This window comes from Silurus aristotelis (assembly GCF_946808225.1).
Source record: "Silurus aristotelis genome assembly, chromosome: 8".
In the NCBI taxonomy this organism is placed as follows: Eukaryota; Metazoa; Chordata; class Actinopteri; order Siluriformes; family Siluridae; genus Silurus; species Silurus aristotelis.
In genome coordinates this window covers 1,790,981-1,861,783 of record NC_139581.1, presented here as the reverse complement: position 1 = coordinate 1,861,783, position 70,803 = coordinate 1,790,981, and the positions used below count along the sequence as shown (strand labels likewise).

The 70,803-nt window shown below is 42.7% G+C and overlaps 5 protein-coding genes and 1 long non-coding RNA gene across 8 annotated transcripts in view; 3 read left to right on the top strand and 3 right to left on the bottom strand.

Moving 5' to 3' along the window:
* Positions 1-30,179, bottom strand: part of myo7bb (myosin VIIBb) — a 48,483-nt gene extending 18,304 nt beyond the window's left edge. Inside the window, exons 1-26 of the mRNA XM_083547727.1 lie at positions 29,856-30,179; positions 29,002-29,103; positions 25,387-25,539; positions 20,794-20,978; positions 18,922-19,043; positions 17,996-18,138; positions 17,787-17,900; positions 17,214-17,367; positions 17,050-17,126; positions 16,542-16,661; positions 9,983-10,122; positions 9,672-9,882; positions 9,443-9,578; positions 7,054-7,247; positions 6,830-6,979; positions 5,449-5,607; positions 5,256-5,348; positions 4,408-4,502; positions 2,508-2,592; positions 2,207-2,425; positions 1,571-1,768; positions 1,082-1,360; positions 842-994; positions 675-749; positions 396-526; positions 129-255 (exon numbers count right to left, since the gene is read on the bottom strand). Coding sequence (XP_083403853.1) covers positions 129-255; positions 396-526; positions 675-749; positions 842-994; positions 1,082-1,360; positions 1,571-1,768; positions 2,207-2,425; positions 2,508-2,592; positions 4,408-4,502; positions 5,256-5,348; positions 5,449-5,607; positions 6,830-6,979; positions 7,054-7,247; positions 9,443-9,578; positions 9,672-9,882; positions 9,983-10,122; positions 16,542-16,661; positions 17,050-17,126; positions 17,214-17,367; positions 17,787-17,900; positions 17,996-18,138; positions 18,922-19,043; positions 20,794-20,978; positions 25,387-25,539; positions 29,002-29,103; positions 29,856-29,873 — 3,633 coding nt within the window. The 5' untranslated portion in view covers positions 29,874-30,179. The remainder of the gene's footprint in view (positions 1-128; positions 256-395; positions 527-674; positions 750-841; positions 995-1,081; positions 1,361-1,570; positions 1,769-2,206; positions 2,426-2,507; positions 2,593-4,407; positions 4,503-5,255; positions 5,349-5,448; positions 5,608-6,829; positions 6,980-7,053; positions 7,248-9,442; positions 9,579-9,671; positions 9,883-9,982; positions 10,123-16,541; positions 16,662-17,049; positions 17,127-17,213; positions 17,368-17,786; positions 17,901-17,995; positions 18,139-18,921; positions 19,044-20,793; positions 20,979-25,386; positions 25,540-29,001; positions 29,104-29,855) is intronic.
* LOC310729699 (uncharacterized protein) lies at positions 12,018-14,331 on the top strand. The gene is made up of 2 exons (XM_083548175.1): positions 12,018-12,661; positions 14,288-14,331. Exon 1 carries the CDS (start codon positions 12,047-12,049, stop codon positions 12,656-12,658), a length of 612 nt encoding a protein of 203 aa, XP_083404301.1. The 5' UTR covers positions 12,018-12,046; the 3' UTR covers positions 12,659-12,661; positions 14,288-14,331.
* A 1,724-nt stretch (positions 30,180-31,903) lies between the features above and the next one.
* Positions 31,904-34,260, bottom strand: LOC310729740. Its single transcript, XR_014534641.1, has 2 exons — positions 32,177-34,260; positions 31,904-32,144 (listed from the first exon to the last, which is right to left on the bottom strand). It is a non-coding gene; the product is annotated as an uncharacterized lncRNA (long non-coding RNA).
* A 1,765-nt stretch (positions 34,261-36,025) lies between these two features.
* sap130b (Sin3A-associated protein b) lies at positions 36,026-48,294 on the bottom strand. 3 transcript variants are annotated; one of them, XM_083547833.1, is made up of 21 exons: positions 48,102-48,294; positions 47,320-47,432; positions 44,708-44,862; positions 44,458-44,625; positions 44,235-44,361; positions 43,980-44,101; positions 43,248-43,372; positions 43,014-43,158; positions 42,845-42,935; positions 42,516-42,620; positions 42,134-42,278; positions 41,855-41,973; positions 41,375-41,632; positions 41,115-41,289; positions 39,859-39,957; positions 39,285-39,613; positions 38,961-39,182; positions 38,198-38,323; positions 38,010-38,113; positions 37,482-37,595; positions 36,026-36,701 (listed from the first exon to the last, which is right to left on the bottom strand). In XM_083547833.1, the coding sequence occupies exons 2-21, from the start codon at positions 47,411-47,413 to the stop codon at positions 36,540-36,542; spliced, it is 2,985 nt and encodes a 994-aa protein (XP_083403959.1). In that variant the 5' UTR covers positions 47,414-47,432; positions 48,102-48,294; the 3' UTR covers positions 36,026-36,539. The 3 variants fall into 3 exon arrangements, with proteins under 3 accessions (XP_083403959.1, XP_083403960.1, XP_083403961.1); XM_083547834.1 differs by having other exon boundaries at positions 48,041-48,197; XM_083547835.1 differs by lacking the exon at positions 48,102-48,294 and adding an exon at positions 47,791-47,945.
* Positions 48,295-50,716: 2,422 nt separating this feature from the next.
* On the top strand, positions 50,717-60,863 carry LOC310729598 (E3 ubiquitin/ISG15 ligase TRIM25-like). The gene is made up of 6 exons (XM_083547991.1): positions 50,717-51,434; positions 52,000-52,095; positions 52,244-52,477; positions 52,667-52,826; positions 59,291-59,350; positions 59,690-60,863. The coding sequence occupies exons 1-6, from the start codon at positions 50,844-50,846 to the stop codon at positions 60,214-60,216; spliced, it is 1,668 nt and encodes a 555-aa protein (XP_083404117.1). The 5' UTR covers positions 50,717-50,843; the 3' UTR covers positions 60,217-60,863.
* Positions 60,864-67,170: 6,307 nt separating this feature from the next.
* The window catches only part of LOC310729584 (E3 ubiquitin/ISG15 ligase TRIM25-like), a 7,115-nt gene continuing 3,482 nt past the window's right edge, over positions 67,171-70,803 (top strand). Inside the window, exon 1 of the mRNA XM_083547964.1 lies at positions 67,171-67,844. Within this exon, the coding sequence (XP_083404090.1) occupies positions 67,254-67,844 (591 nt within the window). The 5' untranslated portion in view covers positions 67,171-67,253. The remainder of the gene's footprint in view (positions 67,845-70,803) is intronic.

The following is a 70,803-nucleotide window of genomic DNA, read 5'->3' as shown; positions in this document are numbered from 1 at the left end:
TTTTGGATATTAGAACTGGAACGAAGCTCAGAATGAAGCAGTAAACGGAGAGCAGAGAGAAGAGAAACGGGAACGATAGTTTAGAATTGAACGGAGTTACTGCCTGTGATTCCTCACGGTTTTCTTACTTGAGTCAGAAGTTCAGTTGGAGGGAAAATCCCAAGACAGATGGAGAGGAGAAGCCAGCCTCGCTCACAGCTCTTCTGGTTCTTATTCTTCGACAGCTGCTTACAGATCTGACAGTAGATCTCATCACTGAAACACACACACACACACACACACACACACACACACACACACACACACACATATATGCAGAAAAGGTATACAGATTTAACCTGCAAGTTTGTCTTCACAAGCAAAAAACAACAAATTGAAAGATGCGTATGTTGTACCGAACGTGAGGTCTGCGCAAGGCGTATCCTACAATAATGTGCAATTTCTCCAAGGAGGGCATGGGACGATCCAAACTGGGTCCTTCTCCAATCAGAACATCGTCCTCTTCAACAATGTCTTCAATGGTTAACTGCAAAACCGTAAATGAATCAGTAATGAAGTACTAGTGTCGATACACAGCGGCACACTGAAACTGCTTTACGGTGTATGTTTTCATCTCATCTCATATTAGAAAGCTATAGAATATGATGAAGATGTCCTGAGTATGAACGTCTGACCTCCTCCAGAATGGCAGAGTGTTTCCTCTTATTGTTGCTGTGTTTGTTCTGTTTTTGTTTCCTACGCAGGATTTTCTGTAGACAACAAACTTTAAGTTATTCAATTACATCCAAGCTTTAAGACCACCATCATTATCATCATCAAAAAGCAGCTGGTGGATTTTCACCTGATCCAGACCAACGAGGTGACTGAGCCGCCGGCCCTGGCTCTGACCAAGGTGCTGATGGATGAGTTCGGGGTTGATGGACAGGCGAGCCTGTCTCAGCTCAGGGATATCACCCATAAACCTTAGGATGATCCACCATACAGTCAGACAGGCCTGAAGAAAGGAGGAGAGGAGAAGAAAGGATGATGGAGAGAATTAACAAGAAGGAGTATAACGAGGGAACGATAAAGTGAAGCTCACCAGCGTGTCTCCTTCGTCCTCGTGGTAGAGCAGCGAGTGCTTCAGTCTCTGCTGGATGTGTGTGTGAGTAGCAGAGTGCTGGAAATGCATGGCAGCGAACTTAGCGAACGAGAACTCGTCATCGTCGTCCTCTTCTTCTTCCTCTTCTTTTTCTTCCTCTTCTTTTTCTTCCTCTTCTCCTTCTTCAATTTTATCGTCATTTGTAGCTGGAGTTACTACCATCTGAAAGGATTGTAACTCTGACGCTTTGTCCTCCTTCAGTTTCACAGTTTGTTCTTCCTGTAAAAGTAAAACAATAAGGAAAACATGGACACATGACTTGTATGTGTTTGTTTTATAATCGCTGTGTTCTTGTGGTTCTTCCTTGTTCTGTGGAAAGTATTGATATGACTGGATATGGAAGGTGATGATTAAACATTTTTATACATGTAAAAGGCTGAAAGCGAGAACTTCCTTGTTCCTGGATGTACGGCGCCTCAGTGGTGTTACCTGATCGCCCTTTTGCCTCGGATCCTCCCGTCTGTCTGTAGAGTCTGGAAGAAATCCAAACATGTTTTCCACCATTTCCTCATCAATCATGTCCTCCTCTTGTTTGTCTTCAGTAGCAGTTTGCTGAAAGGTCTCAGTGATCCTGGGCTGGATCTCTGGAGCCATGAGCTCCTGACGTTCCTGGATCGACAAGTATGCCTGGAACAACACCAAGAAAAGCGAAGGTACAGAAATGAAACTAAATCAGGAACGCCAAAATATTCAATAGAATAAAACCATGATTAGTGTGAACATGGTGTTCTTTGTATCTACACACGTTTTTACACATTTGGAAGAAGCTGTGGCCTGAAAACCGACGTGTATTTATAATACACTGTATGGACAAAAGTATTGGCACACCTGACATTTCCAACCATATGTGGAGACACAAAACTGTTCCAGCATAACAATGTTCCTGTGCACAAAGTCAGTTCCATGAAGATCTGCTCTGATGATTTAGAGAAACGCCCTAAACCCTATTGAACATGATGCTTCATAACCTTCTCACCTACATCAGTGTGTGTGTGTGTGTGTGTGTGTGTGTGTGTGTGTGTGTGTGTGTGTGTGTGTGTGTGTGTGTGTGTTAATGGTCCTCACATCATCTTGTAAGCGTTTGAGTTGTTTCCTGGCGAGCAGGCCTCTGGTGTGCGCCTGCAGCAGGATGACAGAATCTCGTTTGCGTTTCAGGTCTTTCTTGGCGATGTAGCTGCGAGTGTGACTCTGCAGCGTGACGGCAGCGACTCGTTGGCGTCTGTACTCCAGGAAGCGCTGTCTGGCACGTATCACGGCCTGGAGACGCACCAGACCCTGACGCAGCTGTTAGAGGACAGAGGAAGACACAGATAAAGATCTACTACATACACATGGAATATTGATGATGAATAAAACGCTCATTTACTTTAATAAACTCTTTCCGGTCCCTGTATGAGCGCCAGTTCTTCTGCAGAGTCACAGCTGCACTTCTTTTCCTCATAAAAATCCTCCTACAGAGCAACAGAAAACCACAGTGACCAATTAAACACATGACAAAAGGTAGAAAAAAGAACAACTGCTCAGACACCATTAATCTCCATGATCAGACTCTTTCGAGGTGGAGTGATGGTTAGAGTGGAGTTTGGAGTGAAGGTTGGAGTTGAGGTTAGAGTTGAGGTTAGAGTGGAGTTTGGAGTGGAGGTTAGAGATGAGTTTGGAGTGGAGGTTAGAGTTGAGGTTAGAGTTGAGGTTGGAGTTGAGGTTGGAGTTAAGGTTAGAGTTGAGGTTAGAGTTGAGGTTGGAGTTGAGGTTGGAGTTGAGGTTAGAGTTGAGGTTAGAGTTGAGGTTAGAGTGGAGTTTGGAGTGGAGGTTAGAGATGAGGTTAGAGTTGAAGTTAGAGTTGAGTTTGGAGTGGAGGTTGGAGTTGAGGTTAGAGTTGAGGTTGGAGTTGAGGTTGGAGTTGAGGTTAGAGTTGAGGTTAGAGTTGAGGTTGGAGTTGAGGTTGGAGTGGAGGTTAGAGTTGAGGTTAGAGTTGAGGTTAGAGTGGAGTTTGGAGTGGAGGTTAGAGATGAGGTTAGAGTTGAAGTTAGAGTTGAGTTTGGAGTGGAGGTTGGAGTTGAGGTTAGAGTTGAAGTTAGAGTGGAGTTTGGAGTGGAGGTTAGAGATGAGGTTAGAGTTGAGTTTGGAGTGGAGGTTGGAGTTAAGGTTAGAGTTGAGGTTAGAGTTGAGGTTGGAGTTGAGGTTGGAGTTGAGGTTAGAGTTGAGGTTAGAGTTGAGGTTGGAGTTGAGGTTGGAGTTGAGGTTAGAGTTGAGGTTAGAGTTGAGGTTAGAGTGGAGTTTGGAGTGGAGGTTAGAGATGAGGTTAGAGTTGAAGTTAGAGTTGAGTTTGGAGTGGAGGTTGGAGTTGAGGTTAGAGTTGAGGTTGGAGTTGAGGTTGGAGTTGAGGTTAGAGTTGAGGTTAGAGTTGAGGTTGGAGTTGAGGTTGGAGTGGAGGTTAGAGTTGAGGTTAGAGTGGAGTTTGGAGTGGAGGTTAGAGATGAGGTTAGAGTTGAAGTTAGAGTTGAGTTTGGAGTGGAGGTTGGAGTTGAGGTTAGAGTTGAAGTTAGAGTGGAGTTTGGAGTGGAGGTTAGAGATGAGGTTAAAGTTGAGTTTGGAGTGGAGGTTAGAGTTGAGTTTGGAGTGGAGGTTAGAGATGAGGTTAGAGTGGAGTTTGGAGTGGAGGTTAGAGATGAGGTTAGAGTGGAGTTTGGAGTGGAGGTTAGAGATGAGGTTAGAGTGGAGTTTGGAGTGGAGGTTAGAGATGAGGTTAGAGTGGAGTTTGGAGTGGAGGTTAGAGATAATGTTAGAGTGGAGTTTGGAGTGGAGGTTAGAGATGAGGTTAGAGTGGAGTTTGGAGTGGAGGTTAGAGATGAGGTTAGAGTGGAGTTTGGAGTGGAGGTTAGAGATGAGGTTAGAGTGGAGTTTGGAGTGGAGGTTAGAGATGAGGTTAGAGTGGAGTTTGGAGTGGAGGTTAGAGATGAGGTTAGAGTGGAGTTTGGAGTGGAGGTTAGAGATGAGGTTAGAGTGGAGTTTGGAGTGGAGGTTAGAGATGAGGTTAGAGTGGAGTTTGGAGTGGAGGTTAGAGATGAGGTTAGAGATGAGGTTAGAGATGAGGTTAGAGTGGAGTTTGGAGTGGAGGTTAGAGATGAGGTTAGAGATGAGGTTAGAGTGGAGTTTGGAGTGGAGGTTAGAGATAATGTTAGAGTGGAGTTTGGAGTGGAGGTTAGAGATGAGGTTAGAGTGGAGTTTGGAGTGGAGGTTAGAGATAATGTTAGAGTGGAGGTTACCTGTCTTTGTGGCTGAGCATTACTCTCTGGATGATTAGCGCTTTCCTGTTGAGCTCCCGCTCTCTCTCCCGCTCTAAATATGAGTCATGATTATCCTGCATAGATAAAACACCAAACACCAAAAATATGAATAACCACTCAAACCTTAAAACAACTCAACACAACTCCAACACAACTCCAACTCAACTCCAACACAATTCAACACAACTCAACACAACTCCAACACAAGTCATAAACTGATTGGTTAAAACCACAGCTTCCATGCAACATGTACTTTAGGCTACAGGAGCTGCACTGCAGATTCTGAAGACCTTACAGCAGATTCCTTTGACCTCAAAAACACGTGATGTTATGGCTGAGATCCGATTGGATAGAAACTCTAACATACAAATCTGGAAGCAGAGCAAAGAACCGAGAGAAAGAGGAAAAACTTTTCTCTGCACTCTTTTCTTCACTTCTCTAACACACTCTCCATTACTTTACACTGTTGACCCCAGGTACCTGAACTCCTCCACCTTCTCCACCTCTTCTCCCTGCAACTGCACCCCTCCACTGCCCTCCCTCTCATTCACACACATGTACTCTGTCTTACTCCTACTGACTTTCATTCCCCTTCTCTCCAGCGTGTACCTCCACCTCTCCAGGATCTTCTCCACATGTTCATTACCAAAAATAGATTCTAACAGAAGTCAGTGATTCTGACAGAAACATAAACACATTAATCCACAATATAAACATAAACATACGATGAAATAATCAGCAAACAAAAAGTTTAAAAAAAAAAAAAAATGTACTGATACTTTAATTTAATTCATGCAAATAAAATAAATATTAAATTCTGCGCTCACCTTGAGAAAGATTTTGGTTTTTCCCATCCTCCAGTCATCCTGGCATTTAATGACGGCCTTGCAGATGGCGATACAGCAATCAGACGCAGACTCCTGTTCAACACACACACACACACACACACACACACACCAGATCAGAATCCGCAGCATGACACAGGTCCAGTGAAAATGCAGGAGAGGGATGTACAGGAACCTTGCTGGGGTCACAGTCAGTGGTCTTCAGTAAAACCCGATATCGGTCCAGGAACTCTTTAAACCTGTGCCGGATCGGAAATCCCAGTTTGCGCACTTTAATGGTTTCCAGGATACCGGAATAACGCAGCTGCTGCATGCACAAATCCCGATCGAACACCTGGAACAGACACATTTACAGACTTATGCCTAGAAGTGTGTATAAGTGTGTAAAAATATTCACCCCCCCTGGAGTTTTTTTCACAAGTCCCACAGGTGTTATGTTTATATTTAAGTGCACACCCTGATCAGTGTAAATGCTGGATTGTGATTGGCTGGAAGTTCAGGTGTGAGTTCAGAGCATTGAACACGCAGGTAGCTTGAGGTATGAGGTGATCACCTATGACTGTGAGACCTTACACCATTCTAATGCTCTCCGCTTCACCTCAAGCCGTTCTTCACATCCACATTGTGCACCAACATCCTAAAACACCTCACACCTTCACCTGGATCATCTGATTATTAGCTCAGAAAATAAGAAACGCTAAAGTCTATGTTATTACAATATTACACCCAGAGATAAAACCCCTACATCCTGGCCTCAGTATAATGATTAGAATGAGCCGGTGTAAGTCACCGCACGCTGATGGACTTCGCTCGGCTCATCACACGCCTCCAGATGGAGATTGTGAGCTAATAAAGCTAACAGCTCAGTGTTTACTGTGAGCGCTTGAGAGAAGAAGAGGAATACATAACTCAAACATCTTTCTGGGTTTATTATTCTGTCTGTTTGCTCATTTAATTATTTTATATTTCATTATTCTGTTTATTACTTTATCACATGTCTCATTATATCCGTGATGTTCCACCAGTGTGTAGGAAGTGATTTTTATAATAATCATTTTACATATATTTTTTAAGTGTTTGCTCCAATAAGTTTCGCTTATATCATAGATTTTCGCATTTTTAGCATTTCGTTAAAATGTTTTTAAATTAATGATATAATTCTTGTCAAAAAAAAGTGTTACAACCTGAAATAATAATAATTAAAGAAAACATTTATTGATATTCCTTTATTTTTCCTTTTTAAAATACATTTTCTTTATTTCTATAATATAAAACAATGCACTATTAAAAAGACTATTTAATATAATAAAATACATTATTATTATAATTTTTTTATTATTGTTATTTTGTTGTAATTTATATTAATTTAAATTGATCTAAATATGATTTTAATCAGCTTACATGATAAAAATTAATTTTAATTTCTTAATTCTCTTTGCTCTATTTTTTCTGGTTTTTTTTGGCATGTTGATGATGTACAATAAATTTCAGGACATGAATTTGGATTTCAGGTTTCACAGCACTGAGGGGTGTGAATACTTCTGCTGAGTATCTACCATGGAGGTCTTGCTGTCGTTGGGTTTAAAGCAGCGGATGAAAAACGGCTGGCACAGAGACAGGGCCTTCATCAGAGCGTCTAGAGAATGTCTGAACTGAACGCTCAGAGTGGAGATGTGTTTCCTCTGCTCGTTCCCCTGCTGTAACACCTGACATAGAAAGAAGAACTTCAGCTTCAGGCAGAAGTGACGGTGATCAGAAATGGTGATGTAACAGCATGTACCTGTGTGGGTTTCTTGTGTGTGATTATGATCCTGTGGTGGTGGTTGTGGTGGTTGTTGTGCTTGTTGTTAAGGGGTTTGGTTCGGCAGGAACTCAGCTCCGTCTCGAAGATCTGCCTGAGCAGCTTGCTGGAGGATTTCTGGATCAATGTGATGATATCCAAATTCAACACATCTCGGTTCTTCTCCAGGAACCCTGTGCATGAACAGGAAACAGAGAGAGAGACGGATTTGAGGATGTCAGGAGTTACAGAAAAAGTACAGAGAAAAAGACAAGACTGCAGCTAAACTGTGGCTAGACTGTGGCCAGACTATGGCTAGACTGTGGTTAGACTGTGGCTAGATTGAAACTAGACTGTGGGCTAACTTTGGTTAAACTGCAACTAGACTGTAGCTAGACTGTGGTTAGACTGTAGCTAGACTGTGGTTAGACTGTAGCTAGACTTTGGTTAGACTGTAGCTAGACTGTGATTAGACTGTAGCTAGACTGTGGTTAGACTGTAGCTATGCTGTGGTTAGACTGTAGCTAGACTGTGATTAGACCGTAGCTAGGCTGTGATTAGACTGTAGCTAGACTGTGGTTAGACTGTAGCTAGACTGTGGTTAGACTGTAGCTAGGCTGTGGTTCGACTGTAGCTAGACTGTGGCTAGACTGTGGCTAGACTGTGGTTAGACTGTGGTTAGACTGTAGCTAGACTGTGGTTAGACTGTGGTTAGACTGTAGCTAGGCTGTGATTAGACTGTAGCTAGACTGTGGTTAGACTGTAGCTAGACTGTGGTTAGACTGTAGCTAGGCTGTGATTAGACTGTAGCTAGACTGTGGTTAGACTGTAGCTAGGCTGTGGTTAGACTGTAGCTATGCTGTGGTTAGACTGTAGCTAGACTGTGATTAGACTGTAGCTAGACTGTGATTAGACTGTAGCTAGACTGTAGTTAGACTGTAGCTAGGCTGTGGTTAGACTGTGGTTAGACTGCAGCAAGACTGTGGCTAGACTGTGGTTAGACTGTAGCTAGGCTGTGATTAGACTGTAGCTAGACTGTGGTTAGACTGCAGCAAGACTGTGGTTAAACTGTAGCTAGACTGTGGTTAGACTGCAGCAAGACTGTGGTTAAACTGTAGCTAGACTGTGGTTAGACTGTAGCTAGACTGTGGTTAGACTGCAGCAAGACTGTGGTTAGACTGTAGCTAGACTGTGGTTAGACTGCAGCAAGACTGTGGTTAAACTGTAGCTAGACTGTGGTGAGACTGTAGCTAGACTGTGGTTAAACTGTAGCTAGACTGTGGTTAAACTGTAGCTAGACTGTGGTGAGACTGTAGCTAGACTGTGGTTAGACTGTAGCTAGGCTGTGGTTAGACTGTAGCTTAACTGTGGCTAGACTGTGGTTAGACTGCAGCAAGACTGTGGCTAGACTGTGGTTAGACTGTAGCTAGACTGTTGTGAGACTGTAGCTAGACTGTGGTGAAACTGTAGCTAGGCTGTGGTTAGACTGTAGCTTAACTGTGGCTAGACTGTGGTTAGACTGCAGCAAGACTGTGGCTAGACTGTGGTTAGACTGTAGCTAGACTGTGGTTAGACTGTAGCTAGACTGTGGTTAGACTGTAGCTAGGCTGTGGTTAGACTGTAGCTAGACTGTGGCTAGACTGTGGCTAGACTGTGGTTAGACTGTAGCTAGACTGTGGTTAGACTGTAGCTAGACTGTGGTTAGACTGTAGCTAGACTGTGGTTAGACTGTAGCTAGACTGTGGTTAGACTGTAGCTAGACTGTGGTTAGACTGTAGCTAGACTGTGGTTAGACTGTAGCTAGACTGTGGTTAGACTGTAGCTAGACTGTGGTTAGACTGTAGCTAGACTGTGGTTAGACTGTAGCTAGGCTGTGGTTAGACTGTAGCTAGGCTGTGGTTAGACTGTAGCTAGACTGTGGTTAGACTGTAGCTAGACTGTGGTTAGACTGTAGCTAGACTGTGGTTAGACTGTGGTTAGACTGTAGCTAGACTGTGGTTAGACTGTAGCTAGACTGTGGTTAGACTGTAGCTAGACTGTGGTTAGACTGTAGCTAGACTGTGGTTAGACTGTAGCTAGACTGTGGTTAGACTGTAGCTAGACTGTGATTCGACTGTAGCTGTAGTAATCTAGTAATATAAACGCTTATATTCTTAAATTTGCCAAAAAGAAAAAGAGCAGACCGTTGCAGGAGTTTTGACCTGAAAATTAAAACAAATTCACAAATTTCAGTAAAAGAATGAAGGACGTTTTGCAGCCCAGAGATGCAGTCAGCCACAGGGAGGAGCAGAAATGAATTTATTTTCATTATTAAATATTTTCTTGTCTGTTATCAATTTTTTTGATAATGATGAAGAGGCACACAAATTTCTCTGAAGCTTCTCATTACCTTTACAGTCATAACGAACAACACCGGCGAAGTGTCGGACGGCGAACTGCAGGATGTGGTTGGTCTTGGGTGGGATGTAGATTTTGCTGCTGTGGTGTTTATCATTCATTTTGTTCAACATGGACTTGTCTGTTCCCTAAAAATAAGAAGAAGGACAATGTTCAGCTCTCTGATCGGTTTCTTTTCTTCATAAGCTGTTCTGCTGAAACCCAGGACTCGGACTCTGCACCTTGGGGAAGTGCGTCTCCTCATCGATCAGAGACAGGAGGTTGAGCGGCTTCACAGCCAGCAGGTCGAGCGTCTGCTGGTTATCAGTGAAGGCGATGTTCTTCCATGTGACGCCTTCTTTCAGGTACTCCTCCTGCTCCATCTTGAAGATGTGCTCCACAAAGAACTGCTGCAGCTGCTCGTTAGCATAATTAATGCACAGTTGCTCGAAACTGAACACACACACACACACACACACACACGCACACATGCAATTACTCGTTTATTTATTTATTTGTTTGATCAGGTGAAGGTGTGGAGTTTTGTCCGTACCTGTTGACGTCAAAGTTCTCGAAGCCGAAGATATCCAGCAGGCCGATGGAGGTGGGAGTGTAGGAGCTGCTCGTCTGCTGCTTACGGATGGCGCTGTTCATTTTCCCAAAAATCCATATGAACAGTCTGGTGTAGATCGCCTAGACCAGCAGAGTACAGCATCCCTCCATCATCATCATCATCATCAGCAGCATCATCATCATCATCATCATCATCAGCATCCCTCCATCATCATCATTCACCTCATCCCTCCATCATCATCATCATCATCAGCATCCCTCCATCATCATCATTCACCTCATCCCTCCATCATCATCATTATCATCAGCAGCAGCAGCAGCAGCAGCATCCCTCCATCATCATCATCATCATCATCATCATCATCATCATCACCATCAGCCATATAATTCACATCGTTCCTCCATCACCATCATTCACATCATCCCTCCATAATCATCATTCACATCATCCCTCCATCACCATCATTCACATCATCCCTCCATAATCATCATTCACATCATCCCTCCATCACCATCATTCACATCATCCCTCCATCATCATCATTCACATCATCCCTCCATCACCATCATTCACATCATCCCTCCATCATCATCATTCACATCATCCCTCCATAATCATCATTCACATCATCCCTCCATCACCATCATTCACATCATCCCTCCATAATCATCATTCACATCATCCCTCCATCACCATCATTCACATCATCCCTCCATCATCATCATTCACATCATCCCTCCATAATCATCATTCACATCATCCCTCCATCACCATCATTCACATCATCCCTCCATCACCATCATTCACATCATTCCTCCATAATCATCATTCACATCATCCCTCCATCACCATCATTCACATCATCCCTCCATCATCATCATTCACATCATCCCTCCATCATCATCATTCACATCATCCCTCCATCACCATCATTCACATCATCCCTCCATCATCATCATTCACATCATCCCTCCATCATCATCATTTACATCATCCCTCCATCATCATCATTCACATCATCCCTCCATCATCATCATTCACATCATCCCTCCATCACCATCATTCACATCATCCCTCCATCATCATCATTCACATCATCCCTCCATCATCATCATTTACATCATCCCTCCATCATCATCATTCACATCATCCCTCCATCATCATCATTCACATCATCCCTCCATCATCATCATTCACATCATCCCTCCATCATCATCATTCACATCATCCCTCCATCACCATCATTCACATCATCCCTCCATCATCATCATTCACATCATCCCTCCATCATCATCATTCACATCATCCCTCCATCACCATCATTCACATCATCCCTCCATCATCATCATTCACATCATCCCTCCATCATCATCATGCACATCATCCCTCCATTGTCATCATCATAAGCAGCAGCATCCCTCCATCATCATCATCACCATCAGCCATATCATTCACATCATCCCTCCATCAGCATTATTTTTAATGTTTTGTGTCTAGTTTTTTTGACGTAGCTTCCTGTGACGTAGCTTCCTGTGTTTGACTTGTTTGCCGCGAGTTACGTGTTTGTATCTCTCGGCGTCTTTCAAACAAACTTTGCTATCTATCTATCCGTTTTTCCTCTTTTAATAATCCTTAATTGTTTTTGTCTTCCTGACTTGTGCCTGTAGTTAGTTAACTCGACTATAACTAGTGTTGTTTATGTTTATTTTCTCTCACTCACATCTCTGTATAATAAATCTGTTCGTGACGATAAGCACTATGCCGGTTGTTTGTCTGCATTCGAGCACAGGTGAGGACTCGTTCGAGTTGCAAACGGTGGCGTTGGAGATGGAGGCATTGGAGAAACAGATTCGCGAGCTGCATGTAAAGCATGACCGGCTGCGAGAGCGGAAAGCGGCGCTGGAAACATCCCGGGCGGACGCGCACTCATCCCAGGTAAACTCCCGGGTTGAACCTAACGCTCCCAGCACATCAACTCCGCGTGCTTCTATGCCCAGGCCCAGCGCACCTACAACTCCGGCACCGGTGCAACATGGACCCTGGATGCGACCGCGGCGGAAGAGACAAGCCAAGCCCCGATCGAGGACGTCTCCACCTCCACCACCGGCCTTCGAGATCTCGACCGAGAACCGCTTCGTCCCCCTCCGCGAGACGGAACGCGACACTGTTATTCTCGGAGATTCCATCGTCCGGCATGTCCGCGCTACCCGAGCTAAAGGTAAGGTGCACACTCGCTGTTTTCCTGGTGCTCGTGTTCTGGATGTCGCTGCGCAGGTACCCGCGATCCTGAACGAGAACTTCGGAGCGGTTGTTCTCCATGCCGGATCAAACGACACCAGGCTGCGGCAAACGGAGATCTTAAAGAGGGACTTCAGGATCCTGGTGGAGACGGTACGCAGCACATCACCCACAACGAGGATCATAGTGTCAGGACCTCTTCCCACTTACCAGCGAGGGGCTGAGAAGTTTAGTAGACTTTTAGCACTAAATGAATGGTTACAGTCATGGTGTCGAGAACATAAACTTCTCTTTGTTAATAACTGGAACTGTTTCTGGGAGCGTCCTAGGTTCTTCCGCCCTGATGGCCTGCACCCCAGCAGAGTTGGAGCAGCAGTGCTATCAGATAACATCTCTAGGATACTTCACACCATCTGACTGGTAAGACATCAAGAAATCTTCAACTATAAGAACACGCATACTACAGACCAAATAGTTACAAGTTCACACACAGCCCAGTTTATAGAAACCGTATCTATTCCTCGTGTAGTAAAACCAAGAATTACATACACAAGATCCAGAAATAATCTTATTGCAGTTAAAACTGAAAAATGCCAGATAAACAAACACAACAAAGTTCTAAAGTTCGGTCTTTTAAACATTAGATCACTTGCACCCAAAGCACTGATTGTAAATGAGATGATCACAGATAATAATCTCGATGCACTCTGTCTCACTGAGACCTGGATTAAACCAGGTGATTATAAGGGTCTAAACGAGTCGACACCGTCAGGATATGTTTATAAGCATGAGCCCCGTCAGACTGGTCGTGGGGGGGGGGGGGTGTAGGAACCATTTATAGTGCTTCTCTTAATGTTAGTCAGAGATTAGGATTCAGTTTTAAATCATTTGAAGTGCTCGTTCTTAAAATTATACTTTCAGAGATGCATAGAAAACTCGCTCTGGTCACCGTGTACAGACCCCCAGGACCCTACGCTGATTTTCTTCATGAGTTTGCTTGTTTTCTCTCAGACCTCTTGATCAGCTTTGATAAAGTGCTGCTTGTAGGAGATTTTAATATTCATGTAGATGATGAAAACGATGCCCTAGGATTATCATTTGTCGATTTACTAAACTCTTTTGGAGTTAAACAAAACGTCACCAGACCAACCCACCGTTTTAACCACACACTAGACTTAATAATATCCCACGGAGCAGACGTCACTGATATAGATATTTTACCCCAGAGTGATGACATCACAGACCATTATCTCCTACTGTACACACTACCGGTAGAGCAGATTAACCGTGTTTCACCACGGTATCGACTTGGTAGGACTATTATTCCAACCACTAAGGACAGATTCATAAATAACCTGCCTGATTTATCTCAGTTTCACATTAAACCCATAACTGCTGATCATCTTGATGAGATGGCGAACAACATAGACCTTATCCTCACTAGCACTTTAGACACTGTTGCCCCCATCCGGTTAAAAAAGGTTCGAGAACAAGCACCTGCACCTTGGTATAATAGTCATACGCATGCCCTAAAGAGAACAACACGTAATCTGGAGAGAAAATGGAGGAAAACTAAATTGGAGGTATTTAGAATTGCGTATAAAGACAGTATGCTGAGCTACAGACAGGCGCTAAAAGCTGCTAGAGCTAAACACCTGAGCAAACTCATAGAAAATAACAAAAACAATCCCAGGTTCCTTTTCAGTACAGTCGCTAAATTAACAACAAATCAGGGATCTGAAAAATGTGTTCCATCACAGTTTAGTAGTGAGGACTTTATGAATTTCTTCACTGAAAAAATAGATAACATTCGAAAAACAATTGTGGCAGTTCAACCTCTGACAGCATCTCCCGACACAATCGTACTTACAACCCCACAACTACACTGTTTTACATGTATAGGACAGGAAGAGCTGTATGATGCTATTATGAAAGCTAAATCAACAACATGTCAGTTAGATCCAATTCCCACTAAACTACTGAAGGAAGTGTTATATACAGCTGGTGAGCCTCTTTTAAATATTATTAACTCCTCACTATCGTTAGGTCATGTCCCTAAATCCCTCAAGTTAGCAGTTATTAAGCCCCTCATTAAAAAACCTAATCTGGATCCAAGCACGCTATCGAATTACAGACCAATTTCAAATCTCCCATTTATGTCTAAGATTTTAGAAAAGATTGTCGCTGCCCAGTTATGTAACCACTTGCAGGAGAACAATATCTTTGAAGAGTTTCAGTCAGGTTTTAGGCCCCATCATAGCACAGAAACTGCTCTAGTTAAAATCACTAATGACTTGTTTTTAGCTTCAGACCAAGGCTACATCTCCCTATTAGTTTTACTAGATCTTAGTGCTGCGTTCGACACTATAGATCATGATCTTCTCCTCGATCGCTTACAGAATTACATCGGTATTCAGGGACAGGCATTAAGCTGGTTTAAATCCTACCTGTCCGATCGTTACCATTTCGTAGATTTAAATGGAGAGCTATCCAGGATAATGCTAGTAAATTATGGCGTGCCACAAGGGTCAGTTCTGGGACCCCTGCTTTTTACAATATACATGCTTCCATTAGGAAATATTATTAGAAGGCATGGAATTAGCTTCCATTGTTATGCTGATGATACCCAGCTATATATTTCATCCAAACCAGGCGATACAGCTCAATTAGCTCGCATAACTGAGTGTGTTGAAGAAATAAGAGATTGGATGACCCATAACTTTCTGCTATTAAATTCTGATAAAACGGAGATTTTGCTCATCGGCCCAAAAAATAGTACACAGAAGCTCCAGCATCTCAGCCTGCATTTAGACGGTTGTTCTGTAACTACTAGTTCAACGGTAAAAGACCTGGGAGTTATTTTAGACAGCAACTTATCTTTTAAAAATCACATCAATCAAGTTACAAAAACAGCCTTCTTTCACCTTAGAAATATTTCTAAGCTAAGAAATATGTTATCTATATCTGATGCAGAGAAGCTCGTCCATGCGTTTATGACCTCTAGAATAGACTACTGTAATGCATTACTAGGTGGATGTCCTGCATCATTAATAAACAAGCTTCAGTTAGTTCAGAATGCCGCAGCAAGAGTTCTTACTAGGTCAAGAAAATACGATCATATAACCCCAATCTTATCGTCCCTACATTGGCTTCCTATTAAGTTTCGAATAGACTACAAACTACTGCTACTCACTTATAAAGCACTAAATGGTTTGGCTCCCATGTATCTATCCAGTCTCTTAACACGCTACAATCCGTCACGCTCCCTGAGATCTCAAAACTCTGGGCTTCTAGTAGTTCCTAGAATAGCAAAGTCCACTAAAGGCGGTAGAGCATTTTCACATTTAGCTCCTAAACTCTGGAATAGTCTTCCTGACAGTGTTCGGGGTTCAGATACACTCTCCCAGTTTAAGTGCAGATTAAAAACATATCTTTTTAGCAAAGCCTACACATAACACACATCACACACATCACATCACAACCTTGTGCTCCAGAACATCTGATCACATGCACATTATCAACTTGTGCTGTTAATATCATGAACAGCAGCTACGCTAATTCCTCTCCACTGCTTCTCTTTCTCTCCCCATCCCGAGGCATCCTGAGGTTTGGCCAGCTCCAGTCACGTCCCACCTCGTGAAGATTATGGACCTATGGATGATCATGGAGAAGTAGATGCCGAGTGTTTAAAGGCCCTGGCATGGAGAAGCTGATGCTGGATCTATGATGATCACAAATTGTTCTGTATTGTTGAAAGATTTATGACCAAACTTTTGATGTCACCCATATGAGGATGGGTTCCCCTTTGAGTCTGGTTCCTCTCAAGGTTTCTTCCTCATATCATCTAAGGGAGTTTTTCCTTGCCACTGTCGCCACGGCTGCTCATCAGGGACAAACGCACACCATTCACCTTCACTGTTGTTTTCTGTAAAGCTGCTTTGAGACAATGTCTGTTGTGAAAAGCGCTATACAAATAAACTTGACTTGACTTGACTTGACATTATTCACCTCATCCCTCCATCATCATCATCATAAGCAGCAGCATCCCTCCATCATTATCATCATCACCCAAATCATCCACATTATCTCTCCATAATAATCATTCACATCATCCCTCTATCATCATCCATTTCAAACTTGCAACACTTTTAGTCACTTTTTTCATGAAAGAAAGAAAGAAAGAAAGAAAGAAAGAAAGAAAGAAAGAAAGAAAGAAAGAAAGAAAGAAAGAAAGAAAGAAAGAAAGAAAGAAAGAAAGAAAGAAAGAAAGAAAGGAGAAAGTGGAGGTTAATGTGGTCACCTTGGCCAAGGCGTCTCTGCAGTCCTCAGCCTGGTCTGGGCTCAGACGTCTCACCACCTGCTCCTGCTTAGTCAGAAACGTGCGAGTCGTCAAACTCACATCCAGATGTGTTTCATCAACCTGGAGAGGAGAAGAAGAAGAAGAAGAAGAGGATGAAGATGAAGATGAGGATGAAGATTGTATGTTGTATTGGGGTTAAAGAGTTTCAAAAGTTTTGATATAAACCCTCACCAAACAAACAAACAAACAAACAATAAATAAATAATAAATAAATAAATAATAAAATCTAATTATTTAATAAAAGTAAACACAAAAAAACATACAATTTTTTTTTTTTAAGTCAATTAAATCATGATTTATATTACCACTGTTTTTATTTATAATTAATATTTAATTACAAATTTCAGCTGACAAAATAAAACCGTTTCATATTACACATGGTGATATCAGGAAAGGAGGAAAGGTGAAGGTGAAGTGAGGGTGAAGGTCAGGATGAAACTCATGTTACCTCTAACAGTTTAGCAGTTGCAGTAAAATGGTCAGAGGCTAAAACTTCACACGAGTCCATATTATTCATCAAACCACCTAAAAAAATGCAAACAAACATCACACCATGAAACACAACTAAAAGAAAAGAACGCAGACACGCCTCGAATCAGCGACGTGACTCGCCTTCAAACCCCACGTTGCCCAGGTGAAGAATGGCCGCCAGTAATTTAAATATTTCCCAGCATTCCCTGTCGGAGAAGGTGAGGACTCTAAGGGCCGAACGGATGCGGATGAAGTCTTCAGCATCGTCTCGTCCGTCACACGTGAAGCAGCTTCCCTGAAAATCGCAAAAAAATGACATCCCATTAATGATCGCTCCGTCACCTACAATCTGCCTTTCGATCTGTTTATAACTCAAATCTAATCACAAAACAGCTGAAGGATCTCATTTACACTGATTCTTTTAGCGGAATGTTAGCTTTATCCTGTGTGTGTGTGTGTGTGTGTGTGTGTGTGTGTGTGTTAATTAGCTAATGTTAGCTTAATAACACATTGACAATGCTAGCCAATCAAAGTCTTGCATGCTAAACTGGTACAGTTCCAATTTTTAGCTAAATTAATGTCCCACACTCACACTCACACCCACACCCACACCCACGGGCACCCAGCTGGTCTTGGCTGATTGCTTCCATGCTAATGGAGGCAATTAGATGATGTGGATAAAATGATGTACAGTAGATGGTTAGATGTTCAGACCTCTGTGAGATAGCTGAACTGCGTGGCGTCGCCAAGTGAGAGGACATCTTTTTGATCTTTGGGCATCCCTGAGAGAAGGCAGTAGAATATGTGGTAGTTCCTCTCCATTGGGGCCTTCAAAAACCAACACACAGAGGAACCCCCCGAGTCAAGCAGATATGAACTTATGATAAAAGGTTAATTTTTGGGGTTTGAATTTGTTTACTCACCTGATGGCAGACGCGAGATTTCTCCAGCAGGTACTGCTCCATGTGAGCTCCTTCGATCGCACCGTCTTTATTGAAGAAGATCTCGATGTACTTCCCGAAACGGCTGGAGTTGTCGTTGCGGATTGTTTTGGCGTTTCCAAATGCTGTAGACGAGGAGACGAGAAGGTTAATCAATTAACTCAGGACTTGAGGTAAGACTTGTTTAAGGTAAAGGAGATCGAGAGGGATCATGGCGTGAAGTGTTTTGGTGCACTGGGATATCAGACGCTGTCGTCCCCCCACTCTCACACCTTCACTCAGGTGTATTAAGTGGTTGGGGTTAAGCTTTATATCCAGGAGCCCTCTTATGTCTGTGGAACCTTCTGGTTCCCCCATAGTCAGTCTTGCTGGAGTCCCTGCTCACATTTACTTTACAATAAACATCTCTAATCATCTGTTTGATGCTGAAGATGACCCCACATGGACCATGAGGCTACTGAGGATGGTTCCACTTGATGAAGGCTTAGGCGTACAATTACCCATAACAGTTCTGCACTCAAGCGTCCATCAGTAAAAACCTCAAAAATGATGGCACTCCCCTGATGGGTTCCTGTTTGAGATTTGGGTTCCTCTCAGGGTTTCTACCTTAAACTGTCTCACTATCTGGTATCTGCAGTAGATCAGGACAGGTCACATTATGAGTTATAAGTATCCTCTCAAGGATCCTCCCCATCTGAATCATAGACTTTCTGAAAATTCAATATTTTGCTGTGGGGTCCTCGACAGAATCTAAGAACACTTCTTCATAGTGTCTAAATGAAGCTGCACCAAATGCACCAGGATGTTCCTAAAGCTGCAATGGTTTTTTTTTTATTATTTTACCCACAACTGATTAGAGCTGAACTTTAGAACTGTAAAACAGGAAGTACTAGAGAAGGATAATTTACCTTCCAGGACAGGGTTGGCCTGCAGAATCTGCTGCTCGATCCACGAGTGCTGCCCGCTCACTGCTGCCAGGAACTGCAAGATCAGCTTCGTACTCTCCGTCTTTCCTGCTCCAGACTCACCACTACAGCACAAACACAGTACAGGAAAAGTTTACTGTCCATTATCAACATCATCAACGAGTCCAGCTTTGGATATGAGGTGTTCCAGGATGTTGGTGCACGATGTGGAGTCGAAGAACTTGTGGAACAACCTGAGGTGAAGTGGAGAGCAGTACAGTATAATGTGCCAGAAGATTATAATTATTTACATGAGTTATAATGAATAAATGATTGATAATGAATCTGTTGGAGTGAACATCTAGTGGTGTTTTTAGTTTAGTTTCCCATTTCTCCATTTCATCAAATCTCTGTATTCACAATATAAGTTCCACCAAACACAAAAATCCTCCATGGAGCTCAGTGAGGTCGTTAGCAAATGTCTTCAATAGCTTGATGGAACTAGAACTGAATGTTACTATGGTTTCAGGTGTTTATAAGCAGCACATTCATTTAGATTCAACTGACAAACTCAAACTACCTGCATGTTCAACTCACACCTGAACGTCCAGCCAATCACAATCCACTATTCACAGCTCAGCTCCTTCCAGCCAATCACAATCCACTATTCACAGCTGAGCTCCTTCTAGCCAATCACAATCCACTATTCACAGCTGAGCTCCTTCGAGCCAATCACAATCCACTATTCACACCTGAGCTAATTCCAGCCAATCACAATCCACTATTAAAAATGACCAGGGTGTACATGTCGAGATCAGGTCTTCTACTGCATGATAGAGAAGTTTCTGCCTGTATGTCTCAGCAATAAGGACATCACTAATCCTGACCACAGGATCTCCAACTCAATTCTCAGAACTGCAGCTCCGAACCTGCAGGAAATCTCCACCATGCTGCACTGATGCCTGCAGACACTCATTATTGTACCGCTGTCCAGCCAAACATCCAGCATCCTGCTACAGACAAATATCTCACATTTTGACTCATCAGTCCAGAGCATCTGCTGCCATTTATTTGCACCAGTTTCTCTGTGTTTCTGCAGAGTTGAGACATCGAGACTTGTTTCCATGTTTGGAGGTTTAGTGATTTGGCCCCAATTCTTCAATGTAGATCACTTCTGGCCAGACGTCTCCAGGCAGTAGATGGGTCTATCTGGGTCCCATTGGTTTCCTCCAGTTCTTTGCTGATGTCACTGTTGGACATCTTCTTATATCGAAGGAAAGTAAGCATGATGTGGCCGACCACTGCATCTACTCTCCTCAAAATCGCCCGTTTCTTTGTAGTTTAAAGAGCACATCTTGAAACCCCAGTCTGCTTTGATATCTTTTCCTGAGACCTTGATGATGCAGTAGAACTACATTAAGTCATGTTGCTGTGCTCAGTCTTGCCTGGGACACAAAACTGTCTTCCATAAACCTCAGCTTAGTAGCAAAGCTTGGCTGCTTCTTAGCCAGTCTGAAGCTCCTACACAGATGTTTCCGTTTCTCTTAATGACTGTGCTTCAACCTACATGTGGAATTGATGATCTACAACACCTGCATGGTAGAATTGGTTCAGCACACACCTGACTCTGATGCTACAAGTAATGGTCACTATATTACACGTTGTGGAAGTGTTACCCCAATTTTGGATGGGAGCACATTAGCATAAGCTCCACCATAACTCCATAACTTAGAGAGGTGTAGCCTAAAGGGTGGCGAGATCTCACGAAGGGCACTGATCAATATGCCGACAGTGCTAGAATGCAATAACGATGGTTTAACCTTTCACCCTTTCCACTCTTCCCTCACTGTAGACGACAAGCGTTCTCCTGCTCACCTGATGATGCAGCACTGGTTACACTGGTTTCTCAGCATGTTGTAGTAGCAGCAGTCTGCGATGGCGAAGATGTGGGGGGGCAGTTCGCCCAGGCGATGCCCGTGGTACAGATGCACCTGATCCGCCGTGTAGATGGGCAACAGCTGATAGGGGTTCAAGGCCACCAACACCGGACCAATGTACGTCTGGTTAGAAACAAGAAAGAAAAGTCTTGTATAATAACGAATAAAATAAAAACTAAATACTAGCCGCTGTATATAGAAGATCTTACTGGACCTGACCGACACACTGGTTTTTTAAAATACAATCTGAATAAATCAGAATATTATCAGAATACAATTCAAAGAGGAATCTGAGCCTTTCAATAGAACATCAGTAGTATCACACTAAACATCTATTAAACCGAAATCTCAGCATTTCTCGAGAATTACTGTTTCCTTTTAGACTGATTACAGCCAGACTGGATCCCAGGACTGAGATTAGGATCAGGGTTAAATGTTTGGGACTATAACTGAAGATACACTGTACGGCTAACAGTTTGTGGACACCTGCTTATAAGATTGATATGTCAGCATTCGCATTCATCCCAGAGATGTTCGCTAGGATCTTAGCAGAAGATCTTGTACATCTTACAACCCGTGGAAAGCAGATCTTTTTGGAGCCTGCTTTGTGCACAGGAGCATTGTGATGGTGGAACAGGTTTGGGTCTTCTAGTTCAAGTGAATGCAAAATGTTATTACAGCGCATCCAATGACGTCTTGTCAGGGATCCACCAGCCACACCTTCACCAAACCCACCTATCACTCCAAGTAGCTCTCCTACCTATTAACCTGCACCTGGCACTCATCAACCACCACCCTATATAACCTCCGTCTATTCTACAGTTTCGACTGAAGAACCTTGTTGGACTACCCAAGCTACAGACACTACGGTTCTGGTTTGGTTTGCTATTGTTTGCGGGACTACGAGTTCTCCGAACTCTCTCGTCATAGCGTTCACCAGGTTTAGTCTAACCTGGAGTTTATGTTTGGTTTGCTGTTTTCTGCCATTTGCTCTTTGTTGTTCATTAAACCTTCGTTATTTGCACTTCGGTTTCCGGCACGTTCTTCCGCCTGACACGTCTGATACAATTGTGAGCCTCCAACTTTTGGGAAAAATGTTTAAGAAGAACCACATATGGCTGGAAAAAGTCAGGTGTTCCAAAACTTTTGGCAATATCGTGTAAATGGTGGTGGTGGTATCACTTGATTTCCAGAGTGTGATTAGTGTAAACGCTCTGTGAGGTCTGGAAACAATAAAGAACGATATGAAATGAAATGTATAAAGGGTAAAGTCCCCCTGGTTTTCCACTGCACAGGTATTTTCTGAGCACTTCTATTAGTGTTTAATTTTTATTATCACAGAGATGAGCTGATGAGGGTCAAAGTTCTGCAGCACTATCACACAGTGACTCTTTCAGAATTACTGACTCACAATTTCTATCCACACTATATTGCAAAAAGTATTGGGACACCTGAACTTTCCTGCTATGTGTGGTTCAAATCTGGAGGCACTCAGTTTTACACGACGTCTTTAGATGCAGTATAAAAACATTTTGTATTCACTTGAACTTGGAAACCCAAAACCTGTTCCAGCATGGCAACACCCCTGTGCACAAAGTGAGCTGCTGAAAAATCTGCTTTACATGCTTTGGAGAGGAAGATCTTGTTTGGCCTGCTATAGAGCTCTGATCTCAACCCTAATGAACACCTTTGGGATAAATTGGAATGCTGACTGAACCCCAGGCCTCCTCACCTACATCAGTACAGAAATAGCAATAAGCTCAATCCAAAATCTAGTGGAACATCTTACTAGAAGGGTGGAGGGAATTATAAGAGCAAATTGGTACTAAATGTGGAATGCAACGCTCAAAAATCACATACCGTACTTACTTACATTTGCGGCATTTAGCAGACGCCCTTATCCAGAGCGACGTACAAAAGTCTCTAGTAATGAATAAATCTACACTGTACACAAGATTACAAACTTAATATAAATATAACTCTTGAATTCTACAAAGCAAACTTGGAAAGTGCTCATTTAAGTGTTTCAGGAAGAGGTAGGTCTTCAACCGTCTTCCACCACCTCGGTGCCAGAACAAAGAAGAGCCTTGAAGTATAAACCTTGCAGTACTTATGACCAGGTGTCCCAATACTTTTGGTAATATAATGTATATTTATCCATGAATATGTATTCAATTATTCCCAATAGTCTCTTCTCTTTATTTCATAGCGTTTCTCTCGGGTACGCTGCTTCTAGGAGTATCTGTTGAAGTACGTTGGAGTTTCTATCCAATCAAATTTCAGCAGTCACATCACATGTCACCGGGGTGTCACGCAGGCGCTCTGTAGCTTACAATCTATGTTGCATGAAACTGTTCCTTTCACCAATCAGATTGCAAGTGACACCGGGGGCCGTCTAGCAGGCGTACAATAACGTCGGCATTTTCACGTCCTTTGATTGGTCACGTCCTTATGACGATCAGAGAGGGCGCTAGTCAGAGCTCACAAACTGCATCTGTAGCAAACTGCACAAGCTCAAATACTGTGGATTAGCTGGGTTTTTTTTCATTACAAACGACTGACGGAGGAGAAGAAAACTATTTGGTTACATTTACAAAAAGACGGACCTTTCAAGAAAAGCTGGACATGGTGATAAAGGTTTGCCAAAACATTTCAAAACAGTCTTTAAGCATTCACGTGAACTGTTTTACTTTCGTGTTTTCTTTCCTTTAAAATTTTTACAAAAACACACAATTTGCCTTTATTTCAAAAATCCCCAGGAAAACACGAAATGTACGGAGAAAATGCACTAAAACCCCGGGGTGTGCGTGTGTGTGTGTGTGTGTGTGTGTGTGTGTGTGTGTGTGTGTGTGTGTGTGTGTGTGTTTCTGCTGGAGGTGATGTATGTGGAGGTGTGTGTGTGTGTGTGTGTGTGTGTGTGTGTGTGTGTGTGTGTGTGTGTGTGTGTGTGTGTGTGTGTGTGTGTGTGTTTCTGCTGGAGATGATGTATGTGGAGGTGTGTGTGTGTGTGTGTGTGTGTGTGTGTGTGTGTGTGTGTGTGTGTGTGTGTGTGTTTCTGCTGGAGATGATGTATGTGGAGGTTTGTGTGAGTGTGTGTGTGTGTGTGTGTGTGTGTGTGTGTGTGTGTGTGTGTGTGTGTGTGTGTGTGTGTGTGTTTCTGCTGGAGATGATGTATGTGAAGGTGCAGTTGTGGCTCCAGTGAAAGGAGACGTGTGGAATTGTGATTATTGGGTTTGTTGCTTTAGTGATGATGTTCATTGTGACTGTATGAGATCCTGTGTGTGATGCAGCTCTGATCTACTGCACTTCTCTATTATACTGCTGATTTCTGTAGACGTGGAGTCATAATGGTGGGATTAAGAGGTTGATTGGTTCAGGTGGAACATCACTGATGTTGCACAAGTTCGGAAGCGAACTCTCACGTGGTTCATCTTGAAGTGCAAGACAGAGATGAATCACTGAGTGCTACAGATATCACTTCATTATTAAAGAAAGGAACAGACAATACAACAAAACCTTGTCCTGGTTTTATATTGTTTCATTTGATGTTCTATATTCTGAAAAGTTACTTGTTCATGTCCATTTTAAAAGAGATGCAGTGGAGTTTTTAACCAGATTGCTCAACAAGATTTTGGAAGGTGAGAAGATGCCTGAGGAATGGAGAAGGAGTGTGCTGGTACCGATCTTTAAGCATAAGGGAGATGTGCAGACCTGCAGTAACTACAGGGGAATTAAGTTGATCAGTCACACCATGAAGTTATGGGAAAGAGTAGTGGAAGCCAGGCTGAGAGAAGAGGTGACCATCTGTGAGCAGCAGTATAGTTTCATGCTGAGAAGGGGAATGAAAGTCAGTAGGAGTAAGACAGAGTACATGTGTGTGAATGAGAGGGAGGGCAGTGGAGGGGTGCGGTTACAGGGAGAAGAGGTGGAGAAGGTGGAGGAGTTCAGGTACCTGGGGTCAACAGTGTAAAGTAATGGAGAGTGTGTTAGAGAAGTGAAGAAAAGAGTGCAGGCAGGGTGGAGTGGGTGGAGAAGAGTGATAGCAGGAGTGATTAGTGATAGAAGAGTATCTGTGAGAGTAAAAGGGAAAGTTTATAGGACTGTGGTGAGACCTGAAATGTTGTATGGATTAGAGACAGTGGCATTGAGTAAAAGACAGGAGGTGGAGCTGGAGGTAGCAGAGCTGAAGATGTTGAGATGTTCATTGGGAGTGACGACGATGGACAGGATTAGAAATGAGTTTATTAGAGGGACAGCACATGTGGTGAGGGAGGTGAGATTGAGAAATGTTTGTGGGAGTGAGATCCGTCCCGTGCAGATCTTTACTGTGTAATCTTTAACACTTATTTGAGATCTATGGAAAGAGTCTCCAGTGACAGCGCTTCGTAACAGTCACAGTGAATGCTGTGTACTGCAGGCTGGTGAAGAAGCGAGTGTTTATAGCTGCTATAACATAAGTGAAAACTTAATTCACTGTGTGGGTTATTTTCCGGCATGTCCCCATGATGAGTTGATGAATGAAAGAGCTTACATAGATGATGTCCTGTTTGTGTCGGATCAGCAGGTTCCTGAGCACACCAGCCTCGGTCAGATCTCCCAGCTTTATCATATCGTCCACTCCCTCCACCGACGTGGGGTGCATGATTCTGAGAGACGCCTGCTCTATCTCTGACACACACCGCTCCTGAACACAGCGAAAACAGCCTGTTATTACACAATGCAGTTATAACACCAGTGTGAATGCTGGATTGTGATTGGCTGGAAGGAGTTTGTGTTAGGTCAGAGCGTTGAACACGCAGATAGTTTGTCAGGAGAAACTTAATAAATGTGCTGCTTATGAACAGCTGAAACCATAATAACATCCAGTTCCAGTTTTAGTTCCATGGAGGTTTTCTGCATGTGGTGAATTTAGTAATTGTGTTGAATTGTGTTGAATTTGTCGAACCAGAGAAAACAAAAAACACCAGGAGTCACTCCAACAGCTTCATTGTCTACTGTATGATAACTGTTTATCAGGAATCAATCTTCTGGCACTACTTTATCTCTGGGTGTGATTCGGCGCAGCAGAACTGCAGTAATGAGGCGAATATAAAATGTGTAATGAAAATTTAAACCTTTCAGTCAGTTTCCTTCCAGCTTGAACTCCTCAATGCTGGGAAGCCGTCATGGTATGAGGTGATCATCCACGGCTAAGTGTGAGACCCTACACCATTATAATGCTCTCCAGCTGTACGTGGTTTTTGCCCAAACTGTGAGCAGAAGCTTGGAGGCACACAATTGTATCTGATGTTTTTGCATGTGGTAGATTGAAATTTTCCCTTCATTTGAACCAGGACATCCAAAACCTATTCCAGCTTCACGAAGATCTGCTTTTCATGGATTGGAATGGAAGATCTCCTGCTATAGATCCTCACCTACATCAGTACCTGACTTTCCTCACACCCTTGTAGTTGAATGAATCTTATAAAATATCCACAAAATCTAGATCTTCCCAAAACAGCAAATTGGAACAAAATCTGGAACTGGATGTTCAAGAAGCACATCATCCTATTCTAAGTGTCCACAAACAGTGTGTAATATATAAAACACACACCAGCTACAGGCGAAATATCAGATATACATCTCCTGAACCAATAAACATTCATATAAACCTCCATATAATAAAGACTCGATGCAGAACACACAAGGAAGTGAAACACTAATAATAAACTTCTTTTATAAGATACACATCTCATAAACTCTCCACTGGAGCTTCATGATAACATGCACAATAAAGACACAAAACACGTACATGAAGTGCGGCGTCTCGGTCTCCTAACACGGCTGGAGATCTGATTCTCTCTTACCTCAGGTACAGGAAGTGGAGTTTTCAAAGGGAAAGCACAAGAGTCTATGGTAACCATGGTGACGTTCGTACATTAACAGAGATCTATTTTTAATATCTAACCGCTTAAAGGAGACTGAAAAAGAGTTTGGGGTTAAAACATATATTATATTATATTATATTATATTATATTATATTATATTATATTACAATCTGAGTTTGTATTTATTAAGCATTTAATAATTTTTAAACATTTACATTAAAATATAAATTCAAACATTTAATGTTTTAAATTAATTAAATCAATAATTAATAGAAATCAATTAGTAATATAAATAAATACATAAATAGAAAAAGTATAATGAATATATAATCATTTAAAATAATATTATATATTAATTATTCGTTCTTTATTTATGTATTTATTTCTATTTGTAACATGTATTTTAATATGCACTATATATTATTAATTTTATTTTTTTTAATTGAATGTTATTTTAATGTATTTATTGATTGATTGATTGATTGATTGATTGATTGATTGATTGATTGATTGATTGATTGATTGATTATAGCTTCCAGATCAGTGGATCCCAGGCTGGGGGTTACGACCACGTGATGTTGCTTGACATAGAAATTAGTTCATAAACTCACAATCTTTTCATTCCATGTGATTATTTTACACATAAATATGAGACACATCACTCTTGACCTCTCTTCATGCAGTTCTTCGTTTAGCCGATCATGTAGCATATGATTCTGCAGATGCAGGAGCGAGAGCTTCAGGTTCACATTCACATCAACCATCAGAATGAAAAGGACGTTGGCTCTCTGTGACCATGTCTTGGCTGCTGGTTTGGGGTTTTTCCGAAGCTCCTGATCTTCTGCTGGGAATTTCAGTCTTTCAGAGTTTACACCGAATGGTGCGAAAAACAAAAAACATCCAGTGAGTGAAGGATCTGCAGGCTGAAACATCATATTGTTGAGTGACTTCAGAGGAGAATGAAGTGACCGGTCGGAACTGACACAATGATGTGGAGAAAAACATCTCAGTAGGTGGATGAGCTACAACAGTAAAACATCCCATCAGGTTCCTCACCTGTTAGCCAAGAACATGAATCATCCTGAGCATTGACTGTAATAAAAACAAACCTGGTCTGTTTCTCATCTTCAGCTGTCCAGTTTTGGCGAGTCTGTGCTCAGCCTCAGATTCTGCTTATTCTCCTTTGATCTCTTGCACCAACAAGGTGTTTCAGCCTGCAGATCCAAACTCACTGAGTGTTTTTTGTTTTTTGCACCACTCTGTGTAAACTTTACTGACTGTTGTGTGTGCAGGAGATCAGCAGTTTCTGGAAAACTCAAACCCTCTCATATGGTAACATTAACCACCAACAACACCACAGATAAAGTCTCTGATGTTGGATGTGAACATTAACTCAAGCTCTCGGCCCTGGATCTCCATGATCTAATACACAGTGCTGTTGCTACATGATTGGCTGATTGAAAAAACTGCATCAGTTTTAGCTAAAGTGATATCTAGAATATCTCCTGACAATCTGAACTAGCGTAGGATTCACACAAGCTTTTGACAACCTTTTGAAATCTCTGTTTTGAATACAAGCCTGCTGGATCTTCTGGAAACCAAAATAGTTGCTTATATCACAAAATATATCAGATAAACGATGATAGAAAAATGTGTTATGGTCATTTGGAATGACTGCTTGTTGCTAGTTTAACTCAACATGCTAGCAAGCTAACTGCAGACAAATTAGCATGCATCAGTCAAACACATTTAGTTTCTTTGTGATTTATATGAGTTAGCTAGCTAGCTGGTTTAGCATTCGGTTTCTGCAGCTAAAAGTTTGTAAGTTACAGATCCAACATCACTGAGACTATTTTGTGAAGGAACATTGGGATTAATGTGTTTTTAAAAATACAGGACTGTGGAGGGAATCATGTAAACGTCCATCCAGACCAATGATGTTGATTATTTGTGTAGTTATTTCTATATCTTGAAGACAACGATAGACAATTGTGTATGACTCAATCAGTCATGTGACCTGTAGATGGTCTAAGCCCCGCCCCCTTTAAACAACCCTGTTCATCTCGAGCAGTTTCAACAAGTCGGCCCCTGAACGTCATTTCAAAACGTTTATAACAGTGATATAACAACTGATAAGCGGTGGAAGGTTGAGGTGAGATGATCAGTAGGCCAGGAGGTTGGACCTGCTGCGTGTTGAGTATAAGCCTCTGATAGCGCAGTGTGAAATGTCAGGAACAGAACAAGGAGATCACCAAACCCACGGAAACACACGTCCTTACCTTCCCCCCATCGTCTAACAGAAGAACCTGCTTCCCATCGAAAGCCTTCACCCGAGCCCCAACCGGGACCCCGAGCCCGGAGTCCACCCAGACATGATCACCCTAAAAACACACACACACACACACACACACACACACACACACACACACACACACACACACACACACACACACACACACAGCCGTGTTAGTCTTCATACACTTAAGAAATTCACCATAAAACCATAAAAGAAAAACACAGTGTTAAACTAAAAAAATGAAAGATTTATTTATAATAAAATTAATAATAATCAGTAATAAGTAACAAATAATCAATAATTATAAAACGCTTATAGAAATAAATATAGAAATATAAAAGTACACAAACAAATATAAAATTATAAAATAATACACATTTATATCTAAAAACAAATATTTTTAAATGACGAACGTCACCACAAAGCAGCTGTACAGATTCGGAAAATAAATAAAAAATTAATAATAATAATAATAATAATAATAATAATAATAATAATAATAATAATAATAAAAGAAAATACACAACATGGACCATTTTGTAGGCATGAAAATCTCCTAAATAATTGTTGTAATTTTTTTTTAAAGGATTTGGTCATTTTTATTTTAATGACTAAAATAAAAATAAAATGAACAGACAAACGTTGATTAATAAATATTTGAAAAAAAATCTGTTTGTGTCAAAGAAGTGATTAAAGGTCATTTTTCTTTATATTTTTTTCCCGTTATATTTAAAAAGAAGAATCATAAGTTTATTTACACTTTAAATAAATAAAAAAGAAAGAGAGAATAGAATATTCTAATCTATGACATTAGAAGGAGAGACGTTTCTCCTGTACCTTGCTCAGCACCACCATTGAGACGTCTCTCCTGCCTCAGAAGCCACACAAAGTAAACCTCGTTCAAACACAGAACATGTAACCCAGCTGTAAAATCTAAGCTCCTGAGATCATTCTTTCTCCAAGCTGGATCCTCTTCAGAAGTTAAGGCGTTTCTGAGTGAGGAACAAGGAAGAAGACTTCAGATGTTGACACAAATGGTTCTCCTTATAGAACTTTGCTCTATATGTTGGGTTCGTCGAGGTCACGAGAAATTCAATAAATAGAGTTATATCCTGAAGAGGAGATCGACAGAAAGGCACCTGAGCAGCTTCAGGAAGGAACAACTCACCACCTTGAATAATGTTAGGAGGTCAAATCATATAACAAGCAGGAGGTGGCCTTTTGGACCCGGGAATACACACACACACACACACACACACATAAAACCATAAAGCTGTAAAGCTAGAAAACAGAAGAGCACTTAAATACACGAAGGAGAATTTCACAACAGGTTCTATAAACTATATATTAATATATACACATTAGCGTGCAAACGTTTTCTGCAGGTGTGAAAAAAAAGTGAGAACACCATCAGAAATAAAAGTGTTAATCATTTCTTTTTATTGATGAACTAAATTGAAAATAACTGAACAGAAGAGCTCAATATTCAGCGTGAGCTCCTTCTCACTCTTCTCAGTTCACTTGAAGGAATTCTAAAGATCTTCTGTGGATGGAGGCTCCTCGAATCCTTCTGTCTCTTCATGTAATCCAGACTTACACACTGATGTTAAGATCAGGACTCTGTTGAGGCCAAAATGATCACTTCCAGGGCTCCTCGTTCTGCTCTACGCTGAAAATAGTTCTTAATGACATTTGCTGTATGTTTGGGTTCATTGTCCTGATGCAAAATAAATTTGGGGCCAATCAGACGCCACACTGATGGTACTACGTGATGAAGGAGTGTCTGTATTTCTCAGCGTTGAGGATTTTGACTCATCAGTCCAGCTGCCATTTTTCTGCCCCGAGTTCCTCCGTTTTCATGCAGAGTTGAGGCACTAAGCCTTGTTTCCATGTTGAAGGTTTGGTGTTTTGGTCCCAGTTCTTCCATGAAGAACACTTCTGGCCAGACTTTTCCAAACAGCAAATAGGTGTACCTGGATCCTTCTAGTCTCTGCCAGATCATTACTGATGGATCTGATGGATCTGCTGGATCTTTTCTGATTTCAAATGAAAGTAAGCATGATGTGTCTTTCACCTGCTGCATTAAGTTTCCTTGGCTGACTACTGCGTCTACGCTCAACATCACCCGTTTCTTTGTGATTCTTCAAACCGCTTGAAAAGCACATCTGACAACCGCAGTTTTAAGATCTTTGCCTGGGAAGGAACTTGCTGATGCAGTTGCTATGCTCAGTCTTGCTTGGGATATGAAACTGTTTTCCACAACCTCACCATAGACGCAGAGTTTGGCTGCTCCTCACCCAGTTTGAAGCTCCTACATTCCTACTCCTGCTGTTTTTGGTTTACTTAAAGACTGGGTTTCATCCTACATATGAAGTTGGTCTTCAGCACCTGCTTGGCAGAATAGGTTTATCAGACACCAGACTCTGATCCTACAACAATCCCTGAATTTGTGTATAAAACTCATTCCAGAAATAATGGATGTGTTTGTTCTTTGGATTCCATTGCTCATGAACACTAACAAACTCAGCAAGTGATGAAGGTCCAAAGATCCACATCACTCTTTCTTGTCACTCGTCTCCGTGGTGATGATGTATACAGAGAGATCATCAGAATACGTGACGACTTTCTGGAAGACAATAAATCAGAAGGTACTGTGGAACCATGATTTACATAAGAGCTCACTAAGGAGCTGAGACACGCCCTGAGACTCGGCTCTTATCTACAAGCGCTCGCTTCTTCCCCAAGATACGGAAGTGTGTAGACACATTACAGGGCCAAAAGTTTGTGAACACCTGGTCAGGGTGGAGGTACCAAGGATTCTTCAGGGAAAACAGACGTCAGCGGGACACCGGTTTAGTTAAGAAACAACTCCAAACACAAGCACACAAGCTCTTCAGTTTATTATATAATGCAGAAAAAAAAATCACTTTTTCAACTTGAGCTTTGCACACACACACACACGTGAGCACACACGTGAACACAAAAACATGAACACAAACATGAACACGCAGGCATGCACCGGTTCACCCACACACACTCTTTACTTCTGTGTATATATTTCACCATAAAGTCGGCTAAGGCAGAAAGACAATGGTGATCATGAAGGCGTGCACCGAGATTGCTGTGCTACACACACACACACACACACACACACACACACACACACACACACACACACACACACACAATTTCTCATCCATTCAGAAGTTTTGGTCCAAAGTGGCATAGTGATGGTCAGGAGGTTGTCAGTTCCACCACCCAGCACCTCCAAGATGCCACTGCTGGGCCCTTGAGTGAGGCCCTTAACCTTTATCCCAGTTATAAGTCGCTCTAAAAAAGAGCGTCTGCCAAAGTGCTGTAAATGTGGTGTAATGATTGTGTACGAGGCACACAGGAAGACGACTCCGTCCTGTACTGCACTGTGGGAAAAATACTGCACAGGCCCGGGTTAGAACAGTATTCCATAAACGGTCTCATTTATATTTAATACCTGATCCGTGTGTGTGTGTGTGTGTGTGTGTGTGTGTGTGTGTGTGTGTGTGTGTGTGTGTGTGTGTGTGTGTGTGTGTGCGCATTATAATGGAAGTCATAGGCCAGGTGTTGGGGTGTTATAACATTTAATATATAACTGAAATATTTATAGGTAGCTTTATAGTGTGTGTGTGTGTGTGTGTGTGTGTGTGTCTATACACCAATCAGTCATAACATTACGAGTGGTGAAGTGAAACACTGAATGGCACCTGTTAGTGTGAGGAATTATTAAACAGCGAGTGAACATTGATTTAGGTGTGAGGTGTAAAGTAAGAGGTTTGGAGGTTTCTTCAGCACTGCACTGCACTGCACTCTATAAGGCCTGTACTTAAGACTGACTTAATACACAACCGTACCGCAATATTATTACTATCATCATCAGTAAAGACGCTTTAATACTGCAGGTTGGCTGTAGATGCTCTCACACTGCTTTAGAGGAAACTCTTCTTATATATCGAGATGTTTTTGATAGTATCTTCTGAAGGGAAAATAAAATAGAAATGAAACTTGGATAGATTTTAGTAGTCAGTGTGCAGCTTCAGTAGTTTCACTGTCCTCTGACAAATAACTCATCATACACACATTACTGTCTAAATAACTGCCAACCAAAGTGAGTCCACCCTCAGTGAACACGTCAAAACTGTGTCCAAAGTGTAAATATTGTGTTTGAGCACATCCTTATGCAGCACTGCTTTAATCCTCCTGGGTGTGGAATTCACCAGAGCTGCACAGGTTGTTGCTGGGATCCTCTTCCACTCCTCCATAATGACATCACGGAGCTGCTGGAGGTTACGCACATGGTGCTTCTCCACCTTCCGCTTGAGGCCCACCGGTGCTTAATAAGGTTCAGGTCTGGAGACATACTTGACCACTCCATCACCTTCAGCTTCCTCAGCAAAGCAGTTGTCATCTTGGTGGTGTTTGGGGTCGTTATTACGTTGGAAAATTGTGGTTCGGCCCAGTTTCTAAAATGAGGCATCATGTTCTGCTTCAGAACATCACAGTACATCTTGGAATCCATGTTTCCCTCAATGAACCGCAGCACTCATGCAGCCCCAGACCATGATGCTGCCACCACCATGCTTGACTGTAGGCACAATTTTCTTACAATGGTTCTCCTCACCAGGGCGTCGCCACACATCTGAGCCAAACAAGTTTATCGTAGTCTCATCAGACCACAGGACATGGTTGCATGCTCTTTGACAGGTTGTTCTTTAGCAAACAGGTTGCAGGCTTTTCTTGTAAGCAGCTTCAGAAGAGGCTCCTTCTAGAATGTATGAGTGGTCAGTATGAGACAATTGTTCCAAATTTGACCTGCTCGAATACAAGGTACACAAATTAGTTTGGTCCTGTTGAGCAGACAAAAACACAAACGTGATGAATAGGACGTGTGGCTTTGCACGTTTACACACGTACAGCTGTGATCACTGAGGGTGGACTCACTTTTGTTGGCAGTTATTTAGACAGTAATGTCTGTATGTTGAGTTATTTTTATAGGACAGTAAATCTGTACTGGATACAAACTGCACATTTCTACAGTATGAGTAAATTTCCCTTGAGAAGATTATACTACAATGGATGCTGAAATGTGAGGGGTGTACTCACTTTTGTGAGATACTGTACATAAGGCGAGAGACTGCCTACAGCTCTTCTATAAAACCACCTGCAGATACACTATCTGGGGGAAAGTTACATTCTGAACTAGGAGTCTGTGGAGCACATACGGCTGGGAAAATTTTAGAAAGTGGCAAAAAAAACAAAACTGAACGGATTACCGTACGAGGTGCGTCGTTAGCCGAGCCCCGCCCCTGACATCCTGTGGTGCATGATGGGAAAGTTTGGGTTAATCAGTAATAATGTGCGATATATTTATTATATACATTTTTTTTGTATAATTAAAGAGACAAATGGGAAAAAAAAAAATACACATCCGACTTAATCTAAAGATACTCGAGTCCAAGGGTGGACAAATCAGAAATCATAGAAGACAGGCTGCTACTGTTCTCAAACAAGGATATTTATAGAGTCTGGGTCTGTAAAATATATAAACAAAAGTATGTGCACCCCCCATTACCAGACCCAACCAAGTCTGAAGCTGCACACTGTAGAACTACAGGTTCCTCAACACCTAGGAGACACTATTACTGCTCCAGCACAAGGATACCTGAGCTCCATGTTGATGTGAAAGTTGGATTGGAAGAACTCGAGTGTCCTGGCCTCCTCAACCCTCTCAGCACTTGATGAATAATCCTCCTTACCTCCTCCCTGATCTCAATCATGCTCTTAACACTGATTGACAAAGCCACACCCCCAAAAAGAGAAGAAAGAAAAAGAAAAGTGGCGCTTTTGCCAAAACAAAAGGGGGGAGGATCATATCAGCATTCATATGTGGGTGTTACTGCACACGTGGCACCACGTTTCAGACTCGGGAACATTAGTGCGTGCGTTCACATCCCAGCACCACTGTTGGTTACCAGTTATAATAATATGGATAACGGCGTCAGCCAAACACCTTTAATATGAATGTTATGGTTTGGGGGTTGAGGGGATTTTATACGCTTTCTTTCTACTAATGCGCCCAGCTATCCTTGTGTTTACTGACTTTCTAAACATCCTTAATTACAGTATGATACGAGGTGGTATTAAAAAGGTTTTGAAACACGCCACCAGGATGCACACACAGTTACAGGGAGCACCGACCTTCATAAGTCAGTGCGCCAAAAGACATCGTCCTGAGTTCATCGGGGGCGGTGCGACCGGTGCGTGATCACGTCTGCGATTTCATCACAAGTTAGAACAAAGAGAAAAGTGAAAATCTGTGTGAAACTGGGCAAATACGCCACAGGGAGGTTTCGACTTGATTCGGCAAGTTTACGGCGACGCAGCGAACAAGTGGCGCTTCAAGAGCAGGAGAAGATCACCGGAAGATGGCGAGAAATCAGGAAGACCTTTAACGAGCTCGACCCCCGAGAACGTCGAAACCCTTCGGCAACTCGTGCATGATGATCGCCTGAGAACAAGCCACAACATTGCTGCCTTTGTCGTTGTGTCATACGTGTGATTTGTACATGTGCCGTGTTGCTGGCGTGTTCCTCAGGCTGCTTACCCAGGAGCAGGAGGAACTTCAACCTCGGGTGTGCGGGTACGATCCTGACACGACAGTCCTCACAGTGGAAGAGTCCAACGTCTCCGCAACCGGAAAAGGTGAGGCAGGTCGCGCATGGAGAATTTGTCCCCAGGAGGCCACTCCGTCAATAGCGAGTTCTAATGCCGGGTCATTTGGCGAAAGCGACCAGAACTGTGGGGATCTAAACTCAAAACCTTTTAATACCACCTCCTATTAACCTCCTTATGAACTTTGGATTTGTCCAACCCTGGATCATTACGGGGGTCCTAAACAATCACCTACGTGTAAACGCTTTTAGCATACGGTTTGGAAGAAGAGATCGACATGTTTCCGTTCAGGCTGTACGATAACTCTGAATAATACATTTTATTTATTAATTAGAAGATAAATAATTATTTCTTTGTTTAATATGGATCTATCGCTAGCATATTATATACGATACGTCATATATCATGAAAAACGTCTTCAAGTATTGTCCTATCAAATCCTATTATAACTATTATATAATCCTATATTATAGAGGTTTTTTTGCCATCTCCAGCGCCCTCTAGTGTACATATAGTGTGGAGGAACTGAGACTGTCCCCTCGTGTGTGTGTGTGTGTGTGTGTGTGTGTGTGTGTGTGTGTGTGTGTGTGTGTGTGTTCTGTAGTGGAGGTAAGGCTGACATATTAAAGACAGTAATGCTAACCACGTCCAGCTTGAGGACAGATGTAGAGAAAGGGAGAGGGAAGAGAGAGAGAGAAGCTTCTCCAGGTTTTAATGTGCTCCTCTGCCGGTTTTCTTTTCCTCGGATCTGTTCATTCCGTGCCGGACGTGACGTGACTGAGGTGTGACGGTTGCCGGCTACCGTGTGTGTGTGTGTCACGCCCTGTCTTTGCGTTTCTGGAGCTTATGGAGCTTCTTGGTGCTGCTGTTCTTGTTGAGGAGCTTGAGGACTCGCTCTCTGTGGTCCAGCACCTTCATCATGGACTCGCGAGCCTCCGTGATCTGATCCATCACCAGCTTGCAGCGCTGCATGTTACCCTGTGGAGAAACCATCACAAACATCGGTGAAGTTTTCGCCATAAAAACAACAACAACAACAACAACAACAACAAACAAAACCATTTCCATTGTGTTGGTTGTCTTCAGGTCTTGAGGTTGCACCTTGGTTTCCCAGGAGAAGCTTCTAGTCTGGTTAAAAATTCTAATTGCGAGCAGAAATATACCTTCACCGTCCACATCAACAGGAACACCTGCTCGTTTGTGCAAATGACAATTTCAGCCAATCACATGGCAGCTGAAGACTCCGTATAGATCATGCATGTAGAGGTCAGGTTAGAGTTCACATTGGTCCAAGGTGGACTGGTTTAAGTATCTTAGAAATGTCCTCAGATATGGGGAAGGAAATGCCTTGCTGATAAGAGCAGAATTAACAGATTGGTTTGAAGCTTCAAGGATGGAGAAACTCATATATTCACCTCCATGGTGAGCAGGAAAACATCTCACCAGGAACAAACTATCAGACTTTGAAGTTCCTCTTACTAACTCATGTCAGTTTCCACTTCAGTCAAGACAGGAACAGCAATCTGGAGCTATCATGAGCACAGACTCACCCACACTCGACATATAAAGATTGAAGAGGCTCAGGAAAGCCTCAGGTTCTTGTTCTTGGCTGACAGAAGAACCCAATTTTTCTCTGATTCCTCTCATCAGTAAGGCACCTCCCACTCGCAGGACTCACTGTTTTTTGTTTTTCACACCACCCTGTGTAAACTCTGTGTGTGCTGTTTTGGTTACACGGGTCGTAGGTTTCTTGCTCACCTGTATGAGCTCGCTGATGCGGTGCAGATCGTCGTCTGCTGATGCTTTCTTCTTAGGGACCAGGCCCTCCTGCAGACTCGTTAAACGGCTGTAGACGTCGTGCTCCAGATTCGACTAGACGTCGTGAAAATAGAGCGTAAAAACCTGATTCTAGATAACTATTGTAAAAAAAGATCTAATAGTTGCAGTAGGAAGTGGAATCATATAGTCATAATCAAAACACTTTTATTGCGCATTAAACTTTTCCTAAATAGTTTTCTATGGGAGAAAAACACAACGCATAATTAAACGATTTACATTCGTATTCTGGACTCGTTAAGCGAAATTTTGAACGTTCTGATTTCTACACCTGATAATAATTAACTTTGTATCGTTTCTTCCTGAATGAACAAACCGTTCATTTGGCACCCATGAGGTATCCATGACAACGCTCTTACCTTAGCTACTATAGGGATAACTATAACACAGCTAGATTTATAACTCTTATTAAAGGTAATGTAGTGCATGATGATGAAGGAGATTCCTCACCAGCTGCACCAACTGAGCAGCACACAGATGGATCTTCCATCCCTGAGCTCGACACATGACGCCCTTCTGATTGGCCACATCCTGTAGGCTTCCTTTCTTCTCCTCTGCCAAAAAAATAAAAATTTGTTAGGACACTTATAATCCATTCAGCATCTAGTTACAGGTGTGTGTTAGCGGTGTGCTCTGACCTTTGACCCGGATGTCACTGTATCTCTGGAAGTGATGATAAGCAGCTTTCCAGGGGTTACGGTAATGACGCAGAAGTGTGACGGGAGGACGGATTCGGACGGGGACGTAGCGCACGCCCTCCTCGTCTACACACACACACACACAGAGAAATAGTGTCAGATCCTTCAGGTGTAGGAATTTCACTAAAATGTTTCTTGACCTTCATATGACATTCTGGATGCTCTCGGTTTAGAAGGTATTTCCATGTCTAATCTTTTATATACTGAAGCATAAAACAGATCAAGAAATAAAAGTAACGTTAAAGTAAACAAGTGTTTATACGCTATACGGACACCCGACCATAAGATTTTACGCTTTCTGAACATCTCAGATTTTTTGGAGATTTTGTGCGAGATACATTCAGCCACAAGGTGGCGTGGGTTAGTAAAGTCAGGTACTGGTAGGTGAGGAGTGCCGAGGTGCAGTCAGTGTTCACATTCATTTTTATTTCAGAATGGTTGGAGCTCTAAAGCACAAGATCTTCCACACACTTCCAACCCATGAACAGCATTGCCATGCAGGAGCCTAAAACATTGTGCTACAGTTAAAAGAAAAACACATATTTGGAGTGGTCAGGTGTCCTGTGACGTCCTGTGACGTCCTGTAACGTCCTGTGACGTCCTGTGACGTCCTGTGACGTCCTGTGACGTCCTGTGACGTCCTGTGACGTCCTGTGACGTCCTGTAACACACGCAGGAGCATAAAAAAAACTTAAGGACTGACCGATGTACTCTTTAGGAGGCGATTTGCGTTTCTCGGGTCGGTGGCTGACTGGTTTGGCGGGAGGTTTCTCTTCGTCTGTGCTGTTGGTCTCCACCATCTCGCTCTCCTCAGTGGAGATGACGTGCTGCTGCTTTCGGGGCTTTTTCCTGGGTGAAGCTCCGGGTGTGAGCTCTGCAGCCGACACCGAGAGAACAGGAGTGCCGCTAGGTGGCGCTGGAGGCACTTGATGAAGTAAGATACGGGCAGAAGGAAATTATATCATGCACATGTTTAAAATCCGGATAATGTTTTAGAGTAGAAGAATCATTATTTTAGCCACACTACCTGGCTTGGAGGTGTCCATGGGCGTCGCCTCTTGCTTAATTTCTGGAAGGGCGGAGCTAACCGCACAAGCCGCGGTACTACTGGCTGCTGGGTGAGAAGGCGGCGCCACAACATTGGCCAAAGAAGGGATAGGCGGAGTCACAGCCATGGCAGCAGGGACAGGCTGAGAAGGAGGTGTGACTGAAGCCAGGAGAGAAGATCCGGACTGGGAAGGGATTTGAGAAGGAGGCGGGGCTGCGTTCTGCTCGCCGCTTTGTCCAGACATGACGTCCACTGCAGCAGGAAGAGGAGGAGCCAAACCCAAGAGGACCTCAGGTTTGGATTTCACTCTGTAACAGAAGAACCTTATAGATTTACACAAGATTTGTGAAGCAATTCAGTCCAGTGCACATCAAAGAATTTCACAGATTTTGCTCATCAAACAAGCACAAATGTTCTGAACCGGGGACACCTATAGGGGGCAGCAATGTTCAATGCTACTACTGATATTCTGCAGGGAAAACTAATTCTGCTAATATTTTCACAAAGTAAAATACTTGATATGAAGGATTAGAACAGGGGGTGGGAGCTGTACCCAGATGGTCGTGGCGATCCTGTAGCATTCCTCAGACCTCCGTCCATCCTGGAGGAGTCACTCAACTGAGCCACCATCAGGTTTTTTCTCACAGAGGTTCTTCACAAAAACAAACAAACAAAAACCCACATATATCCAACCTTAATGAATGTAGCATGTTCTAGAAAGTGGTAACTAATGTATCATTGTTGGAGCTCTGTAGAAGGTGTATTACAACACAGGATCTTGAAGAAGCAGCAGGTTTACCAGGGCTTCAGTAACAAATATAATAATATATTAAGTTTTACAATTCCCCACTGAGCTCTAGATAATGTGAGGGGGTGAAGAAAACTTCACAACACAATCTTGAGATGCTGAAATTATAATACTTATAATCGTTACACTTTTATCAACATTAAAACCATATGACCAAAATATCATAATATATTATTCTGTAAAAATACTAAATGTATGTCGAGAAATTTTCATTTTACCTTTAAAAGTAAAATATTGTTTATTATTAAACTTTAAAACATTTATTTAAAGTTTATTTTATATTTATTTATTATTCAGAACTGAAATAAGGTACTGTGAGGTGGGAGTTTTGTTCTTTGCTGGTGTGTAGTAGTGTGTAGTGCGTATGGCGTGTGTAGTTGTGTGTAGTGGTGTGTAGTTGTGGTGTGTATGGCTTGTGTAGTTGTGTGTAGCTGTGTATAGTGGTGTGTAATTGTGTGTAGTGGTGTGTAGCTGTGGTGTGTATGGCGTGCGTAGTTGTGCTGCATATGGCTTGTGTAGTTGTGTGTAGTTGTGGTGAGTATGGCTTGTGTAGTTGTGTGTAGTTGTGTATAGTGGTGTGTATGGCGTGTGTAGTTGTGTGTGGTTGTGGTGTGTATGGCGTGTGTAGTTGTGTGTGGTTGTGGTGAGTATGGCTTGTGTAGTTGTGTATAGTGGTGTGTAATTGTGTGTAGTGGTGAGTAGTTGTGGTGTGTATGGTGTGTGTAGTGATGTGTAGCTGTGGTGTGTATGGCATGTTTAGTTGTGTGTAGCTGTGGTGTGTAGTTGTGTGTAGTTGTGGTGAGTATGGCTTGTGTAGTTGTGTGTAGTTGTGTATAGTGGTGTGTAATTGTGTGTAGTGATGTGTAGTTGTGGTGTGTATGGCGTGTGTAGTTGTGTGTGGTTGTGGTGTGTAGTTGTGTGTAATTGTGTGTAGTGTTGTGTAGTTGTGTGTAGTGGTGTGTAGTTGTGGTGCGTGTACTCGGAGCGGATTTGAGACGCACCCATCACCGGCCGTTTTTTTGCGGAGGATGCTGGGTCGAGGAGACGAGGCGAGTGCCGGCGTCCCGGCCCCGCCCCCCTGTGAGTGCGTCTGTGTTACCGTGGCGACAGGCTGACTGGCGTTGAAGCCGCTGTGGATGGAGTTGGCGACCAGAGCGGAGGCGTCGGTCAGCACCACTGAGGAGACGGAGGAGAAGGAAGGACAGTGAGACCGGTTCTGAACGCGAATCAATAAATCAGGGGTCGTGGTCGAGCTCCTGACCTGAAGTCTTGACCTCACTTTGGTTTTGTTGGGGGTTGATGGGAGCAGCCTGGATGTTCTGCGTGGCGATCGAGGCGTTGGGGTGAAGCCCCTGAGCCGCTATGTTTGCGTTTTGGCCTCCCTGCGCCGCTGCGACCGCCGGCTGCGTGTTCTGCGTGTTGATCTGAGCGATGCGATCCACCGTCATCAGCTGCATGGAGTTCAGATGGACAGCCGAGGCCACGCCCATACCAGGCTGAGCAGCAGAGGGAGCCTGAGCTGTCAGTGTTACACACACACACACACACACACACACACACACACACACACACACACACACAGAGAGTGAACCAAGAACGACATGTTAAAGTGTAGCTTTTCCATTACTGCTGGTCCACCAACGAGAACGCTCTTTATGATGTCATAACTTTGCTTGATGTGCGTCATGGCAATATTTTTTTTTCTGTACCTTCCAATAAGGGGCGTGGTCTTGCGCGTTACCTGGATACGGGCGTATGGTGGACACCGAGCTGGTGATGGGTGTGTAGGTGTGTGTCAGCGGATAAGAAGCTGATTGGTAAGTTGGAAGGAAGTACTGAAACTGCATAGGAACAGACTGCCTGTGAAAAGAAACACACAAACACACACACACACACACACACACACACACACACACACACACACACACACACACACACACAGAGAATAAGTACACACACACACACACACACACACACACACACAATGCCAGCACCTGAGACACTCCGTTAGGGTTTGTACCTGGCGTCGCTGCGGTTCTCCATGACAGCGGTAGGATTTGGGGAGGCGCGATGGGCTGAGATGGGGATGAGGTTCCCTCGTTCTCCACTGAACTCAGATGGGATACGAGGAGAGGTGTGTGTGATGGGCTGGGGCACCACCTTCGCTATAATGGAGAAGAAAATGACCACAGCATTATAGTGTATGGGTTGTGGACTCTTCTCCATGGGGATGGTGGAGGTGTGTGAAAGTGTGTGTAGATGTTCAGGAGGTGGACTCTTCCCCACAGGGATGGTGGAGGTGTGTAGAAGTGTGTATAGATGTTCAGGAGGTGGACTCTTCCCCACAGGGATGGTTTAGGTGTGTGAAAGTGTGTGTAGATGTTCAGGAGGTGGACTCTTACCCACGGGGATGGTGGAGGTGGTCACTGCAGTGGTGTGAGTGGAATGAGAGGCCATGGTCACTGTTACTATATTGTTGGTAGACACCTGGGACTGGGTCATGGAACCTGAAATAGAGAGAGGGAGCGAAAGAGAGAGAGAGAAAGAGAGAGAGAGAGAGAGAGAGAGAGAGAGAGAGAGAGAGAGAAACAAAAATATTTTTAAAAATTCCTTTTAAAAAATAAAAAAAATGTAACAGAAAGAAAGAAAGAAAGAAAGAAAGAAAGAAAGAAAGAAAGAAAGAAAGAAAGAAGTGGTGGATAAGGTGGTTGGAGCTTCAGGTGTTTTGTACCTGTAGTTGTGGTGGATGAAAGTGTATTGGTGGCCAGGATTGGGGCCACGGTTGCCGCGGCGACAGGAGTCACAGTGCTAAAGATCGGTTTCTGCAAGAAACAGTGCAAAAAAGTTTAACAATCACAAAAAGAAATGTAAGAAGTCGTTTAGTTTTTTGGATTACAGACCTGTGCAATGGAGTGTGGGAGGGGCTTCTGAGCGCCGATAGCTGGGTGGGATGGAAGTGTGATGCGAGTGGGCGTGTCCCGAGCGTGAGGAGCTCTCTGGATACTCAGGGTCGCAGGAGGAGGGTGGATGGTAATGGCGGAGCGTCTGTTTAAAATAAAAAGGCAGTATATCAGGCTGGGGCTGAACCCGAGTGCATGTGTTGGGGTGAAGGTGCGGTGGAGTGCTGCTCTTACCCGTGCACTAACTCTCCAGAGTGAGCCGTCACCGTGCTGATTACAGGAGACTGAGGCCTGGTGGCTGCCACCGGAGCCATGACTGTGGGCAGGACCGCCGTGGACGTGGTGACAATCGGACGCGACTGTTAAACAAACAAACACAGTGCAGTGTGGGATCATCAGCAGGGCGGAGTCACTAAAACAACCCTGAAAATGATTATTATCTAATAACTGCATGTCTGACCACTGCAGCGGACCTTCACAAAGTGCTCACATTACTCACGGAAATTCTGCTTTTTATTAAATACGCTCGAGAAAAATACACACACGCAAACACGTGATTCGCAGCTGCACTACAGTCAGTTACACTACAATGTTATCAACACCCCACATGTATAACTGTAGCTTCAAGCGTTTACTTACCAGGGAATAAAAGTAAAGAAGGAGAAGAGAGAAAAAAGAAAACGAAAATGAATGAAGTGTGAATGAAGCGGACGTGAGAAAGAAGCGAGAGTGAGGAAGGAGGAGTGTGGATGAAGCAGAGGTGTGAATGAAGCTGAAGCACACGCGAAACAGAACTGTGAAGGAAGCGGAACTGTGAAGGAAGCGGGAGCGCATATGAGGCAGAAGTGTGAATGAAGTGGACAGATGAATAAAGCAGAAGTGTGAATGAAGTGGACAGATGAATAAAGCAGAAGTGTGAATGAGTATGAGCAGGAGTATGAATGAAGCGGGAGAGTGCATAAGAACCTGAATGGGCTGGTGAATGATGTGCTGCACCGTCGGCGGTCCCACAGTGTTACTCGGTCCGGACGCCGGCCTCAACACAGTTGCTCCCTTTGAACTGGACATTACAGCAGCGGCCGCAGCTCCTACAGTTATCACCAACACACACACACACACACACACACACACACACAAACCCCCCATGAATAAATACTCTTACATACTGAATAAATGTCATAAAGAACACAAAATCGTCTCTGAGATGCTTCTCTTACTGACCTCTGGGTAAATGTGAAGGAAATTGGTGCTGTGGAGCAGCCGAGGAGCCGAACTGCAGTGCCGGAGTCCCGCTACGGATAATCTGCAAATTGGCGGCCATGATGCGATGCAGGTTTCCAGTGTGACCCTGGCAAAATAAATACATAAATAAATACCCATGATCCCAAACAGGATATTGAATTACGTACCGTGACTGAATACGGGTTATAGAGGTTTTCTGAACCTGCTGCCCGCTGATGGTGGCCACCGGGATCCCGGAAGCCTGCGGCATGGCGCTCTCCATGGTGACGGTGATGTGAGCGGGGACTTTGTGAGGCAGGGTGAGATGCCCCTGTGCCGGGGCTGGGGCTGGGGCAATTACACGGCTAGGAACAGGAGTCTTCAGAGCAGACTGGAGCAGAGAAAGAGAACAAATTCATGATTCACGAATGATCCTGTCTTCTGGTGAGGGTACTAAAGTGGAGATGCTGTACCTTGCCAGGTCCCTCTGTGAAGCCGACGGGGAGGTGCTGGGACAGCGACGGAGGAGCGGAGGACGTCGCTCCATACGGTCGTACCACCACCGGCTCCTGCTTATCGTCTCTGAGGGAGGACGCTAGACCCGAGTCACGCCCACCGTCCTCATGACCTGCGTAAATTCAATCACAGACACATATTTATTCAATCTCTATAGAAGACCAATAGGACACTTAAAATATATACATTTTAATATACACTTTATAAATTTGATCAAATGTTTTTTTTTTTTTTTTTTTTACACACACACACACACACACACACACACACACACACACACACATATATATATATATATATAGTTAACAGCAGAGTAATAAAATAAACGAACTACCCGGGAGTACAACTGAAGCGGGAGACTGAATGAAGAGTGAATGAAGAAAAATATAAATGAAGTGAGATATGAAGGAAGAAGAATCGTGGACATATTAAATGTAAAATTCTAATTATAAATAATGTTTTACACCCCTAGATGTATAATAATGTTTTGTATCATGAATGAGCTCAGCACACACAATGCAGATGTGTACAGTGCATCTGGAAAGTCTTCACAGAGCTTCACTTTCTCCACGTTTTCTTGTTACAGCTTTTTTTTACAAAATGAATTAAATTCATTATTTTCCTCAGAATTCTACAAACAAAATCCCATAATGACACATATGTAATCCCATAATGACACATAATAAAATCACATGTACATAAGTATCACAGTCTTCGCTCAATACTTTGTTGAAGCTCTTTGAGACTAATTACAGTGTCGAGTCTTTTTTGAGTTTGATGCACCTTTTTTTGGGCAGTTTCTCTCTCAAGCTCCATCAGGTTGGTTGGGGAGCATCAGTGCACAGCCATTTTCAGATCTCCAGAGATGTTCAGTGGGGTTCAAGTCTGGGCTCTGGCTGGGTCACTCGAGGACGTTCACGGAGTCGTTCTGTAGCCACTCCCTTGTTATCTTGGCTGTGTGCTGAGGGTCGTTGTCCTGTTGGAAGATGAACCGTCGCCCCAGTCTGAGGTCCAGAGCACTCTGGAGCAGGTTATCATCAAGGACGTCTATGTACATTGCTGCATTCATCTTTCCCTCGATCCTGACGAGTCTCCAAGTTCCTGCTGCTGAAAAATATCCTCACAGCATGATGCTGCCACCACCATGCTTCACTGTAGGGATGGAATTGGCCTGGTGATGAGCGGTGCCTGGTTTCCTCCAGATATGATGTTAGCATTCAGCCCAAAGAGTTCAATCTTTGTTTCTTATGGTCGGAGAGTCCTACAGGTGCCTTTTGGTAAACTCCAGGTGGGCAGTCATGTGCCTTTTACTGAGAAGTGGCTCCCATCTGGCCACTCTACCATACAGGCCTGCTTGGTGGAGTGCTGTAGAGATGGTTGTTTTTCTAAAAGGTTCTCCTCTCTCCACAGAGAAACGCTGCAGCTCTTTCAGTGACAATCAGGTTCTTGGTCACCTCCCTGACTAAGGACCATCTCCCTGATCGCTCAGTTCGGCTGTGCAGCTCTGCTCTAGGAAGAGTCCTGGTGGTTCCAAACTTCTTCCATTTACAGATGATGGAGGCCCCTGTGCTCATTGGGACCTTCAATAGTGCAGAAATGTTTGTCTCCTTCCTCAGATCTGTGCCTTGATACAATCCTGTCTCGAAGGTCTTCAGACAATTCCTTGGACTTCATGGCTTGGTTTGTGCACTGACATGCACTGTTAACTGTGGGACCTTTTGTCTTTCCAAATCATGTCCAATCAACTGACTTTACCACAGGTGGATCCCAATCAGGTTGTAGAAACATCTCAGGGATGATCAGTGAAAACAGGAGGCACCTTAACTCAATTTTGAGTGTCATGGCGACGGCTGTGAAATTTTATGTACGTGATTTTTTTCCCTGTTTTTACATTTGTGATAAATTTGCAAAAATTCCCAACAAATTTCTTTCACGTTGTCATTATGGGGTTTTGTTTGTAGTATTTTTGAGAAAAAATATGATTTTAATCCATTTGTGGAATAAAACTGTAACATAATATGTGGAAAAAGAGAAGTGCAGTGAAGACTCTCAGGATGCAATGTTTATTATAATGTTTATTATCTAATAATAACTGATGCATTATTGTGGTGTGTGTGTGTGTGTGTGTGTGTGTGTGTGTGTGTGTGTGTGTGTGTGTGTGTATATATATGTAACCGACCTGTGCTGGTCTGCTTGGTTTGGACCCCCGGTGTGTTTGGGGTGTGTGTGTGTGTGTGTGTGTGTGTGTGTGTGTGTGTGTTTATGTAACCGACATGTGCTGGTCTGCTTGGTTTGGACCCCCAGTGTGTTTGGGGTGTGTGTATATATGTAACCGACCTGTGCTGGTCTGCTTGGTTTGGACCCCCGGTGTGTTTGGGGTGTGTGTGTGTGTGTGTGTGTGTGTGTGTGTGTTTATGTAACCGACATGTGCTGGTCTGCTTGGTTTGGACCCCCAGTGTGTTTGGGGTGTGTGTATATATGTAACCGACCTGTGCTGGTCTGCTTGGTTTGGACCCCCGGTGTGTTTGAGGTGTGTGTGTGTGTGTGTGTGTGTATATATGTAACCGACCTGTGCTGGTCTGCTTGGTTTGGACCCCCGGTGTGTTTGGGGTGTGTGTGTGTGCAGGGTTCAGTCCTGCTCTCTGGTACTGCTGTGAACTCATCTTCCACCACTCTCACGTCCTGAACGTCACACACACCAACAATAACCTTCAATAATCACACAAACCTGCTCATGAGACTCCACCGACACGTACACAAAAACCCCAAAACATTTTATACTCATTATTATTTTTTTGCAGGATCCACAAAACGTCTGTATATAATATTAATAAAATAATATAGTTTTATTAATTGGTCCATTCACTTTGTCAGACTGACACTTTCCCTATTTCTCTATAATATAATATTGTGAACGTGTGTTATTTAAAAACTAAATATATACCTGTAATTATTTACAAATATTTTTAACGAGTTGCATATAATATCTGATTGATTATTATTATTATTTTACAAAAATCTAAAAAAAAGCTGCACGAACCTGTGACCCTCAAACCACAAGCAATAATAATAATTAGTATTATTTAATCTGGTTTATAATATATCATTGTTTTTATAGGTTTTAAAAGCAAATAAATAATAAACAATATAAAAGAATCAGGCACTTGTGATGCTAATCCATGGAAGTTAGCAAACATGCTAGCATGCCAGATTTCTTCTAGCCTAGAAAGCTAACCGGTGACGTCACATCCCGGGTCACGTGTCGGTTTTAAACGTTTTAAATGTCTCACGTGCGGATGTCCATCAGAACCGGTTGTTGTTGTTTTTTTTCCTCGACACGGTTTTTGGTACCTGAAAGCGGAGCCGAACTCTCTCCGTCCGGTTCTGGGTCCACCGGACCCCCTCCACCTCCTCCACCGGAACTGCCGCTACAGCTGAACCGGCACCTACTTCCGGTTCCAGATTTTATAGTATATAAGTAATTGATGATGAACCCAAATAATAAAAATCCTCACATAGAGTTGATCTAATGACAGTGAAACTGAAACTGAAAGATGAAGGTTATGAGAGATAATATGGAACTCTTAAGAGGCTCTGCATTATGATGTTTTTCTTTCTTGTTTTTGTAATCACTACTTCATTTTTCAATATATTCGTTATTAGAGCATGTTCTAGAGGCAGCATGGTGGCAGCAGCATGGTTTGGTTTGATCCGCATGCGACAAACGCTCATGTTATTATCCATGATGCTGCTCCTAGAACACGCTTTTGAAGGAAGAAACTTCATTCTCCACAGTGAACTCTGTTTAAAGCCTATACACACTCTAACACAGATGTTGAGCTATTTTATGAGTTTCTCAGTACCTCCTAGTTTTATAACCACAAAAGACTGTAGAAAGATCATTACTCATAATCACACACTCCAGTGCTCATGTTAGTTCTCACTCTCCAGTGTTCTGTAGTGTTTAAAGACTATAATCAAACTCTTGATGTCACCCAAATGAGGATGAGGTTCTGCTTTTGAGTCTGGTTCCTCTCAAGGTTTCTTCCTCATAACATCTAAGGGAGTTTTTCCTTCAGCACAGTCTCCATGGTGATCATCAGGGATAAACACACACCATTCACCTTCACTGTTAAATTCTGTAAAGCTGCTTTGAGAGAATGTCTGTTGTGAAAAGCGCAATAGAAATAAACTTGACTTGACTATAACACACACACACACACACACACACACTATTTTGTGTATTGTCCTGCACTGTCTTGTGTTTTCTTTTTGCACTGTTTGCACACATGCACTTTATGAGGCAAGGATTTTTCTTACTAGTCCTTAACCCTGTGTTTTCTGTTTTTGTTGTTTTATGCTGTTGTATGTAGCATCAGGGTCCAGGAGGAACGTCGTTTTGTTTCACTGTGTACTGCGTCAGCTATATATGGTTGAAATGACAATAAAAGCTTCTTGACACTTGACCAGGAATTTCCTCTCAGAGGATATGAAACTCAGAGAAATTGTAGTCTGTCTCTCTCGCACAGCAGGAAAATGGCAGAGGCCATCTATTTCAGTAGACCAGGATCAAGTTATCTGTGCAGTGTGTCTGGATCTTCTGAAGGATCCTGTAACTATTCCCAGTGGACACAGGCGCATGTTTAACGAGAGAGAGAGAGAGAGAGAGAGAGAGAGAGAGAGAGAGAGAGAGAGAGAGAGAGAGAGAGAGAGATCAGGGGTGATGAGAGGTAAGAGAGGAATAAGGATTATAAAGTCTCCTTATTGTTGTATAAAAGGTAAAGACACTGTACAGTGTGATCAGGGTGTAAGTAGGAACAAGACTCACTGTAGCAGCAGAACTAAAAGGAAGAAGCAGAAGGAAACACAGACATGAGGGATCTCTGGGATAATAGAAGACCCACCACACCACCGTCAACAAACCTGAGTGAACGTGTGAGAGTGAGGAGACGACAACATCCAAATATCCCAGTTCACCAAACACTCCATATCCATGATCCCTCCAGATCTGCTCCTTTACCTCACAAACACCTACTGACTAAGGTTTGATTTAACAAATGACTGAGTACTGAACTTAGAAGACTGTTCCCACTGTGAGGTTTTGAATGATGAGTCAGCATACACAGAGGGGGTGCAGAGCTTAACGGACTGGTGTAAAGCCAAGATCCTGTCTCTGAATATAAACACAGCACAGGAGATATTTGTTGACATTAGGAGGACACAAAATAACCACTTCTTGATGAACATCAATGGCTACTCCATGGGGATCATGGAGAGAACCAAATTGCTTGGAGGTCATTTGGCAGAGAACATCTCCTGGTCCCTCAACACCGGCTCCGAAACAGGGAAAGCCCAGCAGTATCTCTAAATTTCTGAGAAAGCTGAGTAAGACACAGCTTCCATCACACATTCTCACAACCGTCTACAGAGGGACCATCGTGAGAATCTTGAGCAGCTGCATCACTGTTTTGTTTAGGAACTGCATCGTCTCTGATCACAAACCTTTAAGCGGATAGTGAGGACGGCTGAGATGATCATTGCCGTCTCTCTTCCTTCCATAATGGACATTCACACCACATGCTAAATCCATAAAGCCACCAACATTGTGGCTGACCAGACACACACCCCTTACTCACACACACACACACACACACACACACACACACACACATCTCACGCACACTCTTCACTCTCCTGTCTTGTGGAAAGAGGTACAGAAGCATTCAAGCCTCACATCCAGATTGTGTAACAGTTTCTTTTCACAAGCCATCAGACTCCTCAACATGAAGGGACTGGAATGACACACACATTCATCAATGATAAACAAAAACAAAACTCTGGACTGTTTAGATCAGAAAGTATCTCCTGGTGTAAGACTACACTGTTCCTTAGAAGCCTGAACTCTCTTGTGTTTAAAGCCACGCCCACTTTGTGTGTCACACTATTACACACACAACAGGAAGTTCATTCCAAAGGAAATGAGATTCAGAACTTGTAGCCCCCTCTCTCTCTCTCTCTTTCTCTCTCTCACACACACACACACACACACACAACCCCCCCCCACACACACACAGCAACAGCAGCAGCAGGAAAATGGCAGAAGCCAGTATTTCAGTAAATCAGGATCAGTTCATCTGTGCAGTGTGTCTGGATCTCCTGAAGGATCCTGTAGCTATTCCTTGTGGTCACAGTTACTGTAAGGTGTGTATTAATAGCTGCTGGAATCAGGAGAACATGAAGAGCATCTACAGCTGCCCCCAGTGTAGAGAAACTTTCACTCCAAGGCCTGTTCTACGCAGGAACAACATGCTGGCTGAAGTGGTGGAGAAACTGAAGAAGACTAAACTCCAAGCTGCTTCTCCTGCTCACTGTTACACTGGACCTGGAGATGTGGACTGTGATTCCTGCACTGGGAGAAAACACAAAGCCGTCAAGTCCTGTCTGGTGTGTCTGGCCTCGTATTGTGAAGATCATCTTAAACCTCACTATCAGTCTCAGGCTTTTAAGAAGCACAAGTTAGTTGAAGCCTGTGTAGATCTCCAAGAGAAGATCTGCTCTCAGCACGACAAACTGATGGAGATCTACTGCCGTACTGACCAAAGCTTCAGCTGTTACTTGTGTATGACGGATGAACATAAAGGCCATGATACAGTTTCAACTACTGCAGAAAGAAGTAAAAAACAGGTGAGATCTGAACATTAATTTATGAATTTACAGAAATCTTCTGTTTCTACTGTAAATTCTGTTCAGTGAATTTACTCGGTTCTGAGGTGAATTTGTATTTACTGTTAGAGGATCGTGTGTAAATACGTGTTAAACACGGGCGAGCAGTCAGTGCACTTTAAACAGCCTTCATACAGCTTTTTACAGCTAAAGTGCACAAATCAACAGATGATATTTGAGATATATATGAGAGATCAGATCTATTTATAAATGCACACAGACACACACTATATAGAAACATCATATCTGAGAACCTGCATCTCAATCAAATAGTAAGTGATGCTGTTAGATTTTCTACCCTTAATGTTTCTGTAACAGGAAAAACAGTGACATTTCAACCAGGTGCCGTTTTCACCCAAAACCAAAGAGATCATGTGACACCTGCTGAAGAATGTAGTTTAATAGAACTTTTATACTTTGCATCTCCTTTTAGCAGAATTAGTTCTAGAGACAATATTAAGAACTTTTACTATAATTCTGTAAAACACAATAAAATCTATCTGAAATGTATTTTATTTGGTCTCAGAATGAGTTAAAGGAGGAGCAGAATAAATCCCAGCAGAGGATCCAGGAGAAGCAGAAGAAGGTGCAGGAGCTGAAACAGGCTGTTGATACTATAAAAGTGAGGAATAAACACACACACACACACACACACACACACACACACACACACACAGACAGTGAGAGTTCAGTATATATATATATATATATTGTGTGTGTGTGTGTGTGTGTGTGTGTGTGTGTGTGTGTGTGTGTGTGTGTTCTAACAGAAGCGTTCACAGGCAGCAGTAGATGATAATGAGAAGATCTTTAATGAGATGATCAGCTCCCTGGTGAAAAGGCGCTCGGAGGTGACGGAGCTGATCAGAGTTCAGGAAAAAGCTGATCTGAGTCGAGCTGAACAACACCTGAAACATCTGGAGCAGGAGATCACTGATCTTCAGAGGAGAGTCAGTGATCTGGAGCAGCTTTCACACACACCTGATCACATCCACTTCCTCCAGGTAACACTCACTGTCTGATCTACAGAGGGCGCTGTTCCTCACAAAGTTTCCTCCTAAAAGCTCATTACAGCAACAATAAATGATCCTGTGTGAGATCACAAGTGTGTCTTTGGTCTGATTCAGTCTGAGATTTATTCGTTTTTTCTCCTCCACTTTTCTCCTTCTCTATGATGTGTTTCCTCTCTGTAGAGTTTCCCGTCTCTCTGTGTTTCTCCTGGATGTGACGACTCACCCAGCTTCACTGTCAATCAACATCTCTCATTTGATGGAGTGAGGAAATCTGTCTCAGATCTAAAAAAACGAGTCGAGGAAATCTGTCAGGAGGAATTCAACAAAATCCCTCCACAAGGTAAACAAATAGTTGTGTTGGAAATGATTTATTTGTATATCACAGTAAAGAGGGAGAGAAATTTCATGGAACAGGAATAAGTGGAGGTCACGTATGCAGAAGAAGGTAGATAGCGTTCTCCTCTGAGTGTGTTCCACTGCCTTGTGATACAGCATGAGCAGCAGATTGTAAAGATGCAGTTGTCTGGATTCTCATGTCTCTGAGGAAGCAGGTATTAGTGTTTCCTCTCCCCAGATGATAACTGACATATAAGTAGAGCTGTCTGTTGTGGCAGGTGACCAAAAAATGGAATTGCATCAAGATAAACTCACCTGACAGTCAGAAGAAGTCAAGTCAAGTTCATTTCTATTGCGCTTTTCACAACAGACATTGTCTCAAAGCAGAAATCAACAGTGAAGGTGAATGGTGTGTATTTATCCCTGATGAGCAGCCGTGGCGACTGTGGCAAGGAAAAACTCCCTTAGATGTTATGAGGAAGAAACCTTGAGAGGAACCAGACTCAAAAGTGGAACCCATCCTCATTTGGGTGACATCAAGAGTGTGATCATAAGTCTTTCAACAGGGGTTTCCAACAGAAGAACTAATCTAGAATATCATAGTTAATGCTTCAATTAAAATCTGGAAAGTTTCCTCCAAAATTTCATATTACTATTTCTTCTTCCGGCTTTCTTCCATTAGGATTCGCCACAGCAGATCATCCGTGTCCAATCTCCCCTGTCCTCTACATCTGCCTCTTTCAAACCAACTACCTGCATGTCTTCCCTCACCACATCCATAAATCCTCTTTTCCTCTCCCCGATGGCTTCATCCTCAGCATTCTTCTATCCCATACCCCATGTCCCTCCTCTGCACATGTCCAAACCATCTCAATCTCACCTCCCTCACCTTGACGCCAGAACATCCTACATGTGCTGTCCCTCTAATAAACTCATTTCTAATCCTGTCCATCGTCGTCACTCCCAATGAACATCTCAACATCTTCAGCTTTGCTACCTCCAGCTCCACCTCCTGTCTTTTACTCAATGCCACTGTCTCTAAACTATACAACATCTCAGGTCTCACCACAGTCCTATAAACTTTCCCTTTCACTCTTGCAATTAAATTCAATTCATGGTTATTTGTATTGAGCTTTTAATAATGAACATTGTCTAAAAGCAGCTTTACACAGATAATGTGGTGATAAAAATTAAGATGTTCTTTATAAGTAAGTTTGTCCCTGATGAGCAAGCTGGTGGCGACTGTGGTGAAGGAAAAACTCCCTGAGATGCATAAGGAAGAAACATTAAGAGGAACCAGACTCAACAGGAAACCTATCCTAATCTGGGTTGCACCGAATGTCAATTTATTACAGATGAACTATGTTGAGGTGCAGTGATGGTGGTCAGAAGCAAACTGTAGTCCTGAGTCAGTGTAGCAGACTGTTGACATTAACTACAGTCCAAATCCATCCTCAAAGCTCCCATTCTTACTCCGGAATTTCATGGATCCCCAGGGCATTGATAAGAAACCGTCCCCAGCTGCAAAGAGTCGCCTCCAATTGAATAGAACACTATCCAGAGGCAGACCAGGACAAAGTGGGCAGATACGAGGAGGGGAGAGAAGCAGGAACAGTGGTCACTGGAACCTTGAGAGCATGTTTAACTCGAGAGAGAGAGAGAGAGAGAGAGAGAGAGAAATGAATAAAATGAAGGACAATATTCAGAAGACTGCTGAAGTAGTGACTCTCATGCCAAAGCTTATTGACTCCTCATATTTCTGAATTGTGTTAGGAATCCTGTGGAGACGAGTGAATAGTGAAAGAATAAATGAAGCCATAAAATCCTTAATTTTTACCTTTATTTTATTTAAATAAAGTGGAAAGATCCGCGAAGGAAAGAGGGGCAGGAACAGTGGTCACTGGAGCCTCAGGAGCATGTTTAACTTGACCGAGAGAGAGAGAGAGAGAGAGAGAGAGAGAGAGAGAGAGAGAGAGAGAGAGAGAGAGAGAGAGAGAGAGAGAGAGAGAGAGAGAGAGAGAGAGAGAGAGAGAGAGAAGAGGGTGACAGGAAGAGAAGGATATGAATTATTACGTGTCCTTATTGTTCTATGAAATTTAATGTCATTGTGCAGTTTGGACTCCGGCAAGACTATGGCAACATAACAAAGGGATAACCAGAAGGTAACACAAACATGAGGATCTCTTGGATAAGAGATGACCCACCACACCACCGTCAACAAACCTGAGTGAACGTGTGAGAGTGAGGAGACGACAGCATACAAATATCCCAATTCACCAAACACTCTATATCCATGATCCCTCCAGATCTGAGCCTTTACCTCACAAACACCTACTGACTAAAGACTCCACTAAATAAATGTGTTCAGCCTTGACCTCATAACTATGGGGTTTATAAGAGAAAGATCTGCCCCCTGCTGTAGTCTTTATTATTTTAAGTACCAACAAATAGCCTGCACCTTTTGATCTAAGTAGGCGTGGAGGATCATACTGGTACAGAAGTTCACTCAGATACTGCGGCGTGAGAGCGTTAAGTGCTTTATACGTCAGTAGTAGTATTTTATAATCAGTGTGAGCTGTAATTGGGAGCAGTGTAGATGATTAAAACAGGGCTGATGTGATCATATTTTCTAGATCTAGTGAGGACTCTTGCTGCTGCATTCTGAACTAACTGAAGCTTATTTCTGCACTTACTCCAACACCCAGACAGTAAAGCGTTACAGTAGCCTAATCTAGATGTTACAAAAGCATCTACTAGTTTTTCTGCATCCTGTAACGACATCATATTTCTAATTTTAGCAGTATTTCTAAGGTGAAAGAAAGAGATCCTGGTGATATTATTCACGTGAGCCTCAAAGGAAAGACTCAGGTCAATAATCACACCAAGGTCTTTGACAGCCGTACACGTTGAAACAGAAACACCATCCAGAGATGCTACGTAATCGGAAGGTTTTCTTCTAGCTGCATGTGGTCCTAGTAAAATACTTTTGTCTTATCTGAGTTGAGCAGAAGGAAGTTATCAAGCATCCACTGTCTAATGTCCTTTACATACTTCTCAACATTGTTAAGCTGATCTCTCTCATCTGTATAATTTCACCCATGTATAATTTTATGTATAATGTATAATGAATCAGTTTTCCCAGAGGCAGCATATTTAAAGAGAAAAACAGTGAGCCTAAGGCAGATCCTTGCGGAACACCAAACTTTACCTCAGAGAGTGAGGAAAACTCACCATTTACATCAACAAACTGATAGCTGTCAGTCAGATAAGACCTAAGCCAGGAGAGAGCTGTTCCCTTTATTTCAACAATGTTCTATTGTCTAGCAAGCAGGAGATTATAATCAATGGTGTCAAAAGCTGCACTAAGGTCAAGCAAAACAAGTAAAGAGACTGTCAGGGATCCCCCTGCCACACCCCCTCAGCGGCTCTCTGTCAGTTGCTCCCGGCGCTAATCACTGACTCCTGTTCCGCATTACCCGGTCCCCTTTATAAGCACACGCTCCGACCCCACTCGCTGTCAGATCTACATGACAATACCCTACAAGTCAATACCCTACATGACAATACCCTCTACATGATCAGAGGCCAATAACAGGTCATTTACCACCTTAACTAGCGCCGTCCCTGTGCTATGATGAGGCCGAAATCCTGACTGATACATTTCAAAAATGTTATTTCAAAGTAGATGTGAGCAGAACTGTTGTGCCTTTTAAAGAATCTAGGAGATAAAGACGAGGTTTGATATTGGACTGTAGTTGGACAGCTGACAGGTTGAAGGTCAGGTTTTTTAATTAGTGGGTTGATAACTGCAGTTTGAAGGATTTAGGTACATATCCAGTGCTGATGAAAGAGGTTATACATTTTTTTTTTAACAGGTTCAATTACCTCTGGAGCTATCTGTTTAAAGAAACTTGTAGGCGAGGGATCGAGAATGCAGGTTGATGATTTTGATGAGGAAATAAATGAAATGAAGTCGTTCTCTTGAATAGGAGTGAAGCTTTGTAATTGATGGTCTGTTATAATTACACTGCTGTCTACAGGGTTATTTATAAAATAGTTTTGATTTATATAAATCATCTGGATTTTGTTCCTGATGTTTTTAAATTTATTATTAAAAAAGTTCATGAAATCATTACTACCTATTGATGGTTTGCATGTGATTGCAGTGCTTTTATTTCTGTTAATTTTGCTACCGTGCTAAATAAAAATCTAGGATTCTGCTTGTTATTTTCTATGAGGGTGGAGAAATATGCTGATCAGCAGCACTAAGAGATTTTCTATAGTTTAGGAGGCTCTCCTTCCATGCTATTTGAAATACTGTCAATTTGGTTTGATGCCATTTACGTTGTAATTTCCGAGTGGTATGTTTTAAGGTGCGCATATAATCATTATACCACCGTGCTGATTTTTTTCTCCCTGATCATTTTGGTTTTAAGGGGAGCTCTATCATCTAGAGTTTAACGGAATGTTGATTCTGGACATTCAGTGGGCCAGTCAAGCTCTGCAGGGTCAGACGGAGATCTTTTGATTAAGATTATTGATAAAACTTGCTGCTGTAGTTGACGTGAATGTGCTTAACACTGTAATGTAGCGAGGTACTAATGCAGTGACTGAGGCAGATTTAAAAAAAGATGAGGTAATGATCTGAAATAGCTTCAGACTGTTGAATTATGACTACATTTTTTTTATTATATAGTTTATAGTCAGTGCTTTTAATGTGAGAGAAATAATATTCAACAATCTTATCTTTAGATCAGAGGTGTTGCTGTGCATTTAGTCCTAAATAATTTAATGTTAATCAGGTTACTTAAACAGACTTTCTGAGAATTTCTACTTTAGTTTCGCTCAGGGGACAGACACAGTCTCAATATGGTGAATCCTGAGTGACGACTCTGTGCAGCTAGCAGACGGTGGGTTTAGCCTGTCAGTCTGCTCCCTGGCCTTGGCTCTGGACAGTCAATGGTTAACTAGTGCTGTTCTGAGACTATGACCTATACTACAAGAAATTAGAGCAGCACCTTCTCGAGTGGCATGGATACCGTCCCGCCCTAACAGGCCAGCCTTCCCCTTAAAATTGCACCAATTATCTAAGAAGCCCACATTGTTTTTGGAGCACCACTTGGACATCTAGCAGTTCAGCGACCATAACCTGCTGTAAGCTACATTGCCACACTTCATTGGGATGGGGCCATAGCATGTTACTGCATTGTAAATTGCCTTCGCTAATTTACACACCTCTATAATATTACTCTTAGTAACCTCTGACTGTCGAAGTCGTATATCATTAGCTCTATCTATCTTAATGAACCTGTGCTTTCCAAAAAATCTAAGCTGACCTGCTATGTCCGTCACCCTGGCTCTCGGTATACACCTGACCCGTGCTGCTGGTGCCCCTAAAAGTCTCACTAATTTCACATGCCTCAGAATAGAGTCTCCTAAAACCAGAGCTCTTTTAGGTTTCTCAGCAGGTGCTTTACAGAGAAGAGCAAACCTGTTGGACACGTGAAGCAGAGAGGAATGGTGCTCCCGTGAGCAATCCTTAGCACTAGCTTTGGCTTTACGAGTATGCTGCCGAGTCCTTACCCTCTCGCCTCGCTGCGAGGGCTCTAATGCTGGAGTCGGGGAATGCTAACTCCACCTAGGGCATCCAGACTTTCTCCTGCAGAACCTGGACTGCTCTTGCACTCACTTCTTCTCTCTATACTCTGGATGCGCTCCTTCAATGCTAAGATCTTCTCCGTCAAAGAGCAAACTAACTTACACTTCTCACAAATAAATTTATCACTAGCAAATGGAGAAAGACTGACTAAACATGTCACACTTCACACACTGAATGAGCTGGATGTTCGCCATAGCAGAGAAATTACGTACCTTAATGTGGTTACTGTAGTTTCCGTTCGTAGTTTTGATGGGAATGGCCTCCACTCACTGCTTTTAAACAGGGAACAAAGCGCTCATCCAAAAGAAAAAAAGAGAAGAAATGGAGCTGACGGAAAATAGAGAATGGAAGAAATCAAAACGATATTTTGAGATTTTTAAGCGACGAGAGAGAAAAAATAACAAAACTGTACAAATTTGAACGCAGATACTCTTCTATCACAAATCACTCCTGCTATCACTCTTCTCCACCCACTCCACCCTGCCTGCACCCTTTCTTCACTTCTCTAACACACTCTCCATTACTTTACACTGTTGACCCCAGGTACCTGAACTCCTCCACCTTCTCCACCTCTTCTCCCTGCAACCGCACCCCTCCACTGCCCTCCCTCTCATTTACACACATGTACTCTGTCTTACTCCTACTGACTTTTATTCCCCTTCTCTCCAGCGTGTACCTCCACCTCTCCAGGATCTTCTCCTTCTGCTCCCTACTCTCACCACAAATCACAATATCACAACTTCATATTTATGATGTAAAATGTTTCCACATCATTTTTCAGTCTCCATTTTGTCTCTGTGTCTCAACAGCTGCAGCAGTTCAGATGATTTTACCCTCAGAACCAAAGAGCAGAGCAGATTTTCTGCAGTGTAGGTGTAACACACACACACACACACACACACACACACACACACACACACACACACACACACACACAGACACACACACACACACACACACACACACACACACACACACACAGACACACACACACACACACACACACACACACACACACACAGTGTGAACATGTCTGTATTGATGATCTAAATCTGATCCATTTCTCCCTGATGACTGATGATGTGTAATATTTAAAATAGTTCATGTAGAGCAGCATTAGGAGAACAGAAACACACACAGGTGTCTCACACACACTTATTATAAATCCTGTGATTAACATCAAACCTGTGCACATTTTATTGTTCTAGATTTCTGTTTTCTGACTCTGGATCCCAACACAGCACATCCTCAACTCATTCTGTCTGAGAAGAACAGAACGGTGAGACGCAGTAATACAAAACAGCGATACTCTGATCATCCAGAGAGATTTGACTACAGGCCTCAGGTGTTGTGTAAAGAGAGTGTGTGTGGATGCTGTTACTGGGAGGTGGAGTGGAGCGGTTGTGGTGTGGACATATCAGTCTCATATAAAGAGATCAGCAGGAAAGGACGGGGTTTTGAGCATTTGTTTGGACACAACAGTCAGTCCTGGAGTCTGGTGTGTTCTTCTTCCTCTGTCTACTTCTGGCACAATAACATTAAAACTGAGCTCCGAGGTCCAGCGTCCTCCAGAATAGGAGTGTATGTGGATCACAGTGCAGGAACTCTGTCCTTCTACAGCGTCTCTGATACGATGAGGCTCCTCCACAGAGTCCACACCACATTCACTCAACCTCTATACGCTGGATTCTGGATAGATTATAACACAGTTATGAGATTTTGTGATCGAAAATGAAACTGCATGTAAAGAATCTGTAGAATTTAGAATTTTTTTTAGAATTTAGAAGTAATGAAGTACAAATACTTTGTTAGTGTACTTAAGTAGATTTTTCTGGTATCAGTATTTTACTTCACTATTTATTTTTCACTATTTACTATTTAACTTTTAACTTTCACTCAATAAATTTTGACACAAATATCTGTACTTTCTACTTTTTACATTTTAAAACCAGACTCGTTACTTTAGTTTAAATTTATTTGGTGAAATGTCAATATTTATTTTTCTCATTCCATCAACATATTTCTTGTAATCTCCTGTCTCTCACACCACACAGACGTAGACTAGTTTCTGAAGCTCACAATGAGCAGGCAGAAGGCAGTAAGAAGTCTGGGGTTAACGTGGATGAGACAGAGGGAGTCAGTGATGAGAACATGACTGAGAACAGAGACATTCCTGATCACATGATCATCATCATCTTTTCTCTGCTTTTGTTCTATATGGTGTCTCTTTAGTCTGAATACATTTATTAGAGAACAACATTAAATAGGGCTGTCAAAATAAACGTGTTAACGCAAATTCATTTTAACAACATTAATTTTATTAATGAGTTTTCAGTTTGAGCATTTTTATTAAAAATATAAATTAAAATCTTCAAAGCGACACACGTATGTTGTTTGTTCTTTTTTTACTCATATATACTGTATATATATGAATAAAAATAAACTCCACCAAAAATTATTTTTTCATATTAAGTAGAGTATCTAAACTTGAAAAGTATTAAACTAAGTTACATTTAGAACAGATAAAAATGTACAAATTAAGTTTTGTTTAATGTTGAGTGAACCCATGATGGTCATGCAATTAATCGTGATTAAATGTTTTAATCGATTGACAGCCCTGATATTAATCTGATGTGAGGTTCAGTTCCAGCGTGACACTAAAACAGGTAGTAATAATCACTAGTTTTTACTGAGGAACATGTCGGCGCCCAAACTTCTTTACTGTAGCCTGAGTGAAAAAGTGCAGTCAGAACATCAACTTTTACCAGAATCTTTTAAAACCTCAGTATCTGCACTTCTCCTGAGTGAAGGATGTGTGGACTTTTAACATCTCTGTTCTAGAATGAAGGTAAATGTCCAGAGATGTTTCTCACGATTGTGATTATGGTTTAAAATAACAGAGAGAGAGAGAGAGAGAGAGAGAGAGAGAGAGAGAGAGAAATGAATGGAGACTTCTGAATTAGTGACTCGTTTATTTTTTATTTTATTTAGCTTTGTGCTGATTTACTTATTATTCCAGTTAAATATTATTAATAATTTTCAATTCAATTCAATTCATTTTTATTTGTATAACGCTTTTAACAATGAACATTGTCTCAAAGCAGCTTTACACAGATAATGCGGTGATTAAAAATGAATATGTTCTTTATGAGTAAGTTTGTCCCTAATGAGCAAGCCGGTGGCGACTGTGGCAAGGAAAAACTCCCCGAGATGGCATAAGGAAGAAACCTTGAGAGGAACCAGACTCAAGAGGGAACCCATCCTCATCTGGGTTACACCGAATGTCCATTTGTGGCAGGTATACAATGTTGCGGGGTGCAGTGATGATGATCAAAAGCGAAGTGTATTTCTAAATCAGTGTAGGAGACTGTTGACATCAACTACAGTCCAATCCATCCTCAAAGCTCCTGTTCTTACTCCGGAATTTCATGGAACCACCCAAGGCGTTGATGACAAACCTTCCCCAGCTGCACAGAGTGGCCTCCAGTCAAGGAGAACACTATCCAGAGGCAGGCCTGGATGAAGTGGGAAGATCCACGGGGGGGAGAGGGGCAGGAACAGTGGTCACTGGAGCCTCAGGAGCATGTTTAACTCGACCGAGAGAGAGAGAGAGAGCGCGAGAGAGAAAGAAGAGGGTGACAGGAAGAGAAGGATATGGATTATTAAGTGTACCTATTGTTGCATGAGAGTTAAAGTCACTGTGCAGTTTGGACTCCGGCAAGACTCGCTATAGCAGCATAACTAAAAGGGAGAACCAGAAGGCAACACAGACATGAGGGATCTCTGGGATAAGAGACGGCCCACCACACCACCATCAACAAACCTGAGTGAACACGTGAATGTGAGGGGACGACAGCATACAAATATCCCAGTTCACCAAACACTCTATATCAATGTTCCCTCAAGATCTGAGCCTTTACCTGAGAAAAAATCTACTGATCAAAGGCTTGACTGAATAAATATGTTTTCAACCTCGACTTGAACACTGAGACTGTGTCTGAGTCCCGAACACTGATAGGAAGGCTGTTCCATAACTGCGGGGCTTTATAAGAGAAAGATCTGCCCCCTGCTGTAATCTTCATTATTGGAGGAACCAACAGATAGCCTGCACCTTTTGATCTAAGTAGGCGTGGAGGATCATACTGGTACAGAAGTTCACTCAGATACGGTGGTGCGAGACCATTAAGTGCTTTATATGTCATTTGTAGTATTTTATAATCAATGCGAGATTTGATTGGGAGCAGTGTAGACTGATTAATACAGGGGTGATGTGGTCATATTTCCTAGATCTAGTGAGGACTCTTGCTGCTGCATTCTGAACTAACTGAAGCTTATTTATGCACCTACTCGCACACCCAGACAGTAAAGCGTTACAGTAGTCTAATCTAGAAGTAACAAAAGCATGAACTAGTTTTTCTGCATCCTGTAACGACATCATATTTCTAATTTTAGCAATATTTCTAAGGTGAAAGAAGGCGATCCTGGTAATATTATTCACGTGAGCCTCAAAGGAAAGACTCGGGTCAATAATCACACCAAGGTCTTTGACAGCCGTACACGCTGAAACAGAAACACCATCCAGAGATGCTAGGTAATCTGAAAGTTTGCTTCTAGCTGCATGTGGTCCTAGTAAAAGTACTTCCGTCTTATCTGAGTTCAGCAGGAGAAAGTTATCGAGCATCCACTGTCTAATGTCCTTTACACATTTTTCAACATTGTTAAGCTGATCTCTCTCATCTGGCTTTGCTGAAATATACAGCTGTGTATCATCAGCATAGCAATGGAATCTAATACCATGTTTATGAATAATTTCTCCAAGAGGCAGCATATATAAAGAAAAAAGCAGAGGGCCTAAGACAGATCCTTGAGGAACACCAAACTTTACCTCAGAGAGTGTGGAAAACTCACCATTAACATCAACAAACTGATAGCGATCAGTCAAATAAGACCTGAGCCAAGAGAGAGCTGTTCCCTTTATTCCAACAACGTTCTCAAGTCTAGCAAGTAGTATAGTGTGATCAATGGTGTCAAAAGCTGCACTAAGGTCGAGCAAAACAAGTAAGGAGACAAAACCCTGATCAGAGGCCAATAACAGGTCATTTACCACCTTAACTAGCGCCGTCTCTGTGCTATGATGAGGCCGAAATCCTGACTGATACATTTTAAAAATATTATTCATAAGTAGGTGTGAGCAGAACTGCTGTGCTACAACCTTTTCCAAAATTTTGGCTATGAAGGGGAGATTTGATATTGGTCTGTAGTTGGACAGCTGACATGGGTCAAGGTCAGGTTTCTTAATTAGGGGGTGGATAACTGCCAGTTTGAAGGATTTTGGTACAAAACCAGTGCTAATGGAAGAGTTTATTATTTTTAAAACAGGTTCAATTACCTCTGGAATGATCTGTTTAAAGAAACTTGTAGGCGAGGGATCGAGAATGCAGGTTGATGATTTTGATGAGGAAATTAATGAAATTAAGTCATTCTCATGAATAGGAGTAAAACTTTGTAATTGATTGTCTGTTATAATTACACTGCTGTCTACAGGGTTACTTGTAAAATAATTTGGATTTATATTAACTGTCTGGATTTTTTGCCTGATGTTTTCAATTTTATTATTAAAAAAGTTCATGAAATCATTAGTACCTAATGATGGTGTGCATGTGAGTGCAGTGCTTTTATTCCCTGTTAATTTTGCTACCGTGCTGAATAAAAATCTAGGATTATGCTTGTTATTTTCTATGAGAGTGGAGAAATATGCTGATCAGCAGCACTAAGAGATTTTCTATAAATTAGGAGATTCCCCTTCCATGCTATTTGAAATACTGTTAATTTTGTTTGACGCCATTTACGTTCTAATTTTCGAGTGGTCTGTTTTAAGGTGCGTGTATGATCATTATACCACTGTGCTAATTTTTTCTCCCTGATCATTTTGGTCTTAAGGGGAGCTACATCATCTAGAGTATAACGTAATGTTGATTGTAGGTATTCAGTGGCCCAGTCGAGCTCTGCAGGGTCAGACGGAGATCTATCTAATATCGTAATTTATGGAAGATTGTTAATAAAACGAGCTGCTGTAGCTGACGTGAAAGTACGCTTAACACGATAACGTGGTGAAGTAGTAATGCAATGACTGAGGCAAATTTTAAAAGAGATTAGATAATGGTCTGAAATAGCTTCAGACTGTGGAACTATGACTACGTTTTTTATTTTTAATCCAAATGTTAACAACAACAATATAATCTTTGATGCATTGTTATTGCAGCATCAGCTTTTTGTTTCTCTCACACTTATTGTGTGCATGTTTTTTCCTTATTAACTGTAACTGCCATGACATGATATAATCGTGCATTTTAAAAAGTTAGTAGTGCCCCTTTTTGAAATACGTTAAATTTGTAATTTGCACTGTTGGCTACCAGGTGGCGCCAAAACACCATAAAATAGCACTGTGCATAGAAAGCTTAGTTTCTGGCTCTATGCAGTTTTCAATAGAGTATATCAGAATATAATAGTGTGTGTGTGTGTGTGTGTGTGTGTGTGTGTGTGTGTGAGAGTTGGTGACCTTTAAGCACTGACCTTAATGTGTCAAAATCAGAAAGTATGCACCTCAGCTCTCAGAACTATTAAAGTTTAAATTAACAAAAATATTATTTATGCACCTGCATGTCATCCTGCAGGTCATTTGAGAGTGAGAAAAGCAGCAAGCAACATGAGACCTTCACTTCTGCAGAGGTTTTAGACAAATGTATAAAGCCCGACCTCAGCAAGCTGCAGGAAACATCTCTCCCTGACACCACCGACTCGGGAGAGTCAGATCCAGATTTTGTTGCAGCACCTGACTGAGGTGAGGAAGATTCTGAGGATCCTGGAGCAGGTTGGATTGGAAGAAATGGCCAAGTGTGGTTTTCCACCAATGCAGAGACAACTCCATTTCTGCAGCATGCCTAATGCATGACTTCAGGGCTGACACGTTATGCCATTGTGAGGGTCCAGAATGTGAACTCTGGATTAAAGTTTATTTTGGAGGAAATGTAATAATTCACTTGTCAGCATGACCATGTGGACCGACAGATGTCAGAGCCTACATGGGACTACTGATCTTGGCCAGGTTCTACAGGCCCAGAGGTGAGTCCACGAGCTCCCTGTGGGACGTTCGAAGTGGCAGTGCAGTTTTTTCAAGGCCACTATGTCCCTCTCGGATTTTTAATTCGTGATCCACATATGTAGAGGACAGGGGGGTATGGAGACCATTATTATCTCCATTATTTTGCACTGTTGACCACAGGTACCTAAAGTCCTCAACCTTGTCCACCTCTTCGCCCTGCAACTGCACCACTCCACTGCCCTCCCTCTCATTCACACACATGTACTCTGTCTTACTCCTACTGACTTTCATTCCCCTTCTCTCCAGCGTGTACCTCCACCTCTCCAGACTCTTCTTCACCTGCTCAAACTACTCTCATCACAAATCACAATATCATCCGCAAACATCACAGTCCACTGAGACTCCTGTCTGACCTGGTCCATCAACCTGTCCATCACCACTGCAAACAGGAAAGGGCTCAGTGCCGATCCTTGATGCAGTCCATCCTCCAACTTGAACCAGTCCGTTGTTCCTACTGTACACTTCACTGCTGTCACAATGTCCTCATATATGTCCTGCACCACCCTCACATACGTCTCTGACAAACCAGACTTCCTCATACAATACCACAACTCCTCTCTCCACCCTGTCGTACGCTTTCTCTAAATCGACAAACACACAATGCAACTACTTCTGACCTTCTCTATACTTCTCCAATGCTCTTCCTCAGCATGAAACCACACTGCTGCTCACAGAGGGTCACCTCTTCTCTCAGCCTGGCTTCCACTACTCTTTCCCATAACTTCATGGTGTGACTGATCAACTTTATTCCCCTGTAGTTACTGCAGGTCCGCACATCTCCTTTATTCTTAAACATCTCCATGCTTCTACTGGTATGTCATCTGGGCCAACTGACTTTCCTCTATTCATGCTCTTAATAGCTGCTCTCACTTCCTCTTTACTAATCCTTTTTCCCAGCAGCAGTGGCTCTAAAACTTCTCAGGATTTAGGAAAATATTACCAGATTGAAGGTATGAGATGAGCTTGAGGAAAATAAGATCTCAGACTGGAGACAATTTTTAACTTCCAACATGACAAAGAGCCGAAACACACCCAGTACACTGTGCTGATAAAAGTGTGTGAATGTTTATGAGAGGTCTAGTCTGAGCCTGGATTTCAATCCAAATGTATTCTCTCTGAAAACAGCTGTACAGTGACATTCCCTAATTCACATGACAGATGTTGAAGACACTGCAGAGAGCAAACAGACAAGATCCTCGAATCCAGATGTGGTGAACTTGTAGCATTACACCCACAAAGACATGATGTGCTGAGTGAAGCGTCTGAACGCTGTCAGTTTTATATTTCTGTTATTATTAAACCCACAGTCAAATTCACAACAAAGAACAAATCAGACTGCATTGGATTGGACTGTTTAGATCAGAAAGTATCTCCTGGTGTAAGATTACACTGTTCCTTACAAGCCTGAACTCTCTGTGTTTAAAACCACGCCCACTCTGTGTGTCACACTATAACACATGACAGGAAGTTCATTTCAGAGGAAACGAAACTCAGAACTTGTAGACCCCCCCCCCCCCCCCTTCTCTCTCTCTCACACACACACACACACACACACACACACACACACACACACACACACACACACACACACACACACACACAGCAGGAAAATGGCAGAAGCCAGTATTTCAGTAAATCAGGATCAGTTCATCTGTGCAGTGTGTCTGGATCTCCTGAAGGATCCTGTAGCTATTCCTTGTGGTCACAGTTACTGTAAGGTGTGTATTAATGGCTGCTGGAATCAGGAGGACATGAAGAGCATCTACAGCTGCCCCCAGTGTAGAGAAACTTTCACTCCGAGGCCTGTTCTACGCAGGAACAACATGCTGGCTGAAGTGGTGGAGAAACTGAAGAAACCTGAACTCCAAGCTGCTTCTCCTGCTCACTGTTACACTGGTCCTGCAGATGTGGACTGTGATTTCTGCACTGAGAGAAAACACAAAGCTGTCAAGTCCTGTCTGGTGTGTCTGGCCTCGTATTGTGAAGATCATCTTAAACCTCACTATCAGTCTCAGGCTTTTAAAAAGCACAAGTTAGTTGAAGCCTGTGTAGATCTCCAAGAGAAGATCTGCTCTCAGCACGACAAACTGATGGAGATCTACTGCCGTACTGACCAAAGCTTCATCTGTTACTTGTGTATGACGGATGAACATAAAGGCCATGATACAGTTTCAACTACTGCAGAAAGAAGTAAAAAACAGGTGAGAACTGAACATTGATTTATGAATTTACACAAATTCTGTTTCTACTGTAAGATAAGATAAGATATACCTTTATTCGTCCTACAGTAGGGAAATTTCTTTGTTACAGCAGCAAAGGAAAGAAATAAAAATAAATAAAAAATAATAATAAATGCAAAAATATAAAATGATTATACACATACTATAATATACAGTATATACACAGTACAATGTATAAATACAATAAGGGAAGAAAAAAGTACGCATTGCAGGTAGTATTTTCACACAGGTGGTATTGCACATATAGCAGGTAATATTTCACATGTTGCATGTAATATCGCACACAGGTAATGGTATTGCACAGCTAAAAAGTAATAACAGTGTTGTATTTTGGTAACTGGTTTTACTGGGAGCAGCTTTGATTGTAAATTCTAATAGCAGCAGGGAGAAAAGACCTTCTATAACGCTACTTCAGACACTTAGGATGTAACAGTCTGTCACTGAAAGAGCTGCTCAACGATGTAATGGTTACATACAGGGGGTGAGAGGCGTTCTCCAGCAATGATGATGGTTTTGCTACCGTCCTCCTTTCTCCCACCTCCTGTACAGTGTCCAAAGGAATCCCCAGGACTGAGCTGGCCTTCCTGATCAGCTTGTCCAGTCTCTTCCTGTCTGCAGTAGAGATGCTGCTGCCCCAGCAGACCACTCCATAGAATATGGCTGAGGCCACCACAGAGTCAAAAAAGGTCTTCAGTAGCTCTCCTTGCACTCCAAAAGACCTTAGTCTCCTCAGCAGAAAGAGTCTGCTCTGCCCTTTCTTGTAAATTGCCTCAGTGTTGTTTGTCCAGTCCAGTTTGTTTTTTAGGTGAACACCCAGGTATTTGTAAGACTCTCACAATGTCCTTTCCCTGAATGTTCACTGGTGATAAAGTTTGTTTGTGCCTACGGAAATCCACCACCAGTTCTTTGGTTTTCCCCGCATTTATCTGAAGGCAGCTCCATTGGCACCAGTCCACAAAGTTCCGTATAAGTCCTCTGTACTCCCTGTCATCATCATCCGTGATCAGACCGACGATGGCAGAGTCATCAGAGAACTTCTGTAGGTGACAGGTTGCTGAGCTGAACATGAAGTCTGCAGTGTAGACAGTGAAGAGAAAAGGGGATAGAACCGTTCCCTTCAGGGCTCCAGTGTTGCAGACAATCATGGCAGACTCACAGTCACAAGTCCTCACATACTGTGGTCGGTCTGTGAGGTAGTCCAGTATCCAGGCAGACAGATGATGGTCCACTCCCATGTACATTATCCTATCCCTCAGGATCGCGGTTTGGATGGTGTTAAAAGCACTAGAGAAGTCAAAAAACATGACTCTCACAGTGCTCCCAGCCTTTTCCAGGTGTGAAATAGCCAGATTTAGGAGGAAGATGACTGCGTCTTCCACTCCAATGCCAGGTTGGTAGGCAAACTGAAGTGGATCTATTGATTGGCTCACCAGAGGTCGTAGATCAGTGTGCACCAGCCTCTCCAATGTCTTCATCAGATCTACTGAGGTCAGTGCTACTGGTCGATAGTCTCTGAAGTCTTTTGGGCGCAACGTCTTTGGAACAGGCACCCCGCAGGATGTTTTCCATATCTGTGGCACCTTTCCCAGCCTCAGGCTCAGGTCAAACATGTACAGCAATATGCCGCACAGCTGGTCTGCACAGGTCTTAAGTAGCCTGGAGCTGATGCCGTGGTGGCCCGCAGTCTTCCTCGCTTTGATCTTCCTGAGCTCCATTCTCAATTGGGCTTCTGTGAGGGGCATTGGTGTGTATTGGTTGGAGTGTTGACTGGAGGGAATCGACAGGGGGGGGGGGGAGTTAGGTGTGTTGTGTATTGACTGTGATCTGATAGCAGTACAGAGAGAGATGGGGCTGGAGCTGCTTGCTGTGATAGCAGAGAAGGGGGATTGCAGCAGGAGGGACTGGATGGGGGCAGGGGAGGGTAGCTGATCAAATCTGTTAAAAGAATAGATTCAGATCATTCATCCACTTCTGGTCACCCTCAGCCTGAGAGCTGGGCTCCTTATGACCAGTGATGGTTTTGAGCCCCTTCCACACACCGCTGACGTTGTTCTGCTGCAGCTGATCCTCCATCTTCCCCCTGTAGCATGCTTTTCATTCCCTGTTCTTCTTTCTCAGTTCTCTCTGGACAGTTTTCAGCTCTTCCTTGTTTCCTGATTTAACTACCCTCTACTTCTCTTTAAGGAGAGTCTTTATATCAGGGTTAATCCACGGTTTGTTGTTGGAAAAACACTGTACAGTCCTGGTGGTTACAGTATTCTCTACACAGAAGTTGATATAGGCCGTAATACAGTCTGTTAAATTGTCAATATCCTCCCCATGTGGATTGCACAATTCCTCCCACATAGTTGTTTCAAAAGTGAGTGTTTCTTTCAGAGCCTCACTGGTCTCATCAGACCATGTCATCACTGTGCGGGAGGTAGCTGGTTGCCTGCATACAAGGGGTTTGTACACAGGTAGGAGATGAACCAGGTTGTGATCCGATCTTCCCAAGGGGGGGAGGGGTGCTGATGTATAAGCCTCCTTTGAGTTTGCATAAAATAAATCCAGTGTTTTATTGTCTCTGGTGTGGCATGAAACATACTGAGTGAATGTGGGCAGAGTGGAGGATGGAGGGGAATTATTAAAATCTCCAGAGATAATGAGAAGGACATTTGGGCTCTGTGTTAACAGTCAGTTAACAACAGAATGCAGGATCGCATGCCGATTCACCGTCAGCAGAGGGGGGAATATACGCAGCTATTGTGATAACATGCGAGAATTCCCTGGGCAGATAGTATGGCCTCATGCTAGCGGCTAACAGCTCAATGTCCTTACAGCAGATCTGCTCTTTAATAGTGATGTGTCCAGTTTTAAACCATCAATAATTAACAAACACTGCCAGTGGCGAAAGCCAAGGAAAAGGCATATGAGGAGCTGT

Coding starts and splice junctions, on each gene's coding strand:
- LOC310729699 (XM_083548175.1), top strand. CDS start 12,047: ATGCGACCGCGGCGGAAGAGACAAGCCAAGCCCCGATCGAGGACGTCT.
- LOC310729598 (XM_083547991.1), top strand. CDS start 50,844: ATGGCAGAAGCCAGTATTTCAGTAAATCAGGATCAGTTCATCTGTGCA. Junction 52,478..52,666: donor ATCACATCCACTTCCTCCAG/GTAACACTCACT, acceptor TCCTCTCTGTAG/AGTTTCCCGTCTCTCTGTGT. Junction 52,827..59,290: donor CAACAAAATCCCTCCACAAG/GTAAACAAATAG, acceptor GTGTCTCAACAG/CTGCAGCAGTTCAGATGATT.
- sap130b (XM_083547833.1), bottom strand. CDS start 47,413: ATGAGTTCACAGCAGTACCAGAGAGCAGGACTGAACCCTGCACACACA. Junction 44,362..44,457: donor CCACCATCAGCGGGCAGCAG/GTTCAGAAAACC, acceptor TTATTTTGCCAG/GGTCACACTGGAAACCTGCA. Junction 39,183..39,284: donor CATGGACACCTCCAAGCCAG/GTAGTGTGGCTA, acceptor TACTTCATCAAG/TGCCTCCAGCGCCACCTAGC.